Source organism: Puccinia triticina, chromosome 1A (genome assembly GCF_026914185.1).
Source record: "Puccinia triticina chromosome 1A, complete sequence".
NCBI lineage: Eukaryota > Fungi > Basidiomycota > Pucciniomycetes > Pucciniales > Pucciniaceae > Puccinia > Puccinia triticina.
In genome coordinates this window covers 7,147,730-7,219,818 of record NC_070558.1, presented here as the reverse complement: position 1 = coordinate 7,219,818, position 72,089 = coordinate 7,147,730, and the positions used below count along the sequence as shown (strand labels likewise).

The following is a 72,089-nucleotide window of genomic DNA, read 5'->3' as shown; positions in this document are numbered from 1 at the left end:
GAAAGAACAAGGAAAAGAAGAAAAAGACAAAAAGAAAGAAACACTAACCTGGGGCAGCAGAACACAGAGATAAGTGAGTTCGTGGAAGGATGAGGAAAAGGGCTTCCACGTCTCTGCTGCCTCAGGTAACTACATACAGGATGTCACGACTGTGAAAGGTGAGAGAAAGGTTTGAAGCAGGAAAACATGAGAGAAACATGAAACAACAACACTACAACTCAACAAGAAGATCTCTCTTGTTCAAATGTTTTCACGCGAACTTAAGACAACAGACACCATTTCCCTGCGACTTGATAGTACCACGCCCCTTCGCTTCCAATTTGTCACATCTCACTTGATCACTGTATGTTTTACATTCCAGTTGACAAAAAATTTTTGGAACTTGCTCATAGTTCCTTCAAAGGACCTTGAATTCCGGACAAAAAATGATCCTCAAACTGTAGGACGAAGGGAGAAGGAAAACAGACGCTTCAGATTAGAGGAAATTACAGACTTTCTGTAAGATTGGTTTGGGAACGCTTTGTTTGATATTAAGTCAACAAGCGCCTTGTAGAGCCGCCGCGCCTGACACTCGGCCGATACTATGTCGCTGATAAAACTGACTTATGTGCAAGGAGTTTGGAAAAAAACCGCTCCACCTAGGGTGTCTGAGTGGATACATTCCCGTCAGAATGGCCTATTCGCCTACTACGGCAACGGGAGATTACGCACCAACCTGTAAACCTCACAACTTCTTGAGGCGTTTGGCGGCATCCAAGAGGATAGCCTTGCGCGGTCGACCTCGGGTTGGTTTAACTGCCACCTCCTCTTCATCGTCTTCCTCTGCCTCAGGCTCGACTTCCACCTCATCGTCTTCTTCACCGGCAGATTCTTCTTCAATGACCGCCTTTGCCTTGCCCTTAGAGCCAGAGGGAACGGGGTCCGGCGACATCTTCGTGAAGATCCTTTTGCAGGGGGAAACGCTCGGTGTAGTTAATGGAGAGGTCGGGTCTTCCGATCCAAGCTTCAATCTATAAATCACTTTCAGTCAGTGGCTAATTGCTGCCTAGTCTCCGGGCCACGCACATGTTTCTTCCTTTGCCATGAGGACCCAACTTCGCAGGTGAGCCTGAGCCACTTGCTCGGCTGGGTTGGTGCCCGCTGGTTATACTGCAGTCGTTGACCTGTAATTGTTATCCGGTCAGCGAGCTGTGAGGGAAAAAATGATAAGTCCTTACCAAAATGACAGCCATTTTTTGATCAAGGTCAAAGTCGACTAAAACCCCGCTGATTTCACATTCCCGCCCAATGACGTAGAGCGCGTGAGTCTTGATAAAGTTTTTTGACCCGGGGACAACATATTTGACCTTGAAGGATTTGTGACGTCGTTCCTAGCAGTAACAGCTCAGTTTCTGCGCGAGATTGAAAGACTGGATGGCTTACTTGAGAATCCCAATCACTATGCTCCATTGTGACTTCGAGGGCTCTGTCATTCCCGGCAGTGACTTCTTCTCGTTTGATGACGATTCCGAGGCCGATTACACTTGCCTTATTGGCGAAATCGAACCCCTCCTCGCCAATTTCCCTGACGCGCGAGACCGAATGTTGATTGTACGTCAAAATTGGCGTCTTGCCGTCGTTCGTCGCAATTAACTTCCCAGCCATGAAGTAGACAACATTCGCAGCCAGGACGTTGGCAAGGGCGGTGTTTGTAGTGAGAGTGATCTCAAAGTCTCTTTGGGCAGCCCCGTCGACACCGGCGCATTGCAAGAATGATTGCGTCGTCACGTTACCGTACTGGTTTGCGCGTATGTTTTCTGGAACAGACTGTGGGGACCTTTAGCGAAAACGTCACACGTATGACGCATGGGGGCAACGTACATCCGCGAGAGGTTCGTACATGCTCGTCATGTGAACGGGGTGGTTTGGGTTCCTGTTCATAGCCATTCCTAATCTATAATGTTAGATGTGCTGGTGAGGATCGGTGGTGCGCGTTACGGTCGATTTCTGGCGCTGTCTTGGTGAAGGCTAAGGTGGAAACCAATATAAAATAATTATAAGGTAAATTGTTAACAATGTGGATAATAATGAGATCAATTGTACTAAAGTTTTTGATTTAAACACTCGAATTGAGACCTACAGGGAGAGGGCGGAGCGGGAGTTTCGAGTTCTGCTTGAGGGGTTGGCGAAGACGAGTGTAAAGGAACAGCGAGTGATTGCTTTGCGGGAAAAACAACAGCAGCGGAGCAAGCTCAGCAGGGTTTTGAGGAGAAGGCGGCAATGAGACAAAACGGGAGCGTAGTAGGTGAGTTGATGCCGAGTGAAGTAAGAATCAGTGTGGCAAAAGCCTCTCTTTTAAAGGTATTCGCCCAGTCAGGGAGAACACTATGCATGAGGTAGTTGTTAGCGCCAAGGGAAGTAAAATTGAACCAAGCAACAGTTTCTTACCACAAGCGTTTGAGGCCCGGTCCCTGTGTGGCGCCAATCAGGGTACCAATTGAAACTTGACTCGAGGGTCCGATGACTGCAACCTTTCAGGACAAGTGACAAGGCACTGCCGGCGGAATTCGCAGATGCACTCACGGGTAGTGGAGCCTGATAATCTGCAACCAGGTGCTGGACCAGATTAATGTGAACTAACGCCCCTGTGAAAAGACCCTGATTGATCAAAGACCTCGTCAATGGTTAGCTGAGTTGCGAAGCGACCCGACGTGTGACCTGTACATCAAATCATGAATAGAAAACATCGAGTATCCAGTATAATATTAGCCTTCTTCTTCGCTAGGCAGCAAAGATCCCTGCCGAGGGGTAAAATACAAGGCTTCCTGCACTCTATGATTCACGGGCCCTTGGGAATCAAACGTGGGGGGGAAAGCAAGAGTTGTAAATCGGAAAAAAAACGGCCAGCTAAGAGTTCACTCGGAGGATGACTTACATTAGGAGTATGTATGTATATGCCTTTCCGGGAGGTGTAGTCCTCTACGAGTGGTTACGGTTGCGTGATCGTATCGAAACCGCAAGCTGAAAGGTCAGCCCTGATCCGGAAGCGACAAAACATTATCTAAATGGGAATATCAGTTTCCCAATGAAGATTCTCGATGAAACATCCCTGTGAAAAACCTGTGAAAAATACCGGTAAGGAGAAACAGGCAAGAAGCCCTTCGACCATATAATGGGTTGATCATTGAGTGGTTTTCCGCTGGCGGCTTGAGTTCCCCCGTTGCGCTTGCACGGGTAGAGCAAGCTCGCCCTGGTCCCTCCGCCATCACACTTGTGATAGGTCCGAGGGGTTAACCATAACCTTTCATAAACCTGCTGCATTTGCGCAGTTATATTTTAGCCCCCCTCCGTCACTTTGCACTTGCGAGTGACCCGAGGACCTTATTTAATTAATTCACAGTTTTTTGCCCCTCTCCTGCCCTTGCAATTGCAACTGGCACGAGGGGGTTGAACCCGGCCCCTTTTCATTCCTGCTTCAGGGATTGGGGGGCCAGTCCGAGGCATTTATGTTCGGGGACTATAATTTAATTTTCTGACGGTATTGATACCTGAGGAAATGAGAGGTGGGAGACAAGTGGCAATTATAGATCATTTGCCAGGGGGACAATTTTAAGCCCCTTTTCAGAAAAATGCAGGCCCTTGATCCCAATTTCCACGAAAGCGTGGATTTAATATACTTAGATGCTATCCACATGGTATATTTGCATAGTATGTTTTACAATGTATAATTTACAAGGGCCAAGACAAGTCCAAAAGCCCCGGAAAAATACATATTACCCCATACATCCCATAAAATCCCAATGCATCTATTTCACAAGGATTATGCCTTGTGAAATAAGTTTTGTAAAATTCACGGACCCGCTATGCGGGGGTCTGGCTAGCGCTAGCCGGGTCCTGGATGACTAGGTTAGCTTGCGCCAACTTAGCCACCAATGTGGATGCTCTAAACAACTAGTTGAGATGGACGGGCCTGAGTGTGAAGGCTCGGCCATTACTCAATTCGCTATATATAGGCTTTGAAACTATCCAAGAGGATAGTTCGCCGGTGCTTAAGTAATAACTAAGATGATAGTTCAATGCGATCTGCAGAGGAACTAACTTTTGAATGATAGAGTTATTTTTTGATTTCCAAAGTAAGATTTCCTTGGATAAAAACTCTTGATGATGAACACAATGAGAAAGAATATATCAATGAGAAAGAAGAAAGGAAACAAAAGGAAAAGAGGAACGGAAAGATGAATTAAATACGATCCGGAATCTAAATAACAAACCAATGATGCAACACAAAATAGAACTACGTCATCATTATTTGATCAAATTTAGCTAGAACCTCGCCTGCGTGATTAACCACGCAGAAAACGAATTAAGAAGCCGTCAGTAATAAACATCTGATAAGGCTTACAAAGCGCAAAATAAAGCGCTTAACACGTGCAAGTCGTTACAAATTAAGACTCGCCTATTACCTTCAAATCGTCAGTAATTACTAACGCCTTGGCGTTCTTTACCTTTCTTTTCTTTTGTAGTTCAGACTTCTTCCAAAATCTTGTAAATAAGGATCCGCTGCAATTGGAATGTGCCGCTCCAAAACCCAAGTATCCTTGCCCGGAGTCAAATTCTGCCATGAAATTAAATAATCAAATTTTCCCTTGTTAGCGCTTCGGACATCTAAAAATGCTTTTATCTTTCTCCAATCAACAGTCTGATCTTCAGTATAATACCGCTCTTTAATACCTGTATCCGTCGCACGCCCCACTACAGAGTTTGGATTCATGTAACGAGTTAGCAATGACACGTTAAATACTGGATGCAATTTTGGATAATCCCTAGGCAAATCTAAAATCACCACATTATTGCCGACCATCTTAAGAACCTTAAACGGCCCTATGTAGTGGTAGTCCAGCTTTGAGTTGATTCGTCGCAACTGTATGAACTTGCGTAAAAGAAGAACTTTGTCCCCCTTGTTATAAACAGGCGCATCCTTCTTACCCTTATTATAATACTTGGCTTGTTTTACCCTTGCTTGTTGCAAGCACTCCATAGCCGTTTCTTGCGTCACCTGCAAATCCTCAAGGTAGCCATCTAAATCCTTCCTCCCAGTATTTTTGGTAATCACGTTAAATCTTGGATGAAACCCGTATGTAAAGAAAAAAGGGGAAATCTTTGTACTTGCCAAATCCAAATTGTTAATAGAAATTTCAGCCATTTCCAAACACTTGTGCCAATTGCCTTGATAGTAAGAGCAGAAATGCCGGAGATAGTCTTCCACGACCTGGTTCATTCTTTTGGTCTGACCGTCTGTCTGCGGATGATAAGCCGTTGACAAAGCAGGAAGGATACTTAAGGATTTCAATAAAGCCTTCCAGAACTTGCTCACAAATGTACTCCCTCTATCTGAAACAATCTTATTGGGAAGACCATGCAGTCGAAAAACATTCTTCCTAAACAAATCCGCCAAAACAGCCGACGAAGATGCTTCTTTGCACGGAATAAAATGAGTCAGCTTGCTCAAGAGATCAATCACAACTAAAATTGAGTCAAAACCACCCAAAAGCGGTAACTTTACTATCATATCCATTCCCATTACGCTCCAAGGCCTAGGATTCGCGACAATGGGGACCAATTTTCCGTCCGGTACCTGCCGCCGCCCTTTAACTTGTTGACAAGAGTCACAACTCTTGACGTAGTTAATCACAGAGGACTTTATTCCCGGCCACGAAAAATTTTGCGTCAGCGTTGATAAAGTTCTGCCGATTCCTGGGTGCCCTACAGTAGGGGAATCATGATATAAAGAAATCAAATGAGTCCTTAACGCCGCCGGTACAAGGATCCTACCTGCATGCCAATAAACGTTGTCCGCAAATCACAAAGCCTTTCCCAATTTCTCTTCATCGGTGTAAACCTTTCCGAAATAATTCAGCAAGTCGCCAGAAGGGCGCTGAAAAAACAAATCATGAGTCGAGAAAGGCAACAAATCCTCAGCTGTCACTTCATCACAAGAAACCATCCTACTTGAAATAAGATTTGCATCAGTATTCCAAACCTGCTCTTCAAAATAATCTTCTCTTTGACTCGGGCCATCTGCTGGATTCTTATAACCAGCAATATGATAAATCAGCATATTGAAATTATCCAAAAACAGCGCCCAGCAAGCTTGCTTTGGCAACAAATACTTAGCTGTTTTAAAATAAAGCAAATTCAAATGATCAGAAAACATCTGAACCGGCCTCTGTGTATCCATTAACCAAGCTCGCCACTCTTGGCAAGCCAACAAGATGGCCAAGAGTTCCAGGTCAAAAACTTTTCACAAACACTCTCTCTCAGTTAGCTTCCGCAAAAAATAACTGACTGGCAAAACGTCCCCAGTGTCATTCGGTTGACTCAATACCGCCGCAATTGCGATTTAACAGCCTCTTCTGAGTCGAGTGCCGTAGAATCACTATATTTTTCCTGTGTTAAAGTAGTCAATGGGCCCGCAACCGTAGAAAACCGGGGAATAAATCGTCTGTAAAAATTAGTAAACCCCAAAAATTTTTGCAAACCTCTTACAGTCGCCAGAAAGGGCCAATCCTTAATGGTTAACAACTTTTTTTCATTCATCCTTAAACCTTTGTCCGTAATATCAAACCCTAAAAACGTAACTTTAGAGCAAAAGAACTCGCATTTCGCCAATGAAGCCTTCAACAAAAATTCACGGAGTTTCTGCAGAATATTTTCCAGGTCAAGCAAATGCTGTTGCCTGGTTTTGGAAAATATAAGAATATCATCAATATAAACAAAACAAGAAACGTCAAGGAACTCTCTTAGGGTCAGCCTAAATGCACTCCAAACTTTTACTTCATGCACTCCACATTTTTGGCTTTGGGGGGCCAGCACTCCAAAAAAGTTGGAGTGCCTTGATTTTGTACTCCCAAAACATGGAGTCCCCAGATGGGCACTCCATGGTTCTTGGAGTACACAACTGGGTACTCCAAAATTGACCAAAATAGGGGAGTGCAGCTAGATGCACTCCAAAAAAAATGGAGTTCAAGCCCAAGCACTCCACCTTTTCAGTGAAGGATTTTGGCTTTGCACTCCAGCTAGCAAATACCAAATGGAGTGCATTGGGGTTCACTCCAAGTCTCCTTTTTTTTGGAGTGCCCACAGCAATCACACTTCTTGATGACCGGTCTGGACCGGTCATTGAGGGGACTCACACGACTGGTCATCCAGAGGACTCATACCTCTCGATGACCGGCGCGGACTGGTCATCAGTCACACCTCTTGATGACCGGTGTGTACCGGTCAACAAGAGGAGGTGCTACTCTTGATGACCGGTCTTTACCGGTCATCGAGGGGACTCCCACCTCTCAATGACCGGCGTGGACCGGTCATCAGTCACACCTCCCAATGACCGGCACAGACCGGTCATCAGTCACACCTCCCGATGACCGGCACAGACCAGTCATTGAGAGGACTCACACCTCTCGATGATTGGTCTCACCGGTCATCAAGAGGACTCACACCTCTCGATGATCGGTCTCACCGGTCATCAAGAGGACTCACACCTCTTGATTATCGGTCTCACTGGTCATCGAGAGGACTCACACCTCTCAATGACCGGTCATCACCGGTCATCGAGTGTTATTACCCTTGATGACCGGTCTGACCGGTCATCGGGAGCATCGAGAGGTTGAGTCCCTTTGATGACCGGTCTGTGCCGGTCACCAAGGGGAGCAGCACCTCCTCTTGATGACCGGTCAGACCAACCGGTCATTGAGAGTAGCACCTCCCCTCAATGACTGGTACACACCGGTCATCGAGAGGTGTTATTACCCTCGATGACCGGTCTGACCGGTCATCGAGAAATGTGACTCACCTCGATGACCGGTCATCACCGGTCATCGAGAGGTGTTATTACCCTTGATGACCGGTCTGACCGGTCATCGAGAGATGTGACTCACCTCGATGACCGGTGATGACCGGTCATCGAGAGGAGGTGTTATTAGCCTTGATGACCAGTGTGACCAATCATCAAGGTGTGAGTCCCCTCGATGACCGGTCTGTGCCGGTCATCGGGAGGTGTGACCGGTCCGTGCCGGTCATCGAGAGGTGTGAGTCCCCTCGGTGACCGGCACAGACCGGTTATCAAGAGGAGATGTTACTCCCCTCGATGACCGGCACAGACCGGTCATCAAGAGGTGTGATTTCTGTGATTTCCCTGAATGACCGGCGGTCCGGTACAGACTGGTCATTGAGAGGAGATGTTAATCCGCTCAATGCCGGTCTGTACCGGTCATGGATATCAGGAGGATCAAGTGGGGTGTGTTTGTACATAGCCCAGTTGAAGTTGTAGGCACTCCAGATCTGGCTGGAGTGCACAGTACTGCACTCCCCTTTTGAGGAGGGGAAATATCAGGAATGGAGTGCTGGGGGAATGCACTCCAATCTGATGGAGTGAGACTCATGGGCACTCATTACATTTCCTGGCCACTGGAGTTCTTTGTGGTGCACTCCAAAGAGTCTTGAGTCCCCGGTTCTGCACTCCAATTGACTTGGAGTACTCTAGTCTGTACTCCAACAATCATTGGAGTGCACACTCCATACACTCACTTTTGGAGTGCTTTTGGGATTTTTTTGGAGTGCATTTAGGCTGACCCCTCTCTTAATATGTGTTGAATAAAACATTGAAAAGTTGCGGGTGCGTTAGCCATCCCAAAAGGCATAACCTGATACTTGCATAAGCCCCAAGGAGTCCGAAAAGCAGCCTTCCATTCATGCCCGTCCGCCACGCGCAGAAGGTTGAACGCCACTTTCAAATCTATTTTTGACAGAAACTCACAACCTTGCAAGTTATTTAACAGGTGAGCGATTACCGGCAATGGATAAGAGTCCCTAACTGTCATATTGTTAAGAAGACGGTAATCAACACAAGGTCTGTTAGCTTTACCGGGAACTTTAACATAAAAAATAGGAGCCGCAGCGGAAGAGGAAGATAGCCTTATCTAGATTCTTGTCCACATAAGTCTTCAACTCGTTGCTTTCCGCCTTGCTTAAGTTGTACATTTTCCCAAAAGGGGGAACTGCACCGTCCTTCAAATTAACAACACAATCAAATTGTTCCCTGTGGGGTGGTAACTCGGCCAAAGACTCAGTGACAAAAACATCAGAAAACTTTTCTGTAAGCAAACAAGCTTCGTTGCATTCCATTTCATTTATCTGCTGAATACTATCATACATTACAACATCACTCTCCAATCCTCCTACAAAAGACCCCGTGTCTGCTAACCACGAATTTCCTAAGATAATGTCCGCAGAAGCTAATTTTGTTAAGTATAATTTAACACAAGAACACAAAAAGGAACCAGATAAAGTGGGGATAATAATATTTCCTTTTGCATAAGAAAGAATTTCCCCCAAAGATGCCAGTGTGCCGTCGAAAGAGTTGCAGCAAAGGCCCGTTGCCAAAGGGAAAATCTCTATTTTAATCCTTTGAGCATAAAAAGAATCAATAAACAAAGCCAAAGCCCCCAAGTCAACCAATACATAAACATCAGCCTTTTCTCTCTTATTTATCAGCAAACTTCCATTAAAAAATGGTCTATTATCTTGACGGGGTGACTTCTTAACAAAATGATAGTGCTTACATTCCGTCGGGCTCATCTTTTCTGCCAAGCAGGCATTAAAAAAAATCTCACCCGCTGACATGTCGTCCATGTTCTCCATCCCCTCCAAATTCACCATATCTGCCGATAACCCTGAATCCACCGCCTCCGCCTGAGAACCTCTTTTTGAATGGTAAACCGTCCACCTCCGCCACCGACTGACGCTTCTTGCCTTTGTCGTCTCAGCGAATTGGGGAAGAAGTACCGCTACTCTCATGTTGATGATGGCTTGGTGGAACTACAGAAGGTCCTGCTCAACGGTTTTTGGGAGCCCATTTGGATTCGGAACGCTTCTTTGTCCTGCTTCTCCGTGTAGCGCCTCCCCATTCTTTCCACAGCTCCAACATGTCTGAGAGATCAATGATATGTCCGCGCCTAAAGTGAAACCCTGCTTAAGGTAATGAGCATTATCGTAAGTACCCCCACAGCGTATACAAATATTTCAGTCCACGCAAGCTTGACAAAAATCCTGATGACTGAAATCTGCTTCTTTCAACAAGGCCAATACTTCATTGACATCCATTGGATCACCGTCTGGAAGCTTTGAATGTTGTGGTGGTCGAGGAGTCGCTGATTGAACAGAAGGACGAGTACGACTTTCTTGGCGAACACGATTGTCTGAAGGGTGACCACCATGCGAACCCTGACCGCCCTGTTGCTTTTGAGCGCTTCGCGGATCAAGGGTCTTACTGACACTGGCGACATTCTTGGCGACGGTCTCCGCAATCTCTTGGCGGGCTTCCAAGGTAAAACTCTCATCCCAGCGACCTCGGAACAAAGCCAGTTTGATGATGTTGGGATCGATTGCCTTATTGTAAGCCACACACTTAGATCGATCGGTCAATTTCAAGGGATGAAGGAGGGCGTTAAAAAGGATATTGAACTCCTCAATGGTCTTATTACCCTGTCGAACCGCAAAGAAAGCCGCCTCCGCACGTTCCAACTCATGATGGTCTTCAAAAGTGTGCTCAATTGCCGTAATGAAGGATTCACAATAGCGGAGCTGGGGTAAAACATATTCCATCTTGGCCGACGCCTTCAAGGTTGGCAAACCAAGGGCTGACACATTCTCAGAGAGTAATCCTCGCCACCAAACAAAAGAAGGGACTGATTCTTCCATGCTGCCAGTGTTGGAACGGAAGTAGCCAGAAATCCAAAGAACCTTCTGTTTCTCAGAATTAAACTGCTCGCCGATTTGCTCAAAAGCATTCCTCATAGAGAAACAAAAATTGTTAGTTTCTCGAGGCATTCCGGTAAAATAGACGCCGGCCTCATGAGGAGGCTCAATGAAAATCCTGGGATGCTCTTGGACCAACGGGTTTAATTCCAAACGACCCACTCTGCTGTCAAAGCCTTCTTTGAAACCGTCAAACATTCCACGCAAATGAGCTAGCGATTTGTTTTGTGACAATTGAAACTTGAGGAGCTCGCCGTGAAAAACGTCCTTGATGTTCTTATTGTCTGATTGTAAGTCCTTGATAGCCTTCTTATCTTGTTGAGCCTGCGCGGATAGAAGGGCAATAGAGGCCGCCTGACTTTGAATTTGAGACGATTGAGCCAAATTTTTGACACATAAATTTGATAAAAGTGCCGAAATATCTTCATCTTGTTGACCACCTTGATGACCGCTTGCCCCCGCAACAGTAATTTGGCCGATCGGACCCGCAAAAGGAACATCAACACCCGGAATCGGTAAGTCATGTCCTGGAATAGGAAAAGGCGAAAAGTTGATAAACGTTGGAGAATTGTGATTGAAAGGAGATGGAGAGTTGGTGGAAAAAAATGAAGTCGAATGAGGGCGAATTGGTGGGTGAATCGCTTGTGGACCGGTGGATTGAGCCGGAGGTGGTGAAGGTGAAAATCTTGGCGAAACTCGAACCGGTGTGATTGGAGAAATGACCAAAGGTTCCGACATGGCAAAAAAAAAAAAAATTATAATATGTATATGGATGTATATAAGGTTGTTTTTCTGGAAGATTGATATATAATTGTGAAGGCTTGGCTATTACTCAATTCGCTATATATAGGCTTTGAAACTATCCAAGAGGATAGTTCGCCGGTGCTTAAGTAATAACTAAGATGATAGTTCAATGCGATCTGCAGAGGAACTAACTTTTGAATGATAGAGTTATTTTTTGATTTCCGAAGTAAGATTTCCTCGGATAACAACTCTTGATGATGAACACAATGAGAAGAATATATCGATGAGAAAGAAGAAAGGAAACAAAAGGAAAAGAGGAACGGAAAGATGAATTAAATACAATCCGGAATCTAAATAACAAACCGATGACGCAACACAAAATAGAACTATGTCATCATTACTTGATTGAATTTAGCTAGAACCCCGCCTGCGTGATTAACCACGCAGAAAACTAATTAAGAAGCCGTCAGTAATAAACATCTGATAAGGCTTACAAAGCGCGAAATAAAGCACCCAACACGTGCGAGTCGTTACACTAAGGGGCTTACAATCACCAATGGTGTCTTGACAGCCATCTTCTTGGTTACTGCAGGGGTCAAGATGCTCTTTGCCCTTGGACTGAGCTACCACCAATGAAAATCTGCTATGTAAGCTGACTTCGATGCGGGTTGACATGGTGGGCGGGCCATCAAGGCCCATGAGATCGAAGGCAACACCCCAAAGTTTTGTAGTTTTGGGTTATGTGATTACAAAATCTGTACAGATGCCGGCTTGGGAAGTCCGACTGACATCTTTGTATACCAAAGGTGAAACCCAAAGTCAGAAACCAAATTCAATGTCAGAAATCGATGGCGCGATTTGTGTCAGTCCAGGGCTTCTGTACCCAACACCTGATAGTGATCCACAAACTGAGCAGTTACACACGTCTCCGGCCTTGAAACGCGGTGAAATTGGACCAACTGACTCTTAGTTTTACAAGACATTTGTACGGTGGACCTGGCCCAACATTGGTTGTGTCACCCAAAACAAAAACAAAAAATGATTTCTGACACTTGTGTCAGATGCATATGCGGCATACAGGCTGCCGTAAATAGATACTGCAGTCTGAACCACGATCACAACCTTCTTGGGTTTGAAGGGCATGCCCCCCGACCCTTCCGCCCAGAACAAGCCCATGAACTCCGGGCCAGGCCCGCTGATCAGGACCGCGCACACTCCGCACTGAGTCGGACCAGACCTCGGATTGGCCGCCGGTCCCATAAAAATAAATATGTACATAGACAGCATTCCCTCTATGGCAACGCTACCGTTGCACTGCAGCGAAGTTGCGCTCTCCACCCACCACTCTTGCCTTACATATGTATTCCCAAATCATTGACTCACGCCAACACCATCAAAAAACGTAAACAACCAAGGAATGTGATGGTTATGGTGACCGTCTTATGACACGGCAAGCCGCCCTTGCACTCACCAGGGGAGATATGTTCCCACTCCCCAGGGAGTGCCAGAGCTGAATTTTATGTGAGTTTTGGTCGGATGTGAGCCTGATGTGGATTATTAACTCATCCCCAAAATAGTAAATTGGATGGAGAAGTTAGTGAAAAGTCAGTCACAATTGATTTGCAAGTCAACACAATGTTGTGTAGAATTCTTTTGTTTTCTATGTACAACTGTAGGAAGAAATATGATGAAATGATATTTCACCGAAGTCCAACTCATCAATTGCTCCTGTTTACTGATTTTTAAGGATAGCAAAGCAAAATTCCCATTCTCAAAAGTAATTCCTCCGAAAAAATGGGTTTCTTGTAATTCACATTATATGCCCTGATGTACAAAATTAAACTAAAAGTTGACTTGGTATTATTGGGTTTAGATTTTTGGAATGTGGTAATGTTGCAGTCATTGAAATTGAAACCCATTTTCTTGGAAATGCGGGAATTAATTTGAATTTGGCTGATAAAAATGACAAAAAACTGTTTTAATAGGGTGAAAGTCTGAGTTAAGTCAAGGTTGGATTGAGGTGCCAATTCACTTTGGCCATATATCCTGTCCTCCTCACGAAAATGATCTAGTGAATTTTGTATTTTTTTGCTTTTCAAAATTCACATGTGCACATGCAAGTTAACCTTTTTGCACTTTGCTAATAGTCACCCGGATGTACGCGCGTACATTGAGGTGGAAATATCACAGGATGGGCCTTTCACAGCCACATGAAAAGTAAAAAATTTGTTTTGAGACACCAATTGTCCCCCTGATGTACGCGAGTACATGAGGGGGAAAAAATCACAGGCTGGGCCTTTCACATCTCCATGGAAAGGACAAACTGGTCATGGAGCCAAGAAAGGACTATATTCTGGATGAGTTCTGGATGAATTAAAGATGAGTTCTGGATGATTTTTTGGCAAGTTATGGTTTATTTCAGGATGATTTCCAACTGATTTCCACGCTGACTTCCATTCTTGTTCATACCTATTCAATATTGCTTTACCAAAGGCTGCCAGCACAGTTATGGAAAAAAGTTACGGTAAGGCACTCCCTGGGGAGTGGGAACATATCTCCCCTGGTGACTATTCCGAGAAAGAGAGAGAAAAGTTCAGTATTCTTGAAAAGCCAGGGGCGCAAGGGAAAGCAAAACGGCAGCAGACCTGTGCTTGATTCATAGCCACAATGAAGTCGCTCTGCGAGTTTGTGTTGTCGCAGGCGCCCGTGCCGGGCTTGAAGTAAGTAGGCTTGCCGCTGAACCGGCGCTCAAGGTGGGATTTGCGGGTATGTAGCTATCATCAGCATGGCCACCAGACAACTTGGTGGCCAAGGTGTCCATGAGAAGCCCCAGCATAAACCAGCACATTCTATTGCCCAGGACTTGGACTATTTTAGTCAATAAATGAATTGGACTGGTTAACAAGCTCAACCAGGAGTGACCCCACAACTCACAGCCCTTGGTGGGACACCAACCAGACCAGGTGGTTGCCTGAGAAAAACCAACCTTGTATTGATAAATATTGTTTCCAATATCAAAATTTGGGCTGGGCATGTTCAAATGAAACAGACCACTTGCTAATATAGACAATCTCATATCTCTTATAAAAGGAAGCTGCAGTTGGAAATATTATTCCTTCATCCTCTCACTTTATCTGGCCTCACATATTCCTTTCATCCTGCTAGCCAAACCAATACTCAGCTTGCTACTCTAGCTAATACAATCACCACTCAAAGAACCCTCACACAACAATTCCTCCCCTTATTTTCCTTGCTCAATAACTCATCTTCATTTCACTCAACTGTTCATCTTTCTGATCTAAACCTCTACCAACTGGAATCTAACTTCCTCAATCAACAAGTTTTGCTCAACCTGCCAACATTGGACCACCTTATTTGGATTCCAACTTGGTGAGAAATGATCATCAATGCATTTCTTTTCTGGTTTCCTCTTCCCCAAAAACCTTTAAAAACTCATCAAACTAACCATCTCCCCTTCTGAATATTTCTCAGTCTTCACTTCTTAGATCCTTGACATTTCTTATTATCTCTTTTGATACAATAAGATATCTATAGCCAATAAAGTTTGTCATTATTTTTTTCAGTCTCATCATCTACATTCATAAATTGACCAACTGATCACAATCTTCATTACTATCAGCCCTTGCCTTTAGTCCATTGTCCTCACTACTTTCAGCTGCCTGTCCATTGATATACATATCTTGAAGGGTTGGTTATATTTAATTTTTAATCCATTGATGTTTTCTGTTTTATTAACATCTACTTCCTCTTGCTTTCTGTTTTTGGTCGTAGGAATCAACATCAAAGATCAAACAACATCCACCAATCAATTTCATTAAAACCCTTCCATCAAACCACATTCCCACACACCAGTTATATTCCATCAGAAACCATCATCCCCACACTTCCAGATATAATACTATCACCTCCTTGAACATTTACAAAACCAGCATCCCACCAATCCCTCACCATGTCATCCTCTCTATCCTCCAATCATTTCAATGAAGATTCCTCTTCAGATGATTCCACCATCAGCTATCCAGACCGCTCAGATTTCCCCCAGGTCCTTTCCGAGGAGGATGTCAAGGAGGTTATTGCATCTTTGGTATCTCAACAAAAAACTGGCAAAGAGATCTACAGGTTCCTTCAACAAGATTGTGGATACAAGATAGGACTGAGGACACTCAACCGCAAGCAAGCTGAATGGGGACTACAAAATTGTGACCTCCCTAAACCATCAAACTCTTCTACTCTTCTCCCACAAATCCAAGCATCCCTACTCTCTTCCCACCAACAAGGATTCACTGTTGCAGAAATTCACTCTTGCCTTATCATTGAAACAGGTAAAAAAGTGTGTCAGCGCACAGTGGAGAGATACTTGGCTATACTAGATTTGAAGCAGAGAAGGAATGATATTGCAGATGGAAAGGTCACCTGGGAAGAAGTTAAATGCCTTATAGAACATGCAAGAACACAATTAATGGCCACATCAGCTGGATATAGGAGAATGAACAACATTCTGAAGCAAGAATACCAAACCCATGTACCCAGGTTGGTTCTCAATTCTCTCTCTTCCTACAACCTCCCTGAATTAGAAATATTAACAATCCATCTTCTCTCACAATATAGACTTGTTGTATATCAAATTTTGTCTGAACTTGATCCACAAGGAATGGCTGACCGGCTCCGCCAACGCTGTAACCAATCTGTGACATGTATCAGTATTGGCGCGGTATTGGGTTGAAATACCACCCAATCTTCTGTCCCGGTATCCTATCGGGCCCCCGACACAATACATGATATCGGGAGCCCCATGTATTGGGTAGGCAATACTATACATAAGTATTTTGGCCGGTTGTATTGGCCTGCCCAATACAATACAACCTTGAAGCTGATCATATTGGGGTCTATCGGCGCTTGACTTCCAAAAAACCCAGTAACATTTTAGATATCCTCATATATTCAACTCCAAGTCAACGGATCACCCAGCCTCTCAATCTTGTGCGATATGAGACCAAACCACCTTTATCAATAGGAAGACAGCTCGGTAAGTCTGATTTTCACTCACTAACAATTTCTTTTTACTTGCTTTTCTTACCGGTTACCGTCCTCAGCTTAATAATGAAAACTCTTTTCCGCTTTGTAGAAATGGCACAATCCTCTGTTGCTCCTCACAGAACCCCCTCTCGGCTACCCTCCCGTCATTCTACCCAAATCATCACTCCAGCTCGAAGCTCTCATCCCAACTACGTTAGGCCTAGCGACTCGCAAAGATCAATTGCACAGACTAGTCGAACTCGAAAAAAGGGGAAGAGTCTCAATACCGAAAGCGAGGCAGATTCTGTTGTCCAGAGCCAACCCAATCAGTCGTCCAGCCAAAACCGTACACGCAAACCTCCTCCAACCAGCCAGAAGAAGTCGCAGCGCAAGCGGAAGAAAACCCCCATCACCAACGACTCGGATAACAATTCTGAAAATGCCGACAGGATCATGGATTATACTCAAGACTCTGATGAAGAAAACTCGAAAATTCGGCGATCAAACAAGAAGAAAATCAACACATTCGACCCAATCCGTGACTACTTCAAGGCCCCATTTCATGCTAATGAAACGGACACAGTAAGTTTCTATGATCATATCAAACATAGAGAATTGCCAGATAAAGTTACTGACAATAGAATATTTGTTTATGAAGGGAGAGGAATTGATGTACCAGTGCAAATGTTGCGGTGTTGTTTACAAGAAGGGTTGTGGTACCAACTCAAACCTATACAAGCACCGTGAGGGAACTTTGCAACGCGCACACTGCTCAGGACGATCGGAGGCCATCAAGGCGGGGTGCAAATTGCCGTTGTCAAAGAAAGATATTCAAGACAAGGATGATGCTCAAAACCAAGGCCTAGTCAAACACTCTCTGAAGAACGCCACCTTCGACAACAAGGTCTTGAATCAACTCCTTGTCATCTGGTTGATTTGATTTTCTTTACCCTGGAGCCGATTTGACGACTTCCTGCTTAGTGTTACTTTCAATTATGTCAGACAAGGTACCCATATTTATTCTCGCATATGGGCAGCTACCGAGGCACATTGTCTTTATCTAAACTTACAGAGTCATGTGATTACAAGCTTACAAGTTGGTGTTCCTCAGATGATCTCAAGGATTTTGAACAACCGCTCTGACTTTTTCCTTCATTGTCATTTTCCAGAAACTCAGCTCGAAAATCACCCTGATCCACGATGTCTGGACCACTAAAGGTAATCATCATGCATTCCTTGGGATATCGGTTTCTTACATCACCGATGATTGGATCTTCAAAATCTCACATCTTGGGATGAAGTACATCGCTTCCAGCCACAAGGGAAAGCTTTTAGCAATCCCATTCGCAAACATTCTAAAGAAGTCAAACCTTCAAGAAAAGATATGTCCTGTTTCTTCTTTTATCATTACATTTCTCTGTGTTCGATACAACTAACAAACTCTTCTTTTTTAAATACATTCTGGCTCAGACAACTGACTCCGGATCAAACAATTTTACTATGGCTGCTGAGGTCAACCGGCTCATGACCAAAAATACCGGCATCGATCCCAACCTCTCGGAAAACCACATCCGGTGTTTTTGTCATAAGATCGCACTGATCCTTAATGCAGGACTTAAAGCAATTCAACTATCATCGAACGGATTGGTCCCGTCTCAAGGTCAAGTTCTTGGCTTGGTCCCTGGACTTGCACCAATCCTTGAAGAGTCTGAAGAGATTGAAGATGCTCCTCAGTTTACCGTGGAGGATGTTATCTTAGGAGTCGAAAACAACAATCAAGTGGAAACTGAGAACAATAACGACGAGGTAATCAATGATATGGATAGTGAAGATCCAGATTCCTGGGAAGAACCTAGAGAAGGAAAGAATCGAGTCGATAAAATCTTGAAAAAGGTGAATTCATGGCTTCGCTTCCAGATTTGAGTTTTACCAATATAAAATAAAAGCTGATTCCTGTATTAAGGTCGACTTTGTTATTCAGAGGATCACATCCTCAGCAGTCAAACGCTCCGAGTTCAACACTTGGTCAAAAAAGCTCGAGATAAATGGACCTAGCCTCATCGCTGGGCATGGTATTCGCTGGAATATAAAGTTTGAAAGCCGTGATCGGGGGTATTGAGCTCGAACAATCATCCAGAAACTGATTGAAAACAAAAAGGATCGACAGGAAGCGGAGGGGGGGAAGAACTACTATAACAACACACAGATAAGTCAAGACGAATGGGAATTAGTCCATCGTTTAAACAAAATTCTTGGTGTAGGTCCTTCTTCACTTTCTCGGCAATGTTAGATTGTATTAGCACCAAAAACTAAGCATTTCTTCATCTATTGTGCATAGGAGTTCTACTTTATCACCAAGAAGATGGAGGGTGATAATTCCTTGGCCTGCTTGATGATCTCCGAGTACCAGTACATCATCACATTCCTCAAGAAGACCCTCGTCATCTCGACCGAACCGGAATTCAAAACCTTTCTCGCGGCCATGCTAACCAAAACCAAAACGTATCTCAAGGAGGCGATGTCCTGCGATGCAGTAATCATAGCAACTATACTCAACCCCAGTTTCCGTCTGTCAATCTTCAAGGTCTCCTTTCCAATTTACTACGAGTCGGCTTTCGATCTAATCCGCGAACTCTTTGAAGCCAAGAAATCCAATTTTATTTCTGCTTCTTCGAGCTCACCAAGAGAAAATGCTGCACCAATTGGAAACAAATCCAAAGCAAGAAACCACGATCGAGAAGACATTGATTACTTTCCTGCCGAAGTCGAGGCACCTTTGGAAGACGAGCTAACCATTTATCTCGAGGGAAAACACAAGCTCCCTTCTTCTCAAGCTATTCAGTGCTTGGGATGGTGGAAGGTATGTCAAGAATTTATCCTGCTTGGTATTGCCGGTTGTTAATGTTTTTTTTTTTCACTTGAAGGACCATGCAAAAGAATTCCCAATATTAGCGCTTCTGGCCAGGGACTACCTGGCATGTTCAGCCACCTTGGCGAGTGTTGAGAGATCTTTCTCGGCGGCAGCGGATACTTGCGGTCATGATCGAGGCAGTCTAGCGGCGAAAACAATTGAACGGTGTGTAAGCTCGCACCAATGGTTGGTCCAAGGGGTTGAGCCCAATGGCTCCTTTGAGACTGCACAGTGTGTCATTTCCCAGGCCAACGAAGATAAGGCATACGAAGAATCAAAAAGTATCCCCGATCATAAGGAGTGATTGTTCCCTCTCCCATTTTTTTATTTCTCTCTCTCTTTCTATGTAGTCCTATTGCTAAAATCAACAAGAGCTCTTTTAAGTAGTATTCATACACGTAAATACTCTGATTGTATCTCCCCCTTGCCATGTAACTTCCTCCACTCATGACACACGGAAAAGGTGATATTAAGTGGAATTAGTACCTGCAAAAAGAGATACCTGCGGGATTGTATCTGTATTGTATTGGAATTCAGATACAATACATTCAAAACAGATACATTGTATCTGATCCACCAATACAATACAAATGTATTGTATTGGTGGATCAGATACAATACATTTCCTACAAATACAATGTATCTGAAGTAGATATGATACAAAAGTATTGGGCAATACTGTATTGTATTGTATCTTTTTCACCGTTGGCTCCGCCATGCTTGCAAATGTCAAATTTTCCAAACACATGGTCCAAACCACATTTGGTAAGCCAATGGACATGACAAGTTGAAGCCATATGGAATCACCGTTGTGAGAATGAAAGCTGGTTAGTCGGTGGAAATGTCCGCTGACCGCTTCCTTCAAGAATATTAGTGTCCGGGCTGTGTGATTGTCGGTAACTCGGCTCCGCACTGCTACTATCCGCTAGCCTTCAGCGCTCCTCTCCGAGCCTGATCTATAGCGTAATAATCCGCAAGTGAATAAAGCTCCGCACTTCGTAGGCACAGAATCCGGAAATACTTGTGTAAGAAAGATAAGGTCACAAATAGTCTTCCAATAACTCTAGTACGTCCGTAAGTGTGTAAGTACAATACTCCGTAATGCGTAAGATGATAGGATAATAGGATGAGGAAGGAAGAGAAATCCATGAGCCCCCCCCTTTCCCGTCCTTCCCTCCACGCACATTGCCGTTCCAACCCGATCCCGCACGCCTGACACTTTCCCGCCCTAGTCCCCCCAGCTCCGCCCGCTATTCCGCACATCACTTTCCCAGACTCCGCTCCTCTCCAACGCTTGATCTCTCACCGTCCTCTGTCTAGCCCCCGCCAGTCGGTCTCTCGTCACCGCCTCCACCCGCTGGTGGAACCCGCTTTGGCTGTCGTGGCTCACCCGCTGACGCGCCGCTGCTATCATTCCATGTGTGTAATCCGCCGCAGTCCAGCCCTGTCTTTTCCGCTCCAATCCGAAATCCGTGATCCGCAATCCGTGCATTTCTGGTCCGCGTGTGACTTTCCGTAAGCTTTCTTAGCGCGCTTTCCTGACATCATCCTCAGTGCTTATGTCACCGGAATGCACTCTGCCTGAACCGCTCTGTGCATTCCTGCCCGCGCTATCCCCGAGTGGACATTCTACCACGCTTGCCTATATAAATCACCACACCGTTTATGGCTTCATTGATGCTTGGTCCAGGAAGATACTAGGAATGTATGCTCATGTTACCAACAATGATCCAAAGAATATTGACATATACTTCCTACAACTTGTAGCAAATGCTGGTGGAGTTCCTCTCAAATTAACAACAGATAGTCAAACAGAAACACCAGATATGGCCACCCACATGATACAACTCACCCAAAGATATGCTGGAATCACCTTTGAAGAAGCCCAGACACATATGCACTATACCAAATCCACCCACAATCAAAAAATCAAGTCCCTATGGTCAAGGATGATGAAGGAACACAACCAAACACTAATTGATAAAATTTTGACACAAATGGAGGCTGGTAGATATGAACAGGAAGATAAAATCCAAAGGTAAATTCTTCATTCAATACCCATTATTGCTTGGTTTAATCTAACTTATGCCACATTAGACTCCTGTTCCTGTTCCTTTGGATGCCAGTTTTTCAAAAAAGTTTCAACTGCTGGGTGAAAATATACAATGCTTCAAGGAATCGGAAGGACAATTTTACTGAGCTTCCAACATTCTGCTCCCCAAACTTCTCATACTCCACCCCTGAACACTTTGGTGCATCTAATCAAATCATCCATGTACCCAAGGAAACAGTCAGTTTTATCCTGGAAAATGATTACCCTGACATTCAGCCAATGTTCACTCACACACCTGACTGGTTTCATGAATTAGCAACTCTGGTAATGCAAGAGCTTGAGTTCAATTTTGATGAAATTCCACCAGGAGCTGTCTGGCCCATATTTGATCAAATGCTCCCATATATTCAAGCAAATTTGCCTGTAGATTACAATAAAAACTCATCTTCTGAACATCACTCCACCCCACAAATTCAGTTTACACCCTGGATTCTTATTCTTGTGTATAGATTTTAACTGTATTTCTCCTGGATCAGTCATTGCCCAGGGAAGATTTGGGCTGGACTCGGCAGAGAAGAAAAAGAACTACCACTCGGGGAATCTGAATGCTCTGGCAAGGCAGTCAGTCCATGAACCAATGTTGATTTGGGAATGGGTTGGTTCGCTGACTGTCTTCTCAGGCGCTGTGTTCCAAGGTAAGGTCTTGTCTAACGGGCCTGTCTACATGTGTACTAGTTCATCATCTCAGGCATGGTTGTTCGACCTCTTGTCGGACATGGTTGCCCAAGGAGGAAGACCAAGAACTACTCAAAAAGACATAAATAGGCCGATTGGTCGTTTGCGTTTTTTGACGGTGTTGGCGTGAGTGAATGACTTGGGGAAGCGCAACTTCGCTGCAGTGCCACGGTAGCGCGGCCATAGAGGGAATGCTGTCGTAGTCCGCACGGTCTATGTACATATTTATTTTTATGCTAGCTTAACAAAGCCTCTCGAGCGGAGGGTCCGGGGGACCCCGCCCGGAGGGCTCTCCGCAGGAGAGGCTTATGAGTTATGTCTTGATTTAAGCAGGAGCAGAAAGGATCTGCTACACTAAAAATCCCAACCAATAGAAAAACTGAATACACAGAGTTTTAGGTTCTGTTCTTGCAAGGAATTTGAGCCACTCATTTATCTTGTAGCCAGAAAAACAACTCCTGGAGTCCCAAACAAGTGGAGCCTCATTTGGAAGACTTGTGCATTTTTGATCTTTTGAAAAGGTCAAAAGATTGTGATAGGAAAAATCTGAGTAGACCAAATTGTAGAGAAAGAAAAGTAGCATAGGGTACAGATAGGGCATATTGGTGGAGAGGCTGGGGGAGGAGCTATAAAAATTTTAAAAACCTCTCAGCCAAATGAACTTTCTGCTCCCGCGTAAAATTTGGGATAATGCGCAAGTCCTTCCCTGCGGGAGGGGCGGCTTCGCCGCCAGCCACAGCGCTCCCACCAGGGGGGACTTGTGTTAAGTTAGATTTTTATGGGACCGGCGGCCAATCCGAGGTCTGGTCCGACTCAGTGCGGAGTGTGCGCGGTCCTGATCAGCGGGCCTGGCCCGGAGTTCATGGGCTTGTTCTGGGCGGAAGGGGTCGGGGGGCATGCCCTTTGAACCCAAGAAGGTTGTGGACGTGGTTCAGACTGCAGTATCTATTTACGGCAGCCTGCACTCCGCGTATGCATCTGAGTGTACCGAGTGTCAGAAATCATTTTTTGTTTTCGTTTTGGGTGGCACAACCAATGTCGGGCCAGGTCCACCGTACATTTGTCAAACGTCCATCTTGTGTTCACAAAAGCTCGAGACGGGTTGTAGAAGATTTGGAGGGATGGCGCTCAACAAGAGATGTGCATAAATATTTAGTAGGGCCTCCAACGTGTACCGAGTATTCAGTTGGTGGCAGTGGGTCAAGTAAGATTGGGAAGAAGGTCAAGCAAGAGAACAGAATGATAAGAGGGGCTGGATGGTTTCAAGAAGTGTTTCATCCCACAACACCCGAGAGTAAAAAATGCGCCGCCGGGCCCACATGCCTCTAGCCACAGCAAGTCCCATTCATCCACCTGGTCTTTACGGTTGCTACATACTCATCATGGTCTACGTTCTCCTCATCTTCCTAGTCAGTTTCTAAATCTCACCCGTGCTTTGCAGCTGGTCACCTATGAACTAACAGACACGCCTTCTCCAATAGCTTATCGGACAATATGCTGCTATGAGCCCCGTGCCGGCAGAAGGGATCAGTTTGCCAGTAGCAGAGTCTTCCCTTCTGCCTGGATGTCCAGTTCTGATCAACGCAGGATCAGACGCAAAAGATGATACTTTTTCCCCGCCAATTAGTACTCTGGTGAGTCTTGCCAATGGAGTCAAGAGCCACTTCGAGCCATACGTAGTCTGACAGTTCTCCGCTCGAAACGATCTGCTTGCACGTGTAGCCCTATGAGATCAAAGAACAGGAAGATGACGACCTTGAGAAGGCCAATCATCAAATCAATCACGGTTTCACGGTACCCCAAGGTCATCCGGGAAGAACCGCCCAACATCGCAGTATCACGTCCAGTACTAGAACAACCGTTCAAAGGGCGCCATTTAGTAGAAAATTCTCTTGCGCATTCGCTATTTGCTGCAACCTGAGCATCCTTATCTTTGGAACGGGGTTGAGTTTTCTAATTCTGTACCTTCATGATCCCCACTGGTTTAAGTAAGCCCCAGAAATTCACTTCAGAAATTAACTAGGAGTTGATGGGCAGACATTGCAATGAGTTCTGCACTTTGCTTGGCCCCGGCTGCAGAACTCATCCAAAAAGCTAATTAGTCAATCATTTATGGTGTTCAAAATTGCATATGTTTTTTTAAATATTTGCTGTGTTTTGAAATAAGCTTGGACTGGGACTTAGAGCAACTCAACCGTGGGCACTAAACCGGGTTGCTATCAACCTTGGGCTGAGAGCATCTCCACCCGTGGAGGTAAACCGGTTTGCTATCCTGCATTTACCAACCAAAACTCAAAAAACACCACCCACCCAGGGTGGCAAATGAGTTTCTATTTTGCCTCTGGAGGTAAAAATCAACATTGGGTTGCTACATCTGGCAATCCGCTAGCAACTCAATAGCAACTCATCCCAGCTCATCACCTCTCCAAAATCACCAACTTGAATAATACAACAACCCTAGAACAGCTGCAACACACCATCAAAACAGTCATTGAGAGCAATGCAAGCTATCAATGACTGGCTGTCCTGCTTTGATTTCTGTTAAGTACTTGACTGCCGTGATTCCATACTCTTGAAATTTATATGGCAGTTGTAGCTGAGGGACAGGTATTTGCTGTAATGGACTACATGTCCATTGTGGTAGGTATGCCCTGCTTTGGTGATGGTGCATCCATTGTTGCAGCGCTGGTACGTTGGGTAGGAGTTGTTGCCAACAATTGTGGCAGGTGCAAAGGACTTGAGAAATTTCTTGCTGCAAGCCCCATCCTTACACATTGAGTCCGGTGTTCAGGGCCTGTGAAGCATGCAGGAATTGATGAGATTGTGAAGCTTGGTTTTAGCTACAGGGTCAGGTATTGTGGCTGTTACCAAGGAATCTATGTCGTCAGGCATCCAAGGAACACTACCTGGTTCCATGATTGCAATGATGTGGGCGTGAGGGATGCCCCTCTTCTGGAACTCAATAGTATATATGTGCCTGTTTTACAAGGACCTCGGCAAGCAGTTTTTTACACACTTGGGAAGGATGGATTCCCCTGCTTGCCTGGAAGGCTTCCTCTTGGGCATAAAAATGTCACCTGCTTGCCAAGGTCTGGGAATCATCTTGGGCAATCAGGTACATGTACATATTACTTGGGGCGTGTTCTGCTGGTGCACGATTCCAAGGAAGATTCCTCCAAGCAGTTAAAAATGGTAACCAATTTCTGGGGGGGGGGGGGGGGGGGGGGGGATTTTCAAACAGGTACACCTTTGTACTTGGCAAGATGGATTTTCTTCCATTCCCCCAATTACTTGTACCTGCTTGTTGAGGAAGATTTCTCAGCAAGCAGGTGCAAGGTACTTGGACAGAAGGAATCCTCCTGGGAAAGTGTGGATCCGCTTGCCAGGGATGATTCCGAGGAAGATTCCTCCCCAGCAAGCAGTGAAAAGACCCGCTCCCCAGAGCAGCCTCCTCCTTGGCAATTTTCTTGCAAATGAGGACACCTTTCCAGAGAGCAGCTACCCAGCACCTGCTTTCCAAGCAGGATTTTATCTGCTAAGCTGTTGTATGCACCGGCACACCGGTGAAGAATCATGCTTGGCTCTGAGGGCGGGTGTCTATGTATGGGCTCATCCCAGCTCTCTGGCTAGGGACAGTTGAAACTACTTGTTGTCAGACGCTTCCGGAATGATATTACACGTAAGGCGGTGTGTATGTTTCCTGTGTGGAAAAGCGCCAGGGTGGAACCGGCAGCCCGTGACTAAGTGTGTGTCAGCCTTAGAGTCAGCGCAGCTGACCTAAAGTCTGCCTTTATCATTATTTCTACCTCAAATCTCTTATATCTTTTCATGCTTAAGGTTTAACCTTGTTTTGACTTCAGATTCTGATTTCTCATGCAATTTTGACCCTAGTGTTCACTGATCACTTTACAATATCTCTACTCCTTCATAGAGTTTGTGGTTTGTGACACACATGCGCAGCAGCGCCGTGTAGTTGCGCCTGAGCGCTCCCAACCACATGTACATGTGTGATTATGTCATCCAACTTTGAAAATTTTCGAAGTCAGGATCCCCCATGCAGCTGGAGGATCCACATATTCCAGCACACCAGAACCACCACCCAGATAACCCCAGGATCACCACCAAAGAGCCTACTCTACTCCCAGTATACCTACCGTCACAGGCGCCTAGGATATTGACAGTAAGTAACCTCTTTCACTGAACCTTGATTATCTCAGAGGTACAACTCTGTGTCTTGGTTGATCAGCCTTTTCTTCTTGCTTTGCCTCCTCCTTGATCACAGGGCTGTCTCTCCAATTCTACAGGCCTTTGCCTCTATCTTGATCACAGGGCTGTCCCTTCAATTCTACAGGCCTTTGCCTCTATCTTGATCACAGGGCTGTCCCTTATAATCACTTGGCCTTTGCCTCAAAATCTAGGTTGCAGGGCTGTCCCTCAGGTTTCCCATTAAGAACCTTGACTGTCCAGTGAGAAGTCTAAAAAACTGTGGCTGGATTAAACTTATCTAATCCAGATACCCTCCTGAGAGGAAGCTGTAGCACTTCTAGCACAGATTAGCAGCACTCTTCTGAAGAGTAGCATTGCCAGTGGACGTGCATTCCCACTAGAATAACCTAGTACTTCTCTTCTATCTTATCCTGCTTGGTTTCTTTCTCTCTCTTTCTCTTTTTCTCTTACAGTTGTATTTTCTTTATCCCAAGAAATCCAACTGTTTTCCCCCATTTCTTGTGTCCTGCTGTCACTATAGAGACTCAGGCCCACAGTGTGAGCAGATGAGCGGACTTGCGGTCACTACCCAGATTGGGAGTCCTGGGGTTTGTCAAAGCATGACTTCATCGTAAATGGCCCCATGTTACCATTCCTGTGGGAGGACCGGGATACAGCAGCCGCGCGGATTTTCTGATTGGCTTAAATATGGCTCTTATTTTCACCACAAAATACCCTGGGTCTGCTAAGGCTGCAGCACATCAGTGTAAGCCTTCCTACCCGTTTAGAATTGTTTTTGCGCATTGGCTTCTGAACCCAGAGCTTCAGGTCATTCCCAAACTTCTTCAAGCACCAGCCCTCAAAGGGCCAAGCATCAGCTCTACCCCGCCCCGCGGTTTCGCCGCAAGATTACTGCTCCAACTGAGTGGGCGGCTTTGCCGCATAATTGCTCCTCCAAATGAGTGGGCGGCTCCGCCGCAACCCAACTTGCGGCCCCAAGGGGCCTGGTTCTTGAAGAAAAAGCAAGAGTTAATTCCCGCTACCCAACGCCAAGAAACTCCGCCAAAAGTAACCTTGGAATCAAGGATTCCCTAGTGAGTTCTAGTGTTTCTCTTAGTTAAATTCAGATCTCCTCTCAAGATCTATCCCGGGGTAATCCCAGAAAAACTAAACCTGTATACCAGGCCCCCACTGCATCAGGCAAATATAACTATCCCCTTCACAGGCACTGAATCTTTACGGAGGGCACTTAAATACCCTTGGCTCTTAGAGTTAAGCCCCTCCGTTTTAAAGCTCAAAAGTGTTCCTGAGAACCCTTTGCTGAGTGCGGAAAGGGATGTATGAGGTTACCTCTGCCTTTCCTGGGTCACTAGACACTAAAAAAAGCCCCCTGATCTACGATTGGAAGGTTTATTCAGTGATAGTGGAGGTGTATCAAAAGAAAGCCTACTTTGAGCAGGTAGCTTAAGGGTTATGGCGATGTAGCTGATGTGTAAGTGTTGTAATGAGGTTGTAATTTGTATGTAAGGGTGTAAAACCAAGGCATGGCTATTTGATCCATCGGTTCTAAACCAAAAATAAATTTGCTATTATCTTTGGTTTGGAACCAATGGGAGGGCGGAGCTGGATGGAGCTGGGAGGAGCTGTGTCAGAACCGCGGAAAACAAGGTTACCACACGCTTCTGACCAGTATTGCCCAAGTTTTTTTTTCATATCCCCCCTTATCCCTAACCCCTGACCCCAAAAACCTGCCCCCTATGACAGGGGGAATTGAACCAGCAACCTGCCTATTACCTGGTTTGCAGCAGAGCTGCAAACCACTAAGCTATGAAACATTTTCTGCATAGGGCTGTTTGGGAAAATTTATTACCCAGGCCAGCTCCAATCAGCTCCATCCAGCTCCGCCCTCCCATTGGTTCCAAACCAAAGATAATAGTGTCAGGCTTGGTGATGCCAAGACACGAAGTCCTCTAGCTACACGAGTGACTGCGGCGAGTGGGCGCGTCTGTAGATGCGGTAAGATGATGGTTTATAAAGATTTATATCCCTGATGGGATGTAACGGAGGGGCCGCGAGAGCAGCGGAATGGTTAAGGTGCCCTCCGGGGCGGTTCTTACAGGGCCTGACAAGCAGGGGTAGTATGTCCTGTGTTGTCTGGGGTCCAACAAGCGGGGGTTGTTCAACAAGTTCCCAAGTATATAATTGATGGGGATTACTCCCGAGATGATAAAGAGAAAATGAGCTGGACTTACTGTTGGAGCAGGAGTCCAGCGACGAGCAATGAATCTAAAAACAATCTAACACAAGCTGAGAGCGAACTGATCAACGAATATGTTTGGCGAAGTAGTGCGCTGCTGGGCGGTTAAAGTGATTGACGATTCTGGGGAGCCAGAGTCCTCCCAACACCGGCTTTTATGCTGTTTCTGGGAGGCTCGTCGGCTCGCTATTCTCCTGGATGGCCTTCCAATACATTTTGTTGGAAGGCACAGCCTCTTTACTGGTCTTGCTACTTGTAAGACCTGTATCTCTTGGATACCGGTCACAAGGAAGATTCTTTCTTCTCGGAACTCGTTTAAAGAGTTCTACTCGAAATGACACGCTAGAGATCCTCTGCTCTCGAGTGGAGGATCACTAGGAGTCGGTTCCTATGCGGAGCTCTTCGGCGATTCGTGTCCGAGTCTTTCCGCTACTGTTGCTGCGACGGAGCTCGGAAGAAGATTGCTACCACGCGACCAGGTACTGTAGTTCTCTGAGTCGCGTGGCTTGATTGTTTAGCCGCCTACTGGCGGCTGTTGTTTCCATGCGACCAGGTACTACAGTACTCTGTATCGCGTGGCTGAGTGATTTAGCCGCTAACAAGCCCACGTAGTTTTCGCGCAACCAGTGGCTGTCTGCTGAGTATTACGTGGGTCTTCTGAGTGGGTCTTTTTATACATGCTCCCTTGTTTTTGTTACTTGTACCTAGTTGGGATATATTGTACAGAAGAGATTCTGGACCGCGCGGCGGTCCCGTTGGTGTCTAGCTTCTCTAGGAAGCTATTTGTAATATTTAAAACAATTTAAAACAAATCTATGCTGCGCAGAGATCCGCGCTGCGGTCTGCTCTGCACCCGGTTTACGGTGCTCTTGGCTGCGCTACCGGAGCTGCAGGCGGGGCTCTATTCTAGAATGGTAGCCCGGCTGACATTCCCCACCACCAAGATAAGTTACTCTTAACTTAGCTGACTTTCTAAAATTATTTACGTTTAGAAGCTCTGTAGCTACGTAGGTGAATTGCACCGTCCGGGATGTTGTCTTCTGGCAGCCATTCATCTTTATCTGCAGATTGGTTTCTGTATCTTACAAGGTATAACCTTGTATCTTTTCCTGAAATCCTCTCCTTTTTATCTTTGAGGATCTTATGTACCTTAAGTTGTTCTTTTTTTGAAGGTTCTTCTATGGGTACCGGTAACGGTTTGGGGACCACTTCATTTGCTCTTGCAACATATTTCTTGATAAGGCTTACGGGAAACACAGGGTGTTTCCTACTGAATTCTTCTGTCAAAATTACTTCTACTGCATTTTTACCGTGTAGGTTCTTAATGACAAAAGGTCCCACAAACGCGGGTTTCAGTTTTCTGCTACCTCCCAGATTATTAAAGTTCACTTTGGACAGAAGCACTGGATCTCCTATTTGGAATTCAGGTTCTTTGTGACTTTTGTCCCAGCGAGTTTTACTATACTCTGCTGCTTCTTGGACACATCTGGCTGCGTGAGCATTTGTTGCGTCTAACATCTTTTTGAAGTCCGCGGCGGTTGGTTGGGCTACAGGTAATTTATCATTAATAGTATCCTTAGGTAACCGCGGTATCCATCCTCTTTCTAAGATGTAGGGCGTTTCTTTTGTAGTAGAATGTTTGCTGCTATTATATGCCATCTCTAATGCTGGCAACAGGTTGACCCAATCATGCGTGTACCCGTCACTGTTTTTAAACTCTGATCCAAACGCACAGAACCTTCTGAGTAGGTCTTCTAATGTTTGTATCATGCGTTCTGCTAGGCCATCTGTCTGCGGATGGTATGCAGTGGAAAAAGCTAGTTTAGTACCCAGCATATCATGCAAGTTTCGCCAAAATTCTGATGTAAATTTAGGGTCCCTGTCACTTATAATAATTTTTGGGATACCTACGTCAGCCATTATTCTATTCCAAAATAATATGGCTACTTCCATAGCTGTATCATCTTTATGATGCGGGATAAACCTGGCTCTTTTTGAGAACCTGTCTACTACTACTAGAACAGAGTTGTAGGAGAAAGGTCCTCCAGGGGGTAGGCCAGTTACAAAATCCATGTTGATTATTTCCCACCGCGTTTTTGGTTCCGCAATGGTTTGTAATAATCCAAATCTCTTGCCGGTTTGCTTGTTAGACTTCTGGCAAATTTCACATGACTTAACATATTCTTTAACCTGGGTTTTCCAGTCAATCCACCAGGCGGTTTGTTTGACTCTTTCAACGGTACGCTCTTCGGAGAAGTGACCGGAACCAACATTGTCATGGCATTCTTGTAACATATTTTTTGTGACTCTCTTTGCTTAGCACAATTACGCTAGAATGTCTATGGCGAAAATAAATTATGCCGTCTAAGAGTGTGAATTGTCCGGCTTTGTAAGGAGTAAGCCATTTCTCCGGTAGACTAGCAATCAATTCTGGCGCGCTGTTTTCATTGTCCAATATATTGATTAATTTAACTAGCTCCATATCTTCACTGTAACTAACTCTGACCTCTTCAAAGAATACATCATCAATGTCACATACATGAATGCCTAAGATTGGAAATACATCCTCATCTTCTGGGTCGTACGCTGGGTTATCTGGAGTATTGGGTAGAGCCCATCTACTTAGTCCGTCGGCATTAGTATGCTTAGCTCCCGCTCTATGAATTATAGTCATGTGGCCTCTATATTGCTGAATTGCGATTTGCCATCTGAGCATGTGACGGTTAGGTGTTTTCATATTCATGAGAGTTTTCACAGCAGTACAGTCGGTGACTACTATGATTTTACAACCTTCCAGATAGTAGTGTAATTTTTCTAATGCCCAAACAAGGCAGAGACATTCCATCTGACTAGCGCCGTATCTCATCTCTGTTTTACGGACTTGTCTTGATATGAACAAGATTGGTTTTTCTACCGGTACTCCATCTATAATGAATTCTTGGTGTAACGCGGCGCCTATTCCCTCAAAACAAGCATCTATGTACAGGATGAATGGTAGAGCGTAATCTGGTTGAGCTAAGACAGGGGCAGTGGTTATGAGTCTCTTTAGCTGCTCATAGTCTTCTACTCTCCCGTAGGTCATCTCAAAAAATACATCCTTGCTACATAGTTCATACAAACTTTTGGTTATGTTTGCAAACCTAGGGATGTGTTGACGGTAATAGCTACAGAATCCAAGAAATGACTGCATTTCCGTAATAGTCTGTGGCATAGGTTTGAGTAGTACTGCCGCCACTCTATTTTGATCTATAGCTAGTGATAAACCTGAGACAATATGGCCTAAGGCTTTAAGTTCTTTGAATCCAAAGTTGCATTTCTTAATGGACATTTTCAAACCGGATTTTATTGCCGTTTTGAGTACTAATCTTATTTTCTCAAGATGTTCCTCCCAGTCCGTAGAATATATGATGATGTCATCTATATACACCATCATCCAGCTTTGTCGGATAAAAGATCCGAATATGGTATCCATCATACGCTGAAAGTGGGACGGCGCATTTTTAATACCAAAAGGCATGCGCAAATATTCGTAAACACCTAAGTGGCAGATAATTCTCATAAATTGCCTACTCTCTTCCTTAATAGGAATTTGGTGGAAACCTTTAAGCACGTCCATTGTCGTGATAAACTTCGCGTTAGCCAAGTTATGTAACGAGTGGTCTATACGGGGGATAGGGTAATTATCCGCTTTTGTATAATTGTTAAGCGCTCGAAAGTCTCCTACCATGCGGGACTTCTCATTATGCCATGCTATTATTACTGGTGTAGTTATTTCCACTTGCTCATTATGGCCTACTTTCCTCAATACTTTAAGTTCTAGAAGTTCCTTAATGTGAATTTCTAGTGCTTCGCGGGACTTAGGGCTCGAGGGATACGCCGCTCTCCTTAGCGCGGGGGGATAAGGAGGTTTGCAAGTAAGTTCTATCTCAATGTCATGTCCGGAGATATTGCCTATGGGCTCCTCTTTTTTGCAAAAAGCTTCTTCATTTTCAAAGCAAATTTTTAACACATCTAGATGTTGGTCTTTGCTCAGTGTGTCACTGACAGCAGCTTGAGACATGTAATCTTGACGGAAACGGTTCAGCTCTTTCTCGTCTTGGTTTCCTTTTACAGGGCTCTGAAAATTGATGTTACATATCTCAAACTTCCTTTTCCAATCTCCACCTATAGTGTAGAACCTGTCTTTACTTTGGAAAACATCTATCCCGTAAAGACAGAATGCATCATTCCCCAAGATTAGGTAATCACACACAGCATCTTCTAACACTACAAATTCTATATGTAGTCTAAGTGAACCCTTGGTGTGCGGGAAAATTAGTGGCATCTTTACAACTCCTATAGGCTTAAGTGCAGCATTACAACTACTAAACTTGGCACGCGGGGTTGGGAGTAATTTCTCCCGCCATCTTGGATAGTACCGGCTCAACAAGTTGGTACTGGTACATGAACAGAGGGCTCCAATGTCTAGGAGAGCTTTAACTTCTTTACCATCATAGAGAACAGTAGTGTAACTTGTTTTGCCTAGGGTATAACTCATACCTTCTTCTGGCTTATTAGTCATCAATTTGGCATCAGATACATGTCCGACTCCAGCGGAAGGGTTCCATTTTTGTGGCAAGTTTGAATCACCTTGGATTACTGTAATGTGAAGGGGGTCACCCAAGTCTGCTTGAATCACGTTGCAGCGGGCTATTGGTTCGGAGCCACAATCCCCGGTGACACTCTCCCGGTCATTTTCAAAATGTACTATATCAAACTGGGATCCAGTGTCAGAGTCGCCTTCGTCATCTGTAAACACCTCAATGTTATTAATCCTTCTGCGGGGTTTGGGGCACTCAGGTCTCTTATGGCCCTTTTCCCCGCAATTATAACACTCAGGAATATTAGCCTTCTTTGGCGCAGTTTCAGCAGGTTTTGTGCCGGTGGGCGCATTATCTCTATACACAGCACTCTTTCTTTCTTCATAAGATTTGGGCTTCTTATCTAAACCTTTTGCAGCAATCACCAATTCTATAACTGAGACTAACTCTGCTAAGTCTACGTCAGGATCCCGCAGGCGACACATTACATCATGCTCTAAGTCACCCCGACACTTTTTCAATATTTTCTTGGTGACAAATTTTTGAGAAGGTTGATCATATATGCAGTCAATTCTCTTCTTTTGTGTCAAGCACCATTTGTAAGGCACATGTTTCATAGGGTCAAAGAAATCGGTTTCATATGCGGCAAGCATTTTATCTTCCCAGACGTCAGTGCCGTATTGTAAGTGGATCAGTTTCTTCCATTCCTTCCAGCTGGTTTTGCCAACTGATTTCTTTTTTCCTACAAACCAATCTAAGGCCATGCCTTCAAACAATTGGGGTAATCTGGATGTCACTATTTCATCTGACGCTTCGTAGGACTCAAGGAGATGATCTATGTAATTCATAAAGTATATGTGATCATATTCTCCTTCGCCGGTGAATTTGGGCCATTCTTTGATGGGTGGCAAGAGTTTGTTCATTGCGAAAATATCAAAGTTGCTCAAATATGATGTGGTCTGTCTTGCTTGGTTTTGGTAAGGAGGGGTTTGTTCAACAGGTTCCTCTTTTTTGGGAGGCATTGATCTTTCTTTATTTTGAAAGACTCTCTCTTTTGTGTTCAAGAAAGGGTTATTAAATTGTAATTCTTCTTGAACAATGGATTCCGCCTTATTGGTCATGTGGGGCGGAGTTTGAATCCCAGAGGCTGCCTGTTTAAGGGACTTAATCTCAAGTTTCAAAGTGCTAATTTGTTCCGAAACAGACTGAGTGATTTGTTTGGCAACTTCTTTGATTGTGTCATCCTGGTTACTGACAAGGTCAATTAGAATTCGTAACTGAGCAGATTGGTGCTCCTCACGCTCACGCTGAGCTACCATTATCTCAGATTTAATCATGGTGATTACTTCATTTTTGAAGTCCGCCAGGCTGATGTCAAGATCAGTTAATTTGTCCTGCGCTGTGAGATTGGAGTCTCTTACTGCAGCAACAGTTTTAACTATGTCACGGAGTTCTCTCTCAGTTTTCTGAACTATTTCTCTCAGTTCTGGGATCTTAACAAAAGGTTCTTGGGACAATTCCAGCGATTTTTTTACGCCGGTCTCAATCATGTTACTCGTGGCTTTATAACAATCAATAATTTTGGAGACAGTAGTTTTATGGTAATTATTTGAGTTGTAATGTAATTTGTCTAGATTACTGTATACATTCTCAAACAAAGAAAAAATAAAGTCTCTGTCTATTGTAGGTGATCGTAAGCTTTGTCTAGTGTGTCCGCCACCTTCATCAGACGCTTCCATCGGATGACGTTGTCTCTGGCTGCTTGAGTTGGGGGTGCTTTGCGCTTTTTCCCGGTGTTTCTGGCTGGGTAGAGTTGCTTCATCACCGTCCAAGGATTCCAACCCTCGACGTAAGACTCTAGCTGTTTTTGAGCCATCAACTTCTGCGCCATTTTCTGGCTCTCTTGAGCTCTGCGGAGAGCTGTTCGCAGCTCTTCTGTCGCTCCTCCTTTCGCTTGGAGAGCTACACACTCCTGCCAGTTCAGGACGTGGTCGCGGACTAAGTCCTTGGTCTTGTCCAGCTTGATTAGCTGTTCTTTCGTCTTGAGGATAGTCCTCGCCGGATTGGTCGAGGTGGTCGTCGAGGTACTCGGAACCGGAGCTGGGTTCTTCTTCTTGAACTTCAGGGAGCTCAGCTTCGGAGTCTTCTCCTTGGGAGGCTCGACGGCTACCTCCGCGGCTTCCTCCTCCTCCGCGGCTTCCTCCTCCTCCGCGGCTTCCTCCTCCTCCGCGGCTTCCTCCTCTTCCGCCACTTCCTCGGCTTCCGCCGCCGGTGGCTTGTCTAGGATGCCTCTTGGGGGTGGACAGAGGTCCTTCGAGATCGGGTCTGCTCGATCGGGTGGACATGTTAGTTTATGTTTTTTTATTTATTTATTTATGTTTTAGTGTTTTTATACGGATTATTTGCAAGAGAAACTTGGACTAACCGAGTTCGTCCGCTTCAGAATCGCTTAATACGGGATTCTCAAACTTCTCGGCTTCTTTTGCAGTAAAGGAGCTTGTTTTTTCCTTGTTTTGTTCGGCCACTAAGCGGAAGAATCAATAATTTGTTAGAATTTTTCAAAGTAAATTTTTAAGTACGCAAAAAAAAAAGCGATTTACTTCTTTCCTTTTTTCTTTGAATTCTATTCAACCGGTGTTCGTTGAGTAGAAAGTTCAGAGTGATTCGAGCCTCTAAATCTTTTTTCTTGCTCTTTTCAACTAGGATCGTGCCGAGTTGGATTCTTTCTTCGCAGGTTAACTTTTCAAAGTCGTCCGGCTGGTAGTTTTTAATAAACTCTTCGTTTCTGAGTTTAAGATAGCGGAGGTAATATTGAATCAGCTCGGCGTTCTGTTGTAAATGAGCCACTGATGTGGAAAAATAAGAACGCAAAAAGCAAGTTAGGGAGGTTCAAAAGCGAGTAAAGAGATGATAGGAGATAATTCTGAAGGATTAGTAGCTTCAGAATTGTTCAGGGGTAAGTTGCGCGCGAAAGAGCGCGGTTTTTGAGCTTTACTAGACTAAAAGGTCAATCTAATGGTGCGATATAGCGCGCCGTGCTCAAACTGCAGAGTTTTCTAGACACAATCTAACGGTGATGTAAGCTAAAAGAATTTTAGAGGTAGGTTTGGTTTGGTTAATCGTCAGATAGACGAAATAGTAGGATTTTTTCTGGTTTTTTGGGATAAGTTCCCGGCCAGACCCCCAATTGTCAGGCTTGGTGATGCCAAGACACGAAGTCCTCTAGCTACACGAGTGACTGCGGCGAGTGGGCGCGTCTGTAGATGCGGTAAGATGATGGTTTATAAAGATTTATATCCCTGATGGGATGTAACGGAGGGGCCGCGAGAGCAGCGGAATGGTTAAGGTGCCCTCCAGGGCGGTTCTTACAGGGCCTGACAAGCAGGGGTAGTATGTCCTGTGTTGTCTGGGGTCCAACAAGCGGGGGTTGTTCGACAAGTTCCCAAGTATATAATTGATGGGGATTACTCCCGAGATGATAAAGAGAAAATGAGCTGGACTTACTGTTGGAGCAGGAGTCCAGCGACGAGCAATGAATCTAAAAACAATCTAACACAAGCTGAGAGCGAACTGATCAACGAATATGTTCGGCGAAGTAGTGCGCTGCTGGGCGGTTAAAGTGATTGACGATTCTGGGGAGCCAGAGTCCTCCCAACACCGGCTTTTATGCTGTTTCTGGGAGGCTCGTCGGCTCGCTATTCTCCTGGATGGCCTTCCAATACATTTTGTTGGAAGGCACAGCCTCTTTACTGGTCTTGCTACTTGTAAGACCTGTATCTCTTGGATACCGGTCACAAGGAAGATTCTTTCTTCTCGGAACTCGTTTAAAGAGTTCTACTCGAAATGACACGCTAGAGATCCTCTGCTCTCGAGTGGAGGATCACTAGGAGTCGGTTCCTATGCGGAGCTCTTCGGCGATTCGTGTCCGAGTCTTTCCGCTACTGTTGCTGCGACGGAGCTCGGAAGAAGATTGCTACCACGTGACCAGGTACTGTAGTTCTCTGAGTCGCGTGGCTTGATTGTTTAGCCGCCTACTGGCGGCTGTTGTTTCCATGCGACCAGGTACTACAGTACTCTGTATCGCGTGGCTGAGTGATTTAGCCGCTAACAAGCCCACGTAGTTTTCGCGCAACCAGTGGCTGTCTGCTGAGTATTACGTGGGTCTTCTGAGTGGGTCTTTTTATACATGCTCCCTTGTTTTTGTTACTTGTACCTAGTTGGGATATATTGTACAGAAGAGATTCTGGACCGCGCGGCGGTCCCGTTGGTGTCTAGCTTCTCTAGGAAGCTATTTGTAATATTTAAAACAATTTAAAACAAATCTATGCTGCGCAGAGATCCGCGCTGCGGTCTGCTCTGCACCCGGTTTATGGTGCTCTTGGCTGCGCTACCGGAGCTGCAGGCGGGGCTCTATTCTAGAATGGTAGCCCGGCTGACAAATAGAGAATTTATCTTTGGTTTAAAGCCAAAGAATTGGATCAACACAGGTGGTAAAACCACAATATAGAGTGGGGCTAATACTGTAGAGTGAGCAAGTATTGTACTGTTATGGGGTAAGCTGAGTGCAAGTAGTTTGCTGAGAGAAATTACAACTGGGGGGAGGAGAGCCTCCTTAAATAGAAAAGAGTGAGACATTTTAGCTCCAGGGGAACAAGAGAATGAGGGGTTTTAGCTGCCCTGAAGACTACAATGAGGTATTTTGGCTGGTGGTTGACAATGAGGTCATGATGTCATATGAGGGAATTTAGCTAGTGAGAAATAGGAGGGGAGATGTTTTAGCTGGCCTGGCCTGTCAACTGATGTCATCTGCAAGCTGCATGAGGGGTTTTTGCTTTCTTGACACCTGCATGATGTCATCTGTCAACTGTCAAACTGCAGCCCCTATTACACTAGTCTGCATACACCTGCATAAGAATGCATTAGACTGCATAAGCCTGCATCAAGTGTGCATAACACTGCATGACACTGCATGACATGTGCATAGCACAATGTAATGAGTGCAGCTGATGAGGTTAGAGCTGGTTGCTTTGAACCCGGGTACCCGCAGCCTTTTTTAGCTAAAATGAGACACCCGCACCCGCATCCGCACCCGCGGAGCGGATACCGGCAATACCCGAGCGGGTATTTGCGGGTATCCCCCACTTAAAACGCCCCAAGGCAGGCAGATTCTGATTTGATTACTAAGCTACTATGTTAATCTATGTCAACAACATTTTTGAAACCTTCTGCCCTTTCCTTTACACTTGTTTTGACCTTATCTTTATGTTTGTTCATGTACTTGTGGAGGGCCAGAGATCCGATCTTGTTGTTCTTTGAATAGAACAACAAGGTCATACCTCTACTTACAGACTTTGGGCTGAGGCTGTGTCTCCTGGTGGACACGTAATCCCGGCCAAAGTTGAAGGTGCACTCTACATCTACCGTTGTTGCTATATAGAAACCGGGATTAATCAGCATCATGTTGATTCTTTCAAAAGTTATAAAAAAAACAAGCTCACCCAGGCAACTTAATACATCAAGTGCCATTTGTAAAAGGCCATGGTGAGTATTTCCAGAACGTTTCTGCTCAACCCACCACTCAAGACCATTGATTGGCGCGCCCTCTTCCAGAACCAGCCCGCCCGAGAGCCATATGTCCACGGGGTCGGATAAACCATCAGCTGATCGTGCTACAGCAGCAGCGCTTAGCCCGGCGAGCAACGGTGAAACAGATACGATGCGCGCATCAATATCGGGCCATATTGCATTGATGATACCGCCCGATACTGTGCATCAAATCGCATCGTCTTGGAAGGCCGATGCAATATGCATCGTTCAAAGCGCATCGCTTGAGCGTTGCGATACAGGCTTTTCGTTGGATGTGCATCGGTTTAACTGATGCGATGCCAATAGATGCAATACCGATATTTATCGGTATATCTCCGCATATATTGCCCGCATCGCATCGCATTGTCTCTACAATGCGATGCAAGGTTTTCTCACCCGCTGTATCGGTCAAGCGATGCGATGCCAATGCGATGCATTGGTTTTGCAATGCGATACAGCAGATTAGCAATATGGTGCATCGCCCCAACAATGCGATACCGATAAATGTGCAATATCGCATTGTATCGCATCTGTTTCACCGTTGCGGCGAGGACACCAGTCTGAGGCTGAAGAGTGATTCAGTTTGTATTTAATTAAACTAGATCATGACAAGCAATAAAATTACCTTTGCTGGTACTGCATTTGGAATTGCTCTGGGCTTATATGGTGTTGCAAGCCTGTCTGGGCACTCACCAAAGTTTGGCCAAAAAAAGGCCAAGCGCGCATGGCCAAGGCTAAATCCCGCTTGGCCAATCCTCAAGCCCACCTGGCACACTCCCAACCCCCGCTTGGCATATTGCAAAGTGGGCGGGGTTTGGCACAAAGCCCCGCTGGGCCGATTTCAAGTGAGGGTGCCACAACCGCCAAACTCTGTGCCGGCCATCAAGGAGAGAAGTTTCCCTCCTCAATGGTTGGTCTACAAACTGGTCATCAAGAGGGGAAGACTCCCTTCTTGATGATTGATACAAGTATCACCCACCGCGAAGGGAGTCTTTCCTCCCCGATGACCAGCCTACAGACCGACCATCGAGAAGGCAAAGCTCCCTTGTCAATGTCCAATGTGCAATGTCAAGAAGGGAGAACGTTTCCCCTCCTTGAGGGCACGTTGTTCTTGCTCTTGAGGCAGAGACAAGGGCTGGCGTCTCATGACCGGCGTGTTGCCATTGGCCCAGAGCTTGATCTCGGCCAATCGGGACTTGGCTTTGTGCCAAGCTCTGCCCCCCGCGCAAGCTGCCCAATCAAGCCCGCTGGGCACATACTCAACCTCTGGAGGCACTCGGCCAAGAGGGATTTGGGTATGTGCCCAGACGCGCTTGCAACACCATACCATTTATCGTACATCTAGCGAGTTAAATCAAGTGACTCATGGATCCATTCCCAAGGCCATTTTGAAAGCTTGAAGTATTCATCTTTGAAAGAAGGGTGAAGAACTTCAAGGCAAAGTTTTTGGAAAGTTAGTATGAAAGAGAAAATTTAAAGTTTATGCAGCTCAATGAAAAGACTAACCCATTGCTATCCTGTAAATAGGTGAACAGTCTGTGAGTGAATAATACTTATTTGTGATACAAATCCCGGCGCGACAAGCATTTTGCAAAGCTGGAGGATAATCATCATCATTGTTTGCAATCACGGTAGAAAGGCTAGCAGTGATTTGATCAATGAGGACAACGACTTCGGCCACTTGAGCTGAGGCAGTGGTTAATATCTGAAGTTTGAATTTGTAAAAAAGTTCCAGAATCTGAACTAGGTGACGCGTCAAGTCCAAGTCCCCATGATGTATATGGTTGTTCCGGGGTGTGCCAAACTGCTTATTCCACTGCCATGAAAACCAAGTCAGAATGGTCATCCGGAGTCATTGTGATGCTCAAGAAAAACTTACATGGCTTCCTCACACCTTACAATGCTCTTGAGCTGCTTGAAAGTTGAATTCCAGCGGGTTGGTACGTCCCGCTCAATGTTGTGAGGCTTCTCACAATTGGTTTCTTTACATATTTGAATGAACTTAGGCCCCGTTTGGAGCCGATATAATCCAGGCAATATATAAGTTTTTTTGCATGACATCCTATGTGACATCTGATTAGGTCCGCCAAAGCTTGATCAGATGTCACAAGTTTCCAGATTATATCGCGCAATTATATTGGCTCCAAACGGGGCCTTAACTTTTGAGTTTGGGTACTTCTTCAATTTTGTTGCAATTCGACAAAACTGAATAAATAGCTTTATCTTTTATGAGCAATCATCAAGAAATGAATGAATTGTCTAGTAAGCTGACCTTTGCAAGGGACCGGCAAAATGAGGCAGAAGTATATGAATTGTTCTCTGATTCTGGTTCCAGGTCTTTTATTTCAGCCAGAGTGAGCTCATCATCAGGTTGAATGGTGGCATCTTATACCTCATCTAAGGTATTGGATTCCTCATCATTGTCCGAGTTTTGGAAACTGGAAATGATGCATCAAAAAAATATTGGAAATCAGCTTCACTCACATCTGAGCAATTATATCCTTTACTTGAACCACTGGGGGGGGGGGGGGGGATGTGCAAGGCTGTATGCCAAGCATTGGAGGGGGGGGGGGGGGGGGGCTGGGGGAGAAGAGGGGGGGGGGGGGGGGGGTGGGACTAAACAACACTCATCCAAGTTTATTAAAGACAGAGAAACACAGAAACAAAGATCAAGGGTTTCCCCTACAAGTTAACCAAATCACAAAAAAAAATGCAAGGGTTCCCCCTTTCAAAAAAAACAAATCACAGAAACAAGCCTTCTTAACACAAAATTCAAACACCACAAACTGGACCCACTATCCATCCCTGTCTAGCAGGGTTTAAAATAGTGGGTGGATGACCCCCAGCGCGCCGCATTGAAGGCATTATGCAAAGGGGGGCCACCGAGTATCCCCCCCTCAAACTGCGCAAGTGCAACAGCGGAGAGCGTGAGGACAAACCGCACACTGGAATTACAGCGGCAGAGGACGCCCTGGCGGACACAAACCAGCAAGCTGAAGCTTATTTTATAGACAATCCAGCACTAAGGCTCTCAAGACCCACCAACTCGACTGCCACAATAATCAAGCCCTGACAACTACGCCACCGCCACGCCCCTCCGGTACCTCTGACCTGCACAGTGGTGTTTTGACTGGCTAGGCGTTGTCTAGGTTTTGGACTGTGCATGACAACAACAACAAGAGTCCCCGCCAATAATATCCAGAAACCACCAAGCAACCCAAGCCCCATCACCAGCCTCAGGGCCAAGATTTAAACTCAAATCCACGCCACCAGCCCTTGAGCTCCGACTCAACCGTCCCCTCGACTAGAGTCTAGCAACACCTTCTGTTTGTGGCTCTTGGGCCCTGATAGGTGTCGCCTGCCCCATCCGCACCCTCAACTGCCACACCGTCTGTCAAGCACTAGCACAGGAAGCGATATACAAGCTGATCCAGAAAGAGGTGGGCTTTGACAAGATCTGCAAGATCCTGTTGCAGGTGTTTCGCCAGGAGCTTGAGCCGCTGATTGGTGTGTGGGTGGCAGCAATCATCTTTGCAAACATTGAGGAGATCATGCTGTTTGGGACAACATTCGTGAGCGCACTGGACTCCTGGAGGGCAGGCCCAGGCAGGCTCAGACAGCCGGCGCCCAGGTTCAGGTCAACAGCAACATCGTGCTTGACTACATCCAGGGCGTGATCAAGGTATTCAGAAACTGCTGCAGAAACTCGGCTAAAGCCTCCCCATCCTTGCCAACTTGATGCTCCAACACTCCATTGCTGACCGGCTCAATGGGCTCAAAGTCAAGGGCCTCAACCTCGAGCATTACTTTCTCCAGCCTATGCAACTGTTGAGCGCCCAGGTGAGCAATCTCCTACTCCATCCAATACCCGGCGAGGATGGCAATGCCAAACGGATGCTTCCAAATCGGTAAGCACTGCTCCCCTCACTAATCCTTGGCTCACTGCTTACCCGGAATCACCCAATCTGACATAACATTCGTCTTCTTCAGGTGCCAAATTCTGGGAGGTGGTCTCCGACGAACACGGTATCGCTACTGATGGGAAGTACGTCGATCTTTCTTGAGCTTAGCTCCCCACCATATATGATTGAGACCGCTGATCAGAACCACTCGATCCATCATCCAGATACAAGGGTACCACCGATCTCAACTTTGTGTTTGGACAGTCCGGTGCCGGTAACAACTGGGCCAAGGGACATTACACTCAGGGTGCCAAATTAGTCGACTCAGTGCTAGACGTCGTCCGCAAGGAAGCCGAGGGATGCGACTGCCTCCAAGGTTTTCAGATCACCCACTCCCTTGGTGGTGGAACCGGTGCTGGAATGGGAACCTTGCTGATCTCCAAAATCCGAGAAGAATTCCCCGACCGTATGATGGCCACCTTCTCCGTTGTCCCCTTGCCCAAGGTCTCTGATACCGTCGTTGAGCCCTACAACGCGACCTTTTTGGTCCACCAACTGGTCGAAAACTCTGACGAGACCTTCTGTATCAACAACAAGGCCCTCTACGACATCTGTTTCCGCACCCTGAAGTTGGCCACACCCACCTACGGTGACCTCAACCACTTGGTCTCAATCGTCATGAGTGGTATCACCACCTGTCTCCGATTCCCCGGTCAGCTGAACTCCGACTTGCGTAAACTGGCCGTCAACATGGTCCCCTTACCCCGATTGCATTTCTTCATGGTCAGATTTGCTCCACTTACCGCCCGTGGGAGCCAGCAGTACCGTGCCATCACCGTGCCTGAGTTGACCTTGCATATGTTTGATGCCAAGAACATGATGGCTGCCTCAGACCCAAGACACGGCCGATACTTGACCGTTGCCGCCTACTTCCGTGGTAAGGTTTCGATGAAAGAAGTCGAAGAAAACATGCTGTCAGTCCAAAGCAAGAACTCGAACTACTTTGTTGAGTGGAGTAAGTCATATTTTGCGCAGATGACTATCCCTTTACGCCTCTCGGTGTACTCTACTAATTGCAGTCCTCTCTTTATCCCATGGCAGTTCCAAACAACGTCCAAACCGCTCATTGTGACATCGCACCTCGTGCACACAAGATGTCTGTGACATTTATTGGTAACTCGACTGCCATCCAAGATTTGGGTGGCCAATCAATTCACGGCCATGTTCAGACGTAAAGCTTTCCTGCATTGGTACACTGGAGAAGGGTATGTCTAGGCATTCCTCAGATGTTTTATATGTCAACGAGTTGCTCATCTCTCTCTCTTGGCGCTTGTTCCCTCATCAGAATGGACGAGATGGAATTCACGGAAGCAGAATCCAACATGCAGGATCTGGTTGCTGAGTACCAGCAGTACCAAGAGGCTCATATGTAGTCCCGGATCCTCCACCCCCTACCTAGCCTGGCAAACATCCTTCTCTCCACGCTAGGTAAGTCGCCTTCTTTCCTCCTTCTCTCTCTTCTCTCTCTTCATCCAAAAGTTGTAGATACTAAGAGAGATCATTCTCTCCACACTAGGTTCTTCCTCCCTTCATCTTAAATGTAAGTGACTTGGGCCCTGAATCTCACAAGACAAGTTCTCAGCACCCCCCATTTGATCCTTTCAGTGAAGAGTCCCAGTTGGACTCCTACACCATGATTTTATTTTCATCTTTCTTGCAGGAAAATTATTCCTCTGAATATGTACATAGCTTTCCTGATCAAGAATCTATGGGCTTCCTTATACCAACAGTGGACCATATCTCCCCTGACTATTTAATAAATCTTGCAGTATAATTGAAGAAAACATTTGACATGTTAAGCCTACCTTGTTATGGTGCTTAATGTTTTGAAAATTAGCATATTTCAAAGAATATTAAGACCTTCTTTTCAGGGAATGCAAAATATCTGCATATATTATCTGTTTATTTCCCTGCAAAAGGTGATTAAATTAGCAGTATTCCCCAATGTGAGAGGTTTTATGCTTTTAACATTGAGAATCCCAAGTGACAAAAACAACACATTCAGATTAATTGCATGAAATTTTTGTTGAGGAGTAGAAATTGAGTTGTTTCATGCAACAACGTAACATAAGTTATGCAGCTAAAATACAAAGCAAGCTATGAAAACAAGCTCTGGGGGGTTGCAGCGGCGCAGCCGCCTTGGACTCTAGTGTTTCAATAAGATCTTGAGCTCCTTCTTCATCATTGGATTCTTCAACTTCAAGCTTGTCAGCCTCCGCGGAGCCTTTCTTTGAATGTCCAAATGGTCAAAGGATGGCCTTGACAATAAGATTGAGGATGTGTGCAAAGCACTGTATCCACTGCGGCTCACCGTGGAACCGCTTCCACCCAAGTATACCCGATTCCAAAATCATGGTTGCATTGTTTGCGGCATTATCAGAAACAATTCCATGGATCTGAAAGAGGAAGAAGTAGGGTTTGTTAGCCATAAGATGAATCTGATGTATTGGAAATTTGATCTTACCCGTTGTAAGACTCAAAAGTGGTTGTGAAACCCTTTTGCTGAATGGAGAAGGGGATGATGGAGGTGCAAACTCTGCCTTTCTATACTATCAGATAACAAGACCCACCAAGCTAAGCTTGGCAAGTTTTAATCAAATGATAGGTCTGGTCTAGTTCCAGATGAAGTTGTTCAATGACAGGTATGTGAGGGTTGAGAGGGTTTATTATGACGGAAAGGGCAAACTTTGACTTGATGTTTCCGGTGGGGGTTGAACACAGGTCCTCAAGAGGGTGATATAAGAAGTTGAGAAGGGTATATGTCTTAGGTGGGAGTTGAACCAGGAACCGGGTAACTCGTGACAGGTGTGTGATATGCAACCAGGAGATATGAGAGTATGAGAATATGAGAGTGAGCTCAGTAGTTATTTGCAAATATAAGGGTTGTAGTGATGTGTGGTGGTGATGGTAAGTGTGGAGGTGGTACGTAAATAACTGGGGAGTAGAGCTGAGGGAAAAACAACTGGGGGGGAGAGAGCTCCTTATATAGACAAATGTGAGGGATTTTAGCTACAAGGGGGACCCTGAATGAGGGATTTTAGCTGGTGGGCTGCGTACAAGTGGTGTCAGAAGATACTAAATACAGGCAAAAAGTGGGGTGAGAAATGAAAGATGATGTCATACTAATGCAAGGAGTGCACAAACAAAGCGGGGACATTTCAAATATAGAGGTACTTCATGCAAGGGGTGCATGAGTGGTGTCAGATTAATGCAAGGAGTGCAGAAATGGGGTCAGAAGACTGCATGCAGCTGCAAGGGGTGCATAAATGAGGCGGGGACATGTCAAATACAGAGGAAATGGGGTTGGTCCCCTGCGTAAGCAGTGGAGATAAGAGGGATGGAAAAGAGTATGTGTTTGGCTGGGTCTGAGTATGTGTATACCTGGGAAAGGTGACTTGAGGGGTGTGACAGGTTAATGACTGAGGCTGGCCGTGTCCATGAGGGTCCAAGAGGGTGTAACTTCCAATCCTGCGGGGTTCCAGTGACGCTTCCAGTGGTGACTGGGGGTAAAATTGGCCGTAGAATCCATTTATGAGGTCTATTTGGTGGTATCTTGAGGCCTAGGGTGATTAAATATATGTATGAGGAAAAACTTTTGATTTTTCACTTTTCCGTCTACCACACCGTCTTTCTAATCCAAACTTTTCAACAATGCACTGGACCACGCTAGCTAAGTATTTGCTGGTATGCCTTTCACTAAGCTGCAAAAAGTCCAGAGGTGTTGCTTCTGATTTCAATTTACCGGTGCCATCGTCAACAAGTCGGTATATAACTGCACCAAAGATATCAAATCCGTTGGGTGATTGCCATGCATCAACCCCTAAGTAAATTGCGCCTTGGTGCAGCTGGAAATTGGGTGGTTTGAGCTGTAGTCAGTAATTCTTTATTTGATAAAACAACACAAATACAAACAAGATCAGGCTGACCTTTAATTCATCAAATAATTTCTCTTGAATGGACAAGTACAACATGTGAATCACTTTCAAGACCATCCTTCAAGTGGGGAGATTCTTGGAAATTGATGGATGAAGCAGATGCTTGAAGCTGATTGCTTCCAAAGCAGAAGAAGGTTTTGCTTCCTCAGCACACCAAACCGCGCAACTTTGCAAAACCTAGAAAAAAGATGCTTCTTTAGATTAGGAAAACTGGAGTACAAAAATAAGAGTAGTCACCTCTTGCAGGTTGATTTCACCAGTTCCAGAAACACCAACCAAAGCCAAAGTCTTGTTATCTGCAGGTTTAGATTGCTTCCTCATACATTGACCGGCGTGGGTGAGGAGGTTGCTGCACAACAAGTTGTATGCCGGTTGATTGATCACTTTACCACATCTAGAGACGGTAGATAAATTTAAGCTAGCTTTTGTTAGTTTTTGTCACATTATACTAGAAAAAACAACACTGAATCTCACGTCTTACAGGGCCACGCAATCATACAACAGTTATTTATCCAATTGATTGGAAAACTTGGGTGTTTTGTAAAAAGCATAGGCTGAGCTGATCTTATTGTCCGCAAGCTTTTTTGCATGTTCTAAAAGCACCATGTTGTAATATAGGTGAGTTTTTGAACAACAAAACAGCCAATGATAAATGATCAATCCACTTACCCAGACGCTGCTCATTGCTAGATTGCCCCCCCCCCCCCCAGGTGTAGCACTTGGGCTAGCACCAGGAAAGAACATTGTTCCCTTGACAGCAAGTGACATTTGAACAGCTACAGCCGTCTATCTATCATCTATCCACAGCTACCACATCACGGTGTGAATACTAAAACTGAGTATACATTTATCTGCCTTGCACAGCCAGCAGCTGCTGGTGTAGCTCATTCCACCTTGTGTGTGCGCAGCTTCTGAAGTGCAGCTGCTCAGGTAAGCAACACCTGAGTTCATTGACCTTCTTAAACCTTCTTTTCCTTTGATACATACTCAATGGCCGGTACCTACCGGTTATTGAGTGGAAAATACTTCACGCAACGACTAGCTTATGTAGCGCAATCCCCTCGTTACAGGGGCCGGGGGACACCACGCGCCGAAGGCGCCTCGCGAAGCAAGCCTCAGGGGCCCTTTGCACCAGCCCAGGCTACACCAAGGCCCCCCGAAGCCAGGGCTCGCATATGCTAGAAATCAAGTCATTTTGAGAATGAGTGGCTGCTTTGAGTGTGGTAGGGCTGGAGGATGGTTCAGCTGCCCCCTTGTGTCGTGATTCTCACAAACGCTGTTGGTCGGAATTTTGGTGGTTTGTCCGTCTGTCTCTGCTTCAGGCGCAATTGCATGGTTATTGAGGAGCAATCGGCCGAGCTCCTGCTCCCAGAATCCTCCTCCTTTGTCCGTTCAGCTACCAAGATCAAGGCTCTCAGCCAATCCGGCTGCTCCGGTCGGCCAAAGGCTCTCTGAGCTGACTGGTCAAATAAGGAGGAGGGCAACTTGACTAACTTGGGTGTCGAGAGTCTGCGGGAGGTAGCTTTCTGGACGGCCAGGTTGGTTTTGCGGAGGGCCTCGATCTCGTTAGACTCTTCTTTGTTACATCCCCCCGGCACTCGGTTGATTGAAAACATCCCATCCTCGCCCCCGATCCAACTGCTGCCCACCTTTGAAAGACTCACGGACTCATGGATGGTGTGGGTCGACGACATCTGCCGTTTGATTTGCGACTTGCGCAAAAGGTGGGTAGGCGAGGTGGGGCTGCGAGGGGTTCCCCAAAGAGAGTCCGCGCTCAGAAGGCTGGGCAAATCGAGATGAGTCAAAGACTTTTCTGATTCTTCCATCACGGCGGATGGAGCTTGTTGTGGCTTCTGGGAAGAGAAAAGAGCCCGAGTGGCTTCAGACTCCCTAGTGCGGGTTGGGAGAGGTTGAGTCCCCGACCCACTGTATTGACTCTCATTTGAAATCCCTCTCGCGTTGAGCCTCCCGGGAGGGAGCCTGGGAGGACTCCCTAGCGAGAGGCTCCCAAGGGGGAAGAGGTCTGCGTGTCGGAACCTCCCGGAGCAGACAAATCACCTGAGGGTGTGAGGTCACAGGCGCTAGCCCACCCCGCTTGCAGTGGACGCGGGTTTTCTATCCCCCTTTTAGCTAAGGTATATACTATGAAGGGTGGGCGGGTGTGTGAGAGGCCCCCTATTACTCTTACTTCTTGAATGGCTATGAATAGACTCAAGAGAATCTATCGCCTATGTTCAGATGTAATAAGGGTAGTTTATCTTCCGAGGAAGAATAAACTCTTGAAGGGATTTATAATAAGGAAACTTTATATTGTGATTTGTTTGGATAGATGATGATAATGAAACAAAAATATCACGATGGAGAAAAGAAGAAAGGAGGGAGAAAGACCACCACATCTAGCACTTATCACCAAAGCGCAATAGTGCACACAACACAATTAACTATAATGAAAAGTACAATGAAATCACAAATCGAAATCGAAATAACATAGCGCTTAAGACCATAAGTCTCCTATAAATATAATTATCAGTAGTACAGTACTGAAATCGTTACAAATTGGCCTGACCTTATACCTGCGAATCTCGCAAATCCTTCGCCGGCTGTTTCCTCTTCTTTTTCTTCTTATCACCAAACAGTTCCTTATGTAGAGCTTTAAACGAATCTAAAGAACGCCTAACTGTATCCGGGATATGTTCTTCCGCCACCCAAGTATCATTTGCAACAGTAGAACCTTTCCAAGAAATTAAATAATCAAACTTACCTTTCTTGATGGATCTCACATCCAAAATCGCTTTCATCAACGTCCAGTCAACAATCTCTTTATCCTCGTAATACTTATCTTTTATCCCATCCTTCACGCCGCGATCTACCATACTGTTAGGACGAACGTACCTTACAAGAAGCGACACATTAAACACTGGATGCAACTTTGGATATTCTTTCTCAATATCCAACTCGACTGCATTCGGGCCCACCATTTTCTTTACCCGAAACGGACCAATGTACCTATAATCTAATTTCGAGTTTAGTCGCCTTGATTGTATAAACTTACGCAAAAGTAGTACTTCTTCCCCTTCTAAATAAACCGGAGAAGCCTTCTTACCCAAATTGTAATACAAAGCCTGCTTCTTTCGCGCCAAATTCAAGCACTCCAATGCTTTCTCCTGAGTCAGTTGTAAATCCAATAAAAATTCATCTAAGTCCTTTCGACCCACAGATTCAGTCATTATATTAAATTTTGGATGATGCCCATAAGAGAAAAAGAAGGGGGACACGCCCAAACTTGCCGAGTCCAAATTGTTTATCGCAAATTCCGCCATGTCTAAACATTTGTCCCAATTATTTTGGTAACACGAACAAAAATGCCGCAAATAATCTTCCAAAACTTGGTTCATCCTTTCCGTTTGACCATCTGTCTGCGGATGATAAGCCGTTGACAAACCTGATTGTATGTTCAACGAGTTCATTAGCGACTTCCAAAATTCACTCACAAATGTAGCGCCCCGGTCCGACACAATCTTATCAGGAAGACCATGCAACCTAAATATATGCTTCCTGAACAAGTTAGCTAAAACCCCGGATGAAGACGCCTCCTTACAAGGAATAAAATGCGTCAATTTGCTCAACAGGTCAATAACTACCAAGATTGAATCAAAACCCGCCGAACTTGGCAACTTGGTAATCATATCCATACCTATAGTGCTCCAGGGCTTAGGACTCGGTACCAGCAGAACCAATCTACCGTCCCGCGCCTGCCGTCGCGCCTTAACCCGCTGGCATGAATAACACGACTTCACATAAGCCGCAACTGTATCTCCTACTCCCGGCCACGAAAAGGTGCGCGTTAAAGTAGACAACGTCCGTGCTACTCCAGGATGGCCCACCGTCGGCGCATCATGATACATCCTAATCAACTTGATTTGCAAAGATTTTGGTACGAAAAGCCTGTCCCTATGAAAATACAACCCATCAACTTTCTTTACATCCTTAACTAACAATTCATCATCAGTATAATGCCGTCCAAAATGATCCAACAACAATTGGTTGGGCCGCTGAAAAGCCAAGTCATGGATACCGTGAAAACCTACCAAACCTGCCGGAGATATCTCATCTACTACATCCATCGGCACCATCTTTTCTATGATTGATCTAGCTTCCGGGATTTCAGACCGTTCACCCACAAAATCTTTCCTTCTACTCGGCGCATCCGCCGGATTCTTGTTCCCTGCAATATGATAAATTAGCATGTTAAATTGATCTAATTCTAACGCCCAGCGCGCCTGTTTCGGAGATAAGTACTTTGCCGTCTTGAAATAGAGAAGATTAGAATGATCAGAAAACACTTTAACTGGCTCCTCCATCCCCATCAACCAAGCTCGCCATTCTTCGCACGCCTCAACAATTGCTAGCAATTCCAAATCAAAAATCATCCACGAGCGCTCCCTATCCGTTAGCTTTCTAGAAAAATAATTCACAGGCAATAGCTTACCATTCTTATCTGGCTGACTCAGGACCGCCGCAATGGCGAACCCTGAACTATCCACATGAACATACCTAGCCTTATCAAAATTAAAATGAACCAACAACAGTTCCTTAACAAACAAAGATTTCAACTTCTCAAACGCACTAACCGATTGTTCCGTTTTCCACCCGCACTTCTCACCTAAATCTCCCTTGGTCAACGAAGTCAACGGACCGGCCACATCAGAAAACGCCGGAATAAATTTTCTGTAAAAGTTGGTGAAACCTAAAAACTTCTGCAATTCTTTCAAGCTCGACGGATACGGCCACTGATTAATAGTATCAAGCTTCCGTTCATTCATTTTCAAACCTTCCTGAGTTATATCAAAACCAAGAAAAGTCACCTTAGCACTAAAAAACTCACATTTATTTAATGAAGCTTTCAATGAATACTCCCTTAATTTCACTAAAATGTTCCTTAAGTCCGTCAAATGAGCCTCTTCTGTTCGCGAAAAAATCAAGATGTCATCAATCTAGACAAAACAACAAACGTCGAGATACTCCCTCAGCACATGCTGAATAAATCGCTGAAAGGTTGCCGGCGCATTAGCCAAGCCAAACGGCATTACCTGGTACTCGTACAAACCCCAAGGTGTTCTAAACGCCGTCTTCCATTCATGACCAGTCGCAACTCGCAAAAGGTTAAATGCCGCCTTCAAATCAATTTTTGACAGAAACTTACACCCATGCAGATTATTTAGTAAATGAGAGATAACCGGTAAGGGATAGGAATCCCTGACCGTCATATCATTCAACAACCTGTAATCCACACAAGGCCGATCTGCCTTCCCATCTACCTTAACATAAAAGATAGGCGCGGCAGCTGGTGAAGAAGATACCTTAATAAATCCTTTAGCCAAGTTCTCATCAATATATTTCTTTAAAGAGTCTCTTTCGGTCTTACTCAAATTATACATTTTACCGAAAGGAGGAATGACATTCGGTTTAAGATTTATCTCACAATCAAAACCCAATCAATGAGGGGGTAAAGAAGCTAGACTGTCTGTTACGAATACATCAGAAAAATCTCTCAACAAAGTCTCTTCAGGAGTTCTATTAATCGCAGAAACAAAAGAAATACAACCATTGATAACAATATCATTATTCCGCCCGCCAATAAACGTATTTGTATCTTTTAACCATGTGGAGCCTAAAATAATTTTTGATGTTGAAAGCCGAGTCACGTTGAGCCGAACCGTTGATTCTAAAAATTTACCATCCACTATTGGAATCAAAAGACCAATCTCCACATAAGACGTTACATCACCCGAAACAGCTGTTGACCCATCAAAAGATCTAATGGACAAAGGCTGTGAAAGAGAATAAGTTTTTAACTCCTGCGACAAAACCAAACGATCGTCAATAAATGAATTAGAAGCGCCAGAGTCCACAAGAACCAAGACATCCAGAATGTCTTTTCGGCCAACAATCATTTTTCCGTTGAAAGTTGGTCGATTACTTAAATTAGAAACCAAAACATGATAAAAAGGCTTACATTCATCATATTCTTCCTTGCTTAATTCACGATTGAACAAAATTTCCGCCACCGTGAGGGTCTCGGCAGAAATTGAATCCACATAACGAACCCCGCCATACTCCACGGGTGCATCTTGCTTCATAGATATTGAAGGAGCCGTTGTCGCAAGATCCGGGGTCGGTTGAGTGCGCTTCTTCTGTACTGGTTGATCCACTACCTCCGAAAGGGATTCCCGTTTCTTGCCCTTATCAGAATAACGAGGTCAATGGGAATCCGACCAATTTCTATCCTTGCGCAAAGCACCACCCCAACTCTTCCAAATGGAGAGCAACATCTCTTTATTCAACCACTCATCTTCCGGCCGAGGACAACCACGTTTATGGTAATGCTCTTCATCGAATTTTTCTGCGCAGCAAATGCAAAGCCCACGTCTCTTCGCTTCTTCCCTCCATAATGGAAAAGAAAAACCCGCCTCAGCCGACAACATGTCGATATCCATCGGGACCTGCTGATTTTGCTTAACCGGAGGAATTACTGGAGCCGCTGGAACCGCCACGCGATATTCGATCCGAGGCGCTGGAGCTGATCGTCGATTACTTAAATTCGCCACCTCTACCGCATCCGGAGCCAAATCCACCGCTCGCGATTGCTTCTCCTCTAAAGTCTTGATGGATGACCAACCACCACGAATCACACCACACTCGTGAATTTTCGGATTAACACCGGCTTGATAAAGGGCGACCAAAGTTGATTTGGAATAATCAACCAAATGTAGAAAAGAATTAAACTCGATGTTGAAGTCGGTGATTGATTTCAAGCCTTGACGAAGAGATGACAATTTGTCTTGAGCTTCTTCCTTCTCCTTATTGTTCGAAAAGGCACCTTCCAAAAACTGCAAAAAAGATTCCGCGTTTTCCAAAACCGGGATGACAAAATCCGCCTGAGAAGATGCACGAATGGGATTGATACCCAACGCCTCAGCGTTCTTCTTCAAAAGTCCGCGCCACCAATTAAACGACGGACAATCATCTCCCAAGTTTCCGGAAGCAGAGCGAAAATAAGAGGCGATCCAAAGAATCTTCTGACGGTCAGAAGCAAAGTGGTCGGGAAACTGAGCAAATGTATCTCGCATTTTTGAACAAAAACGATAAGTCTCCTTAATATTCCCAGAGAAATAAATGTGTGAAAAATGAGGGGGTTGAACAATAGATCTAGACACATTACGTGAATGAGCCGGATCTTCCAATATCGCCAAACGAGAATGAATAGAGTTTGAAACTGTATCAACCGAATTGCGGACTTGAAGGAATTCTTGAGCGTAATGAGTCTTCATCCTGGTGAAATCACTCGCAAAAACCAACAGCTGAGACAAATCCTTGATGGTCTCATCATTGCGTTTAATGATTTCTTTGTTCCTTCTTGCTTGAAGTTGGAGAGTAGCGATAGCTTGTGAATTCGCCATAATCGTCTGATCTTGATCGGGAAGACTGTTAACATCCAATCCCGCAATCAATCCGGACACATCATCCTGTCGGGGAGGCAACGATTGTGACGCCGGGTGATTTGGGGCCGGAGAAGTTGCAATTGGAAGGGATTCAATCGGCCGAGGTTCGAAATCATGGGGAACCGGACCAAGCGGGGGAAGAGATCGTTGAGAGTTATTGGAAACCATCAAATTTGGTAACGGGCTCTGAAAGGGAGTCACAAAAGGTTGAGCCCCTTGCTGAAAAAATGCGTTCGGGGAAGGAGAAACAGGAAGAGGGGAAGTCGGCAACGACATGCGTAAGGGGAGGTTCGGGGAAGAATTATCGGACATGTCGAGCTTTGAACGAAAAGTCGATGTCGAGCTTGAACAAAAAGTCGAAAGAGTCGGAAACAAGGAAACTGGTCGGGTTGATGTGGAAACTGGAAGGATAAGGAAAGCGAACTTAATGTATAAAGGTTTGTCAAAATTTTTGAAAATTCTATCTATATTTGAGAAGATCGTGATATAATTGTGAGAGGCCCCCTATTACTCTTACTTCTTGAATGGCTATGAATAGACTCAAGAGAATCTATCGCCTATGTTCAGATGTAATAAGGGTAGTTTATCTTCCGAGGAAGAATAAACTCTTGAAGGGATTTATAATAAGGAAACTTTATATTGTGATTTGTTTGGATAGATGATGATAATGAAACAAAAATATCACGATGGAGAAAAGAAGAAAGGAGGGAGAAAGACCACCACATCTAGCACTTATCACCAAAGCGCGATAGTGCACACAACACAATTAACTATAATGAAAAGTACAATGAAATCACAAATCAAAATCGAAATAACATAGCGCTTAAGACCATAAGTCTCCTATAAATATAATTATCAGTAGTACAGTACTGAAATTGTTACAGGGTGGTCGCGAAATAAAGGGATTTCCAGGATACACAAGGGCGAAGGAAGGGATATGGAAAGAGGGGACTCCTGGGAGGCGCTGGGGGGAGCGGGACCTGAGCGGGACCTAGCTGTTGGGAATGGTCATGTCAGACCTCCGTCTCCCTGTACGCGGTACAGATCTATCTGGGACATGTGGTCCGTACAGACCCCAAACACACGTGTCTCAGGTTTCCGCGTACAGGTTGTGACTGGGGGGTCCCCATGGACGGCACCCACCTTCCTCTTTGCTCCCGGTAACCAAACATTCCGAACTTGGCACACTCCCTTGCCTGCCGGGGGGCAAGGGCTCGAAGTGCCTCGCACAAAGTGTGACCTCCCTCTCTGTGAGACAGAGTGAGAGACCCTGTGGGGCTGCCCCTTTGGGGCTCTCTCTAAGGGTTCACCAGGGTTTCACCCTTACTGAAACTAGATTGTACTAGAAGCATTGTATTTATCCTTATACATAGATTTGTTGCTCTACATATCTTGTACTCAAGTTCGAACTCTCTTCTTCTTCTTCTCCAAGCCAGTCTTCACCTTGAGGTTCTCCTTTCCACCTTTTTATCTCCAACTTCTCACATTTATATAGTGAAATCACATTCTTTTTGATAGACTTCTGGCCTTTGGCCTTCTGTCCCACCGACTTTCTCAGTGAAGGGATTCAAACCCTTACACTCTCACAGTTCTTTTTTAGGGTTGAGCTGAGTGGCTCACTGAGCACAAAACTGTGCCAGAATGAACAATGCTGTGTGGCGCTGGGGATTGATCAGCTGGGCCAGTGAGCCCTGCGCCATGAGGCTATGTATGTATTTATGTACATACCCCACTAAAACTCACTGAGCACCAAGGACACAGGTGACACAGGATCAGAGCTTCTTTGGAGCTGCAACCAAAGCTGTCAAATGTCACTTGTCTACAAGGGAATATTCTTTTTTCCTGGTGTAGGTGTGTCGCCATCCTTGGTTTCATCGTTTGATTGGGTTTTGTCTTCTTGTGCCAACTGCTGTTGGAGCCGCTTAAGTGATCAAGGCATCTTCTGGTTGTTTGTTGACTGGAGTGGACGAGCGCACAGCAGAGGGCTCGGATACCATCAGATATGAGCTCCCCCCCCCCCAACTGCATTGGGGGATGGGGGATCCGCAGCCTGCACAGCTGAGCGGTAATCATGAGCGGGTGTGGAATACCCGGGTACCCGCAAGGCTTTTTGCAGAATCCCAGACATCCGCATCCAGAACCGCACCCGCTGGCGGGTATCTGCTGGCCAGATTGGGTACCCGCCAGCAGATAGCAGGTACCTGCAACGGGTTTGTTTTGACCAGCTCTAGATGAGGTAAAGTATATGTAAAGTGTTGGATTTCTATCTCACTTCCTTCTACCTCATGATCCTCAAATCAGCTGTCACTCCTATCCACACTTCAAGTCAACCACATCCTCTCCTTTTAGCTCAAGTCATGCTTCCCTCCTACCTCAGCTTGTGACCTCAATCCCTGTTCTGATGTGTTGTATAGCTTTCCTGATCTACTGTGTCTGTTATGTGCGTGCGCGCTCTGTCTGTGATAGTGAGAATGTCACCTGTTTCCCTTACCCGAGTTCCATCACTTTCCATCACCTTCCATTGTTTTCCTTGCATATTCATTGTGTTCCGAACCACAAGTCGAGCACTCCGCTGCAGGCTCCTCCCCCCACCTCAGATCACCTGTGTGACGCTCGCTTCAGAGTTGCGAACTTTTAGACATCATAATCTGAACCGAGCTGCTTATTCACTCGTCTTTTCATAATCACTCGTCTCCAACAACACTTCACCACTCTTCCTTTATTTCCACTCCTCTCGCTTCCTTCCGACGACCCTCGCTTTCTTCTTAGCACTTACCCTCATAGCCCACTTACAATCGATTCACGCGCGTCAAAGGGTGATAGTCCCCATATCCGCAGATTGTCTGATTAACCATCCTTCAGATACATCGTCCGCGAGTCAAAGGGTCTTACTCCCCAAATCCGCAGGTGTCACCAGGCGATTTGCCCCCAGACGAGCGACTCAAAAGAGTTCAATAAGACGATCAAGTCATAGATCAGAGCACCCCGGGGCATTTTAAGCCCCCAGGCAGCTATATTTTTGGTGAATTAGGCGTCTTTCGATTGACATGATAAAGAGCCAACCCACTTCGGGGTCGCTCTCGCATTTTTCGGACCGTCCAGATTATTCATTTGACAAACAAGTAAATTTCATAGCCTAACTTTCCTCGTACTATCAAACATTATTTACGCTCCCAGTCAGGTGTCGCATCAGACCCGAGACCATAAGCTAGATAGTTCTTTATCCATTTACACGCTCCTAGTCCAGTGTCGTATTGGACCTGAGACCCAGAACCACATATTACGCTTCAAGTCAAGTACCATATTGGACTTGAGACCCTAAGCTTCTGTCTCCAGGTTGTTACCCCAAGAGACTTTAAACCCCACGTACATCTACTCTCCGTATTTTATTCTTTGTTCTACAAACACGTCCTACATCATCCATAACAAGTTGTGTTTTCAATCTTTTAGCTCCCAGTCAGGTGTCGCATCGGACCCAAGACCCAAAGCCACATACATCTTTGTGTGCTCCTAGTCAGGTGTTGTTTTAGACCCAATACCCAAAGCCAACAATGATTGTTTCACTCTAAATATCACATTTGCGCTTCCAGCCAAGTACCATATTGGACTTCAGACCCTAGGCATCAGCTCAAAGCACGTCCCTTGGTTTCTAACCCAAGATGAAGAGATTGATATACCAGCTGACAAGCTCGTATGTTTCCTTTGACCTTCGCTTCTTTTGCTTTGCTACATAATGAGCAAGCTGACATCAATGACACACATTTGCACGCTCTACTACATAATGAGCAAGGTGACACCAATGACACACATTTGCACGCTCTACCACGGGTTTGTTACGCAATCGCATCTACATGTCACATCATTTTTGGACACAGGGTCTCATTTAAGGAGTCATTGGCTGAACTCAGCATTTAGCTATCAAATTTCGAATCTCCTCGTGATAAAGCTCACAGTCAGGTGTCGTATCAGACCAGAGACCCCAAGCTATTCTACTCCGAGTCAGTTGCATCATAATTTTGGATTCAGTCGCATCAGACTAATTCAAACCCCAGACCGTACCAATATTGACCAGTATCATATTGTCTTTAGGCTCCCAACAGACCGATTACGTTTGATTATCAATCAAATTTGCTGCGATATATCGTGATTAGAATATGTTGTTAAACTTGATAAAAATGGTAGAAAATGAGCGTCACTAGAGCAGTTGCCGCGAGACGCAAAGAAACCACACGCCGCAACGATAATGCAACACCAGAATCTTTTACCGCGGCATGGTAGCCAAATCAGGAGGTACCAATGTGCTGGTGAAGCAAAGTAAAACATGGCAGAAGAGTTTGTGTTGCCTGATGAGGGGGAATATTTGACTCAGCAAGGTGAGATTGAGAGTCAATGCCAAACTGTTCGTTTACTATCATTCTAGGTAATAGTAAATTATTCTTGGTTTTGTACCGTTACGGGGGTCAACCCAAAGACACTCTAGATTTAGAATCCTTTGTCTTGGTTGCAAAGCAGTCAAGAAACACGATTGATGAGGTTCTCAAGGTCACAAGCATACCACCACCGGTGATAGAAGCCTCTGACAATTTGTATGAAGAGAAAACACATGTCTAGAAAATAAAAGCGGCTCAAGTGGATTCTCATGAAGCACTTGACCAATGTGCTAGCGTCAATGGGATAGGCGGTTTCAAAACCCATCAGGCTGAGAACGGTTTTCAGCAACCCCGATACTCCCAAAGGTGGAACCAAATGTTTCTGGCTGTCTTCATAGGCCATTTCATGTTTCACATGATTTGACCTGTTGTTCCGTATATCTCTCTTGACCTCGTCCTTAATAAGAAGCCAGTGGACTATGCAGGTAACTTGTTGCCCTTCGCTGCCAATCTCCTAGTCTATCAGTGATTTCTTGTCGAAACAGGTCCAAACCCGGCAACTTGCTGCCCTTCGCTGCCAATCTCCTAGTCTATCAGCGATCTCTTGTCAAACGGGTCCAAACCCGGCACACCCTCCATACCCGACTTAGTGATGCTAGCGGCCTGGAAAATTAGCACTTTGCAAGGCTACAACTGTGCAGTCAATGGTTCTTAAAATTTTACGAACTCTTGGAAGAGAAAGTCGGCGCCCTCACCATCACGGGGCAAAGCCTCAAAGGGTTCTGCGTATGGGCTGGCCGCAATTCGTACACAAAGAACGCCGGGAGGAGATACATATCAGGGCTCAGAGCATGGCATCACTTCCACTCGGCGACTTCCCCTGCGGGACATGATGTTTGCCTAGAGCTGATGCTATAATCGTCGGCAACAGTCAACGCGACCCTACCAAAGAAGTTGTCAAAACCTTTGGTCATTCGGTGGCAACTCATCGCCGTGATTAACATACATTTTGGGGGGGCCATATTTCAACCACACCGTGGCGGTCCTCGCGCTTGGGCGAACTCACATAACCCTTTTATCCGCTGCACTCTAACGACGCCTGCCGGAAGCTGGCTCTGAGAGGCCTTCCCTGTTCCCATAATGCTGAAAAATGCTTCCACCTCACAAAACGGGAGGGGGTTTCACGAATTCAAGCCGTCCTCACACAAACAGGTTACCCAAGCGTGCTCGGACACAGTTTTTGTGTGGCGCCTCGATGAGGGCCACTTTTAAGGGTGGAGACAGAAGATGCATATCTGCACCTTGGGGAGGTGGACCTATCCATAGGACCGTATCAGCCACTCCGGTTCTCTTGACGGTGGAGTCAAGAATGTTCGTGAAGTCGGTTAAGGCCGAGAAAGAGCTAGGACTGGTCCACGCGATAGGCGCGGTTTCCGGCCATCACGATGTGGGACTTACTCCCTTTTTTGATGAGAACATAAAAGCTTTGAGGGCACCTTGCCTCTGACCATATTTAATAATGAATGGGAGAAGAGAGCGATTTAGGTCAACCAAGTCAGAGGAGGCTTGGCGTACCCATCAGAGTGGACACAGACGCACTCCGATTGGACCAACAACCACCGTAACTTCTACTCGACGCTTTGAGACGTATATGGCATGGAGCTCTTCGCTGCCAGGTTGCTAGTTCATAAGGAGCATTGCGATGCGATAGCAGCCAGTGGTTGCGGCTTTTTGACGGCGTTGCGCTATGACATGGCGATCCGGATGACCGCGTTCGCCCATCGGATCGCTTCCGAAGAGGGCTCCACCATTCAAGACATTTCAGTCAGGCAGCAAACGCTGGTGGAGGAATGCTACGTCACAGTTAGGACCTTTGGAGAGGCAGGCTGGAAGGAAAACAAATACGCACCAGGCCGAGAATACGCCCCTGCGAATCCTGAGATAGGTGTTTTCGCGACATTGGCGCGTAACCAGGGGAGACCGGTAGTTTACAACGATTTCGACCGTTTTCACACCCCGGTATACGGGGCGCCCCAACACCACTTTTTCTTCACCCACCTATTCCTTTGCTTGCCTTTTTCCCTCGTGCAGACTTCTGAGCAAAGAGTGTTACCGCAATCGCGCCCTCCATGTTACTGTTCAAGTTTTGTGACTTCTTCACCAACGGCTCCGTGGCGCGCACACCCTCCTTGGCCGACCTCGTTTTGCTTGGGGGTTGGAAAGAATCCACCCTGCAAAGTTACAACTGTGCCGTGAAGAAATTTAAGTCTTTCTGCGCGCTCACGGGCGAGCCACTGACAGAGATGCCCGTGTCGTCTAACGCCCTCGAACGGTTCTGTGTTTGGGCCGGCCGCAACGCATACTCGGCGAGTAAAGGGCAAATCAACTCTTCGACGGTAAAGAAATACCTCTGCGGGCTAAAGGCATGGCACACTTTCCACGCAGCAACCTTCCCCACTGGTTCTAGCGACAGGATCGACCTGATTCCGAAATTGTCCGCTCGCTTGGACGCCTCGCTGTCCAAGACTCCGCCCAAACCCGCGGTGATGTTGTGGCAACTCGTCGCGGTGGCGAATTTACGCCTCGGGGGCAACAATTTCGACAGAGCGGTGGCGGATTTGGCCATTGTCGTGTTCTGGGGTCTGGCACGCTTTACAGAACTCACATACTCTGCGAGATCTGGTGCCCTCCCCTACGCCTCCTCCTTGTTGACTTCGGATGTGGCTTTCTCTACCGACCCCTCTCTGGGGGAGGTGGCGACGCTGACGGTCAGGTCGGCAAAGACAGCAGCGCCGGGTCACCCTCAATTGATCGTCTCGACCGCACAGAAGGGGATCCTATATCCGGTGAAGGCCATAAGACGACGCCTGCCGGAAGTCGGCACGGCCAGGACTTCCCTTTTCGGGTATCAGTCCGGCGGCTGCAGGTTTCACCTGACAAGGCGCGAGGTCGTCTCACCAGGAAAATAAAATAGTCAGTCAATGACAAGTGACATCACACCAGCTCCAGCCAGCTACCCACCATCTATCCAATATCTATCCACCATCTACCCCAATCTCCCAACCATTTCCACAAATTCCAAAATTTACCAAGGAGGTCCTTTTCAGTTTTTGATGAGCCCAACTGATCCTCAGTTCTGTTCAGCTGATACTCAGCTTTGGTACCCAGCTCATACTCAGCTCATACTCAGCTTTTTTTCTCAGCTCATACTCAGCTCATACTCAGCTTTTTTGCTCAGCTCATATTCAGCTTTTTTGCTCAGCTCGTACTCAGCTTTTTCACGCAGCTCAGTCTCAGAATTGAAATGAAGCCTTTTGAACAGTCCTTGCCCAGGTGATGCTCAGCTTTGTACTAGTCCTGGCGCAGCTGATGCTCAGCTTTGTACCAGTCCTTGCTCAGCCTTTTCCTAGTTCTGTCCCAGCTGATGCTCAGCTTTGATCCAGTCCTGGGCCAGCTGGCCAGCTGATGCTCAGCTGAGCCAGGCCAGGTAAAAAGATGGGAATCAGCTTGGACAGGACCAGAACTGAAAATCAGCTAGGCTAGGGCCAAAGCTGAGCATCAGCTCAGCCACGGCCAAGGCTGAGCATCAGCTGTGCCAGGGAAAAAGATTATAATCAGGTAGCCGGTGCCAAGCTGAGCATCAGCTGGGCCAGGGCAAAAGCTGAGCATCAGCTGAGCCAGGATAAAAGCTGAGCATCAGCTGGGCCAGGGCCAAAGCTGAGCATCAGCTGGGCCAGGGCCAAAGCTGAGCATCAGCTGGGCCAGGGCCAAAGCTGAGCATCAGCTGGGCCAGGGCCAAAGCTGAGCATCATCTGGTTTTGTCAAATGGATTGCTTTGATCCTGACACCTGTCGTGTGAGCCCTAGATTTGCTGGTGGAGAGGAGCAGCATTGGAGCAGTGTTGGAGACGAAACCAAAGCTGTGTCATGTCACTTGCCATCAAGTGACTACTTTTTTTTCCTGGTGTCTCACGCATACAAGGAACGCTAACAACCAACGGGCACGCTAGCGGTTTGGGACACAGCTTCCGCGTGGGAGGGGCCTCGCTCCGATTCGCCCTGGTAATGTCAACGGGCGACATCCGCATTTTGGGCCGTTGGTCTTCAGCGTGTTACAAGCTGTACATACGCCCATACAGTCCAGCCGACGTGCGGCGGTCCGAGGCAATTTTGCTAAACGCAGGGAAGGACAGGGAAGAGTTAGAATGAAGTGTTTCTGTGGTTTCCGGGTTTTTTCTTCGGTTTCCTTTTTTTTTTCTCCGGTTTTTCTGAGAGTGTAGGGTGTTCACGCGCGGCTCAGGCTCTCCCAAAACCCTGAGTTTGTGGGCTTGCGCCTGAACCCCCACTTTCTGATGTTTGCCGGGAATAGAAACCTTCAGACCTCTTTCTCTTCCCTGGTCGGGGTCAGCAAAGGAATCATCCTTGCTGGCTCACTTCCCACACTTGCTGCGGGAAACTGCCGCACAGTGGCCCGCAGCAAGTACCAGGTGAGAGCAACAGCCGAAGTGGATTGCAGGGGATCAAGGAGGGAACCGACGAGTTCCCCCCTGTCCATGGAGGCGGCTAAGCGTAGGGCACCTGGGTGATCGAGCCGGAGCTTCGCGCTATGCGCATGCTTCGCCAGCAAAGGCAGGATTCCCTATATGAACCCCAACAAGGGAGTAGCCATGGAGCACTCCGCTGCAGGCTCCTCCCCCCACCTCAGATCACCAGTGTGACGCTCGCTTCAGAGTTGCGAACTTTTAGACACCACCCACCTGCCCGTCATGACAGGGGGTTGGCTTGCGCCTGAACCCCCACTTTCTGATGTTTGCCGGGAATAGAAACCTTCAGACCTCTTTCTCTTCCCTGGTCGGGGTCAGCAAAGGAATCATCCTTGCTGGCTCACTTCTGTGTATTTAGCCTATATCTGCCATAGTCTAGTTCAGCGCAATCAACCTCATTGGTTCTTCCTCTGTTTTTTCCGCGCCCACTATCCGAGCCGATCCGGTGAGCACTCTCCCCCTCACTGTACTCTCTTGAGCCCAAAGGCTCATCTCTGTGCCCTATTTGTGCTGCGGTCTTCTCGTGAAATCCCTTCATAAAGGGTAGACAAGCTGTCAGGGTGGTCCATGTAATGGATTACATGTCCTGGTTAAGTGTGGTTCATGTAACAAATTACATGACCTGAGTATGGTGTTTTGTGTGTATGTAACTGAATGATGGTGTCTTGAAGGGGTTGTAACTTATGATCCAGAGGGGTGTAAGGTGTGTTGTCCATGGTGTCCTGTGTAGTTTTGGCCGTAGAATCCAGTGGTGCCGCCATATTGGTTGATTTGAGAGTGTACATATGAGAAAAAAGGCAATTTTGAAATGGGATAGATGGGTAACCATAAAGCATACCACACTGTATAAAATATACCTATTTTTTGCTCTCTCTGCCAGTATTCTGAATTAGAATCTGTGCAATTACCATCCACAATACTTCAGTATCTTTCAACTTGCAGCTGGCGTAGCTAGAAGACTATAGTATTGGTATCACCGCCGCTGACAGCCTGTATGTTATGTGTTTGGCACCAAAACACATAGAGTTCATGTGTGTTCAGTCCAAGGACTACACCACTGGCACAGGCGAAGCTCATCAAAATGATTACAATTGGCAAACAATGTCATTTTCAGGTGTCTGTATGCAAGGGGGGACCATCACCAGATGGTTGATGAATCCACTGGAATATTCCTAGAATCTTACTTGATGTCAGCTGGCTGCTATGGCAGAGCCACTGTGACATAAAAATATACAAATAAAATATAAAAAGTAGTTTTACATATGAAAGAGACATTATTACTCTTACATATGTAAAACCACGTAAAAACATACAAATAATTTATTATTTAGCTTTGTGTAAGTAATAAGTAAAATATTATGGAAGATTCTGATTCTACGGGTAAAATAACCTAGGGTACCTCACTTACACATACCCTTAATTATTATCCCTTCCTTGTGTAAACTAACTTCAAAGTTCAAGCAAGTGCATCACGCCCGTGGGAATGCACTTGTATGCATATATATATAAGTAAATATGTTTACACCCATTTACAGTGACGTAAATGAGGTGTTGTGTATAGTTTAAAAGATGGCTTTATTTGTTGCATGGCGCACCCAAGCCCGCGTGCTCTGTTGCCTAGAGCTCAAGCCCGCGCTCATAGGGTACATATATGCATAATGCATAAACTAGCCCGCAACCAAAGCGCTCAGGTTACCAGTAAGTAAGAATGGGCCAGAATACGCCCCAATAGCAATATTACATGTGTTATATGACTTGTACACATGTAATTAATCACCAAACAAGATGCAATTACCACGTCATCCAATATAAAAACATTCTAGATTGAAAAAGGCTCTTGCAATGTGCACAGGAGACACTAGAAAGCGCCCCAGCTTCTCCCAAGCCTCACTACGTGTAAATTACAACTGTAATAAATATGTAGAAGGGGTCAAATTAACTGGAGCACTCAATAAGCGCCTCCAGAACACGTATGAAGCACTGCTTGCACGTTTACAAGTGCACAGAAGACAGTTCTAGTACCTTCTGTGGCACATTTCCACGGAAATGAGCGTCACAGAACCCCCAAACCAGCCCCCATGACGTGTAAGGCATGTGTAAAAACACGCAGAACCTCTGTAAAAGGCTCTTGGCAACCCTTGTATCCAAGCCCCAATGTTCCACGACCTACAGCGCCTTCTAGCGCAACCAAATTGCCTCAGAATGCGCCCACAAGTGTCCCCCTGTCCCCTGGGCGCCCCTGGAGGCCTGCCTAGGCTATAAAAAGGGCCCTTTCTCCGCCCAAAAGTAGATTCCCCAGCTTTACATTACCTACTAGAATTTTACCCGCCTTCAACTGCCTCATTAGCCTGTGATTTGCCAGGTAAAATACCTACTTTCGTGATTTTTAGCCCCAATTTTCCGCCCTGAAGCTGTCCAGTAACCACCCTGCCCTCGAGATTACCTCTTCTGAGCGCCTCCAACTGCCCAACTTCACGCCAGAAGAACCTCAAGTGCCCCTAGGGTCTTATACTAGTAAGTTTAAGCCCCTTCTCTTGAGATTCTCCGCTATTTCTTTCTGGGATTTGAAACACCCCTGTTTACAGGCCCCAGTTCTTCATTCTAGAGGGATTAAACACCCCTGATTTATCAAGCCCCTCTTAAAAATTAATTATATTCATTTTAATACGCCAAATTGGCCCAAATTGCCTTATTCTTACGCCATAATTCCCAACAATTACGTTGGAATTAACCCTTATAACCTTGTCTTAGAGTTTTATAACTCTAATCTTTTGCTTTGCACCACGTGTAGCTAGAAGGATAATATCCTTGGCATCACGTAGGCTGACACTTGAAGGCAATCCAAAAATATTTCAGATTGCCAACACCCTTCTGAATTGCTTTCAATTGCAATTTGGAATGGCTTCACGGGCTGTGGAAGGCTCAAAACAAGAAATGGGCAAGTTTAAATAGGCAACAGAGGGGCTTGAACCAGCAACATCTTGCTGATCCACCCCACCAGAGTTCCTTGCCAACTGCACTAGGATACATATGACCCTGCTTCTGTGAGGCTTGGTCAGTCATACTTGAAAATATTCCGGGGATTAAAATCAAGGAAAAAACCGGAATGGTACAGTGGGTCATCTTAGAGAATCTGCCGTTGGACCCGCGGCAGGTACCCGGCACCCGCCCCGCACCCGCGCGCGGGTGCTGGGTGCGGGTACGGGTGCCTGTTTTTTGGGTAAAACGGGTGCGGCACCCGGGTACCTGCCCAGGTACCGCCCCAGCTCCCCCAGATGCGGCGGAGTTTGGGTCGTCCAGACGAAGAGGCTACAGCATAGCCTCGTCGTCCGGGAGGAATCCCTTCCGGGAGACAAGGCTGTTGTAGCCTCGTCGTCCGGGAGACGAGGCTGTTGTAGCCTCGTCGTCTGGGCGGAATCCCTTCCGGGAGACGAGGCTGTTGTAGCGTCGTCGTCCGGGAGGGATGTCAAAATCAGGACAACAACCGAAGAAAAAAAAAATATGTAGTTATGGGGTTTCGACGATTAGACGGCAACAAACAATATAAACAGATCCTTTTAAATATTATGATATAGTTCCCTTATTTACGAACCTCTACACAGAAACACTCATTTAGACAATCTAACTTTCTTAAAGATTTCTCTCAAATATAAATAGCTCCTTCAGATTGTAAAAGTTTTCCCTTTTTCTCAAGAGACTTATTTTGTTATTTCCTCTTTTCTTTCAAAAATCATCGACAAAAGTTCCCAAAAAGAAAACAATACCATTTTATATTTCGTGTCTCTCAAAAAAGAAAGAAAATTAGTGCAAAAGTTACGCACGTCCAAAAGTCAGAAAAGAGAAGTTAAAAGTCAGAAAGTACAATAGTAAAATCAGCGAGCAAAATTAGCGGTTTCTTTACATTATAAGTCTCTCATAAAAACAAAATCTTTCATAATCAGACACCAAGTAAAAATCTCCCTTTAGATAGACTTTTGTCTCAAAGCAGTTAGAACTCTCTTGCATATCCCAGTAATCTTCAACATTTTTCATAGTCAAGATTCTGTCTTACTCTCTTGAAAATCTACCAGAGGAAGGTTCCAACGCTTCGGGATCTTCCACCCCAGTCTCAGGGTGGTTTTCTCCAACAACATCGCCAAACCATAACTCTACATCCTTTTCCTCTTCCCCGTTACGTCACTCCACTTCTCTAGACCGCCTTACTCCTGATTCTCCGACTCACCGTTCTCGAAATTTGAATTTCACCCGCGAAGCTCCCCCGCATCAACCAGCCAATTCCAATATTCTTTCCCACATTCGGGGAGCGTCATCACCTCTCTCTCGCACCTTCGGTCACCGCCTGCCAAACCATTCTCTTCTTCATTCTCGGCTCCTACATTCCCAACTTCGACGCAACGCACAGGAATTATCAGACGCAACGGAAAAATTTCATAATCAGATCATCCAGCGTTTCACTAACCCTGCACAAACCCCTCTTTGTAACAGAGAAACAGATACCGTTTTACCGATGGACCAGTCAACCAATCAGCAAGATTCGACGCCGGCCAATGCGGATCGTCAAACTGCTCCAATGTCTTTGGACCAACAACAAGCACCCGGGGGATTGGAACAAAGGATGGATCGTATGGCGACGAGCTTGGAGGTGCTGATATCAATCATGAAAGATACTCACCGTCTTCAACACCCTCCCCCGCCAGAAATATCCTTTGGTGCACCTTCCGCGGCACCTTTCATGGATGGACTAAACTTTGCGCGTTCGGGGTTTGTTCCGAATCCGGTGGCGCCAATTCCACAGTTAGGCAAGGGCAAGACTTACCAGTCGGCGGGTGGGCACACTCAACAGGGCAGACCTATGCCTTTCCCTTCTCACGATCATCAGGCAGTGGATCACGGTGGTCAGGAGCAGGCAAGAGTTTACCTTGAACCCCCTAAGATTGCTGAATTGTGGTTTTCTGGCGATTCGAAGCAGTTGGCCCCTTTCCTTCGACGGGTCAGAGATTTCTTGTATCCCAGATAAGCGTTCTTCATCTCTCAAGCCCGGATGATAGTCTGGATCTCGCGACATTTCGGTTATCAACCGGGAGAAGTGCACAACGAACCGAGCCCGGCTGAAAACTGGTATAATTTGTTGGTCACAATGAATGCTCGCGCTCAGGGAATCAGCAATTTGTATGCCAATTTGGATTGATTACCATTTCGTCACACTAACCTGCTCACCGTGAAGTCTTTTGAGGCGGGTCTCATAGCGGCGTTTGGGGACAAGTTTCAGGCGGACACGGCGAAGAGAGCGTTGGCGGCGTGTAAGCAAGGAAAACAGTCGGTGGCGGAATACAATGCGCGGTATGCATCGTTGTGCCAGATGGTGATGAATACGGAGGAGGCGATGATCAACAAATATGTGGAGGGCCTGAATTTTGACATCATAAATCAGGCTATGTCGGAACGTTGGTTGACGGAGCCGAAATTGGCGGGAAAGATGGCCATGGCTCTCTCGGCGGCAAAACAATTGGAATTGCTTGCGAGGGCCCCGAATAAGTCCAGCAAGACGTCTTCCAGCCACTCTCATTCCTCATCCTTCCCCATCGCTCATCCACCTACCCTCTTCTATCAACATCCAAACTCGTCAGCGCGGGCTCCGGACGCAATGGATATCGACGCAACTTCCACCTTTCGATCTCCTCGAACACCGGAACAGCGTTTTGAAGCGTTATTTCGCACGGTCTGTATGGCGCAACGAGCTTGTTTCCGTTGTCTGCAGCGAACATCTCCGCCCGATCACACCAATGCGTACAACTGTCCCAATCAAGCGGTATCGGCACAGGCCAGAAAGAAGTTCGTGGATCAATACCAGAACTCGGTTCCAAAACAGGTGGCGGAAGTGTCCTATGGGTTGCAGGCTCCGGGAGAAAGCATCATTCGTCGGCGACCATTGTATCCGGAAGGGTCGCCTCCGGCTCCCCAAATCCCACAGCATCCCAGTTTGACTTGGAATGGAGCGGACACACCCCTTCCCCAGACCGATTCGCCATCAGTGCAGCCACCCTCGACTCAAGCGGAGACTCCCTTTGGTTTTGATGAGCCCCAGGACGAGCTCGATGAAGTTCCAGTTGCTACGGTCCAGGTACAACTGGATGTCTCCAAGGCGGGTCGAATTCTAATCCCAGTTGCGTTTCAAACAACTTCAGCGGGGTCGGTTATCGCTACAGTTTTAGTCGACACCGGATCCATGGCGAATTTCATCAGTGATTGATTTGTCAAAGACAATGGCCTGCACTCTTGATTACGCAAAACTCCGATTCGTCGCGTGGGATTCAATGGAAAAGAAGGAGTGGGCGGCATGGTTACGCATGATTGGGCAGGGTCAATAACGGTCTCATCAATTGAAAATCAGCCAATTCGATTGAAGAGCTCGTTCGGCATCACTCGTTTGGGATCTGTCAACGCAATTTTTGGTCTGCCATGGTTAGATCAACAGTCTTGGTTCGCATTGGGCAGTATGCAAGGACACCGCTTTTCCTTAGGTTCGACTCAGGTCTTCGTCATAGATTCATCGGATCTTGGAGGAGGACTTGAAGGTAAAGTCGAGTCTTTTAGTTGTATCACATCATCTCCTTCTCCATCTTCTCCACCCTTTTCACTTCCTAAGGAGTTTCAACAGTTCACTGATGTGTTTCGTCCACAGGATAATTGTACTTTACCCCCTCATTGTGATATGGACATCCAAATCAATCTGCAAGATGGAGCGGTTCCTCCATTTGGGGGTTTGTATAACTTATCTGTAGTAGAGTTAGCGCAGTTAAAGGAATACATTGATGAGAATGTGAAGAAAGGTTTTATCAGAGTCTCTTCTTCCAGCGCAGCAGCGCCAATATTCTTTGTGAGAGTACCGGGTAAGAAGCCGGGTCCGTGTGTGGATTATAGAGGTTTGAACTCAATGACAGTAAGAGATAGTTATCCCATTCCCATTTTGGGACAATTGTTAAATCAGTTGCAGGGATGTACGTTTTTTGCTAAGATTGATTTGAAATTGGCATTTAATCTGCTAAGGGTAAAAGAAGGACATGAGTGGAAGACGGCTTTCAGAACGCCTTGGGGTTTGTATGAATATTTGGTAATGCCATTCGGCTTGGCAAATGCTCCGGCATGTTTTCAAAGTTTCATTCAGTTTGTTCTCCGGGAAGTTTTGCATGTGTCATGTTTTGTATATATTGATGACATATTAGTTTTTTCAAAAACCAGAGACGAACATACTCAACACGTAAAACAGTTTTTGACAAAACTTCAAGAAAATCATTTGTTTGCTTCTCCTGAAAAATGTTCTTTTTACGTTGACAAAGTTTCTTTTTTGGGTTTTGATATTTCTCCTGAAGGTATAAAAATGGATCCAGCAAAACTCGATACAGTAACTCAATGGCCGTACCCCGAGTCAGTTTGTCAGTTACAAAATTTTTTTGGGTTTTGCAAATTTCTACCGCAAGTTCATACATCGATTTTCAGAAATCATGGCTCCGCTCACAGCATTGACGAAAAAAGGTGTGGATGTATCAAAACAGTTAGGAAATGATGAATGTCGTCATTCCTTTTCATTTCTAAAGACATGTTTCACAAAAGCGCCACTATTGATGCATTTTGATTTCGCGAAAAAGAGAATTTTATTTGTAGACAGCTCAAAATACGCTATCTTGGGAGTATTGTGTCAACCAGACGAACAGGGCCATCTTCACCCAGTGTCTTTTTTGTCACAAAATCTGACAGCGCGTGAATCTTCATGGCAGGTGCACAACCAGGAGTTATATGCGGTGGTTTCAGCATTCCAGGAATGGAGGGCATGGTTAATTGACACCACTGATCCTGTGGTGGTAATGTCCGATCATGCAAATCTGCGGTTTTTTATGACTAATAACAATCTTTCAGATCAACAGGCTTGATGGGCGTCTCAACTTTCTTTGTTTCATTTTGTTATACAGCATGTGACAGGCAAAGAGAAACCGGCGGATCCGGCGACAAGGCGTCCAGATTTCATTTCGGATGATGGAAAGGAGGATTCGGCCAGAGCAATTTTTCAGGAAAAGCAAGGCAGATTAGTTTTGAAAGACTTGGAGATGACAGATGACCAGGAAGTATTGGCCATTGAAGAGTTGTCATTAACCTACCAAAATAATGAATCAAAAAATGAGAAGGAAGTTCAAACTGATCATATATTTTGCCAGCCCACAAAGAGAGCAATCGATTTGTTGACGGCGGCATACAAGAAGGAACCACCCAAGAAATTGGAGGACGATGAATCATCGCCGCTTTGTTATGAACATAGTCTTTGGTGGATAGAAGATAGGATTTTTGTTCCTCTATCACTCAGAACTACGATACTAAAGGAATTTCATGATGATATCTCTGCAGGTCATTTAGGATCTTTAAAAACCTTGCAGAATATAACTCTATCATTCACTTGGCCAGGAATCCGTCGGGATGTTATTCAGTACACGAAGTCTTGTGTGTCATGTCAGAAGGCAAAACATTCCACGCAGCGCCCGACAGGTCTCATGATCTTGTTGGCAATTCCAAAGCGCCCTTGGAGTGTCATTGGAATAGATTTTATAGTAAAACTTCCAGTTTCACTAAAGTTTGATTCAATTTTAGTCATATTGGATCATTTTACAAAAGCAGTGCATTTCATACCAGCATGGGAAACATGGTCGGCTGAAGAATTTGCTTATACATTCTTAGATAGGTTCATAAGGCATCATGGGTTACCGGACAAGATAGTATCAGACAGGGGATCAATCTTTGTTTCTCGGTTTTGGAAGGAAGTTCAGCGTCTTCTGGGAATTCAACCAGCACCTTCAACAGCTTGGCACCCAAGGACGGACGGAC

At 45.7% G+C, this 72,089-nt stretch overlaps 5 protein-coding genes across 5 annotated transcripts; 3 read left to right on the top strand and 2 right to left on the bottom strand.

Annotated features, from left to right (window-relative positions):
- Window positions 1–724: 724 nt before the first annotated feature.
- Window positions 725–931, bottom strand: PtA15_1A780 (uncharacterized protein; the record flags this gene model as incomplete). The annotated part of the gene is made up of 1 exon (XM_053165843.1): window positions 725–931. The coding sequence occupies one exon, from the start codon at window positions 929–931 to the stop codon at window positions 725–727; it is 207 nt and encodes a 68-aa protein (XP_053016994.1).
- A 14,580-nt stretch (window positions 932–15,511) lies between these two features.
- On the top strand, window positions 15,512–17,234 carry PtA15_1A779 (uncharacterized protein; the record flags this gene model as incomplete). Its single annotated transcript, XM_053165841.1, has 3 exons — window positions 15,512–15,681; window positions 16,719–17,160; window positions 17,220–17,234. 3 exons carry the CDS (start codon window positions 15,512–15,514, stop codon window positions 17,232–17,234), a joined length of 627 nt encoding a protein of 208 aa, XP_053016993.1.
- Window positions 17,235–23,659: 6,425 nt separating this feature from the next.
- On the top strand, window positions 23,660–24,300 carry PtA15_1A778 (uncharacterized protein; the record flags this gene model as incomplete). Its single annotated transcript, XM_053165840.1, has 4 exons — window positions 23,660–23,686; window positions 23,759–23,911; window positions 24,000–24,118; window positions 24,267–24,300. The coding sequence occupies 4 exons, from the start codon at window positions 23,660–23,662 to the stop codon at window positions 24,298–24,300; spliced, it is 333 nt and encodes a 110-aa protein (XP_053016992.1).
- An 18,483-nt stretch (window positions 24,301–42,783) lies between these two features.
- PtA15_1A777 (uncharacterized protein) lies at window positions 42,784–44,043 on the top strand (the record flags this gene model as incomplete). The annotated part of the gene is made up of 4 exons (XM_053165839.1): window positions 42,784–42,814; window positions 42,897–42,951; window positions 43,033–43,823; window positions 43,910–44,043. 4 exons carry the CDS (start codon window positions 42,784–42,786, stop codon window positions 44,041–44,043), a joined length of 1,011 nt encoding a protein of 336 aa, XP_053016991.1.
- Window positions 44,044–48,044: 4,001 nt separating this feature from the next.
- PtA15_1A776 (uncharacterized protein) lies at window positions 48,045–48,629 on the bottom strand (the record flags this gene model as incomplete). Its single annotated transcript, XM_053165838.1, has 1 exon — window positions 48,045–48,629. One exon carries the CDS (start codon window positions 48,627–48,629, stop codon window positions 48,045–48,047), a length of 585 nt encoding a protein of 194 aa, XP_053016990.1.
- Window positions 48,630–72,089: the final 23,460 nt, after the last annotated feature.